At 47.3% G+C, this 61,028-nt stretch overlaps 2 protein-coding genes, 2 long non-coding RNA genes and 1 pseudogene across 12 annotated transcripts; all 5 read right to left on the reverse strand.

The window, feature by feature from the left end:
* Window positions 1-10,368: 10,368 nt before the first annotated feature.
* Window positions 10,369-13,701, reverse strand: LOC148398519 (janus kinase and microtubule-interacting protein 3-like). 5 transcript variants are annotated; one of them, XM_088377153.1, is made up of 13 exons: window positions 13,652-13,701; window positions 13,497-13,567; window positions 13,256-13,360; window positions 12,998-13,111; window positions 12,800-12,916; window positions 12,502-12,564; window positions 12,317-12,415; window positions 12,006-12,239; window positions 11,820-11,885; window positions 11,690-11,758; window positions 11,536-11,613; window positions 11,246-11,479; window positions 10,369-11,166 (listed from the first exon to the last, which is right to left on the reverse strand). In XM_088377153.1, exons 5-13 carry the CDS (start codon window positions 12,866-12,868, stop codon window positions 11,050-11,052), a joined length of 1,029 nt encoding a protein of 342 aa, XP_088233279.1. In that variant the 5' UTR covers window positions 12,869-12,916; window positions 12,998-13,111; window positions 13,256-13,360; window positions 13,497-13,567; window positions 13,652-13,701; the 3' UTR covers window positions 10,369-11,049. The 5 variants fall into 5 exon arrangements, with proteins under 5 accessions (XP_088233279.1, XP_088233275.1, XP_088233276.1 ...); XM_088377149.1 differs by having other exon boundaries at window positions 12,000-12,239; XM_088377150.1 differs by having other exon boundaries at window positions 12,000-12,239; window positions 13,497-13,690.
* A 17,781-nt stretch (window positions 13,702-31,482) lies between these two features.
* On the reverse strand, window positions 31,483-32,599 carry LOC148398520 (uncharacterized). Its single transcript, XR_015858754.1, has 3 exons — window positions 31,910-32,599; window positions 31,686-31,732; window positions 31,483-31,562 (listed from the first exon to the last, which is right to left on the reverse strand). It is a non-coding gene; the product is annotated as an uncharacterized LOC148398520 (long non-coding RNA).
* Window positions 32,600-33,094: 495 nt separating this feature from the next.
* On the reverse strand, window positions 33,095-38,637 carry LOC148398521 (janus kinase and microtubule-interacting protein 3-like; annotated as a pseudogene).
* A 9,025-nt stretch (window positions 38,638-47,662) lies between these two features.
* On the reverse strand, window positions 47,663-50,870 carry LOC148398522 (uncharacterized). Its single transcript, XR_015858714.1, has 3 exons — window positions 49,956-50,870; window positions 49,755-49,832; window positions 47,663-47,904 (listed from the first exon to the last, which is right to left on the reverse strand). It is a non-coding gene; the product is annotated as an uncharacterized LOC148398522 (long non-coding RNA).
* A 504-nt stretch (window positions 50,871-51,374) lies between these two features.
* Window positions 51,375-57,282, reverse strand: LOC148398523 (janus kinase and microtubule-interacting protein 3-like). Of its 5 annotated transcripts, XM_088377060.1 has the most exons (18): window positions 57,047-57,281; window positions 56,684-56,900; window positions 56,232-56,425; window positions 55,994-56,107; window positions 54,650-55,762; window positions 54,495-54,565; window positions 54,254-54,358; window positions 53,996-54,109; window positions 53,798-53,914; window positions 53,508-53,570; window positions 53,323-53,421; window positions 53,006-53,245; window positions 52,826-52,891; window positions 52,696-52,764; window positions 52,542-52,619; window positions 52,252-52,485; window positions 52,047-52,172; window positions 51,375-51,677 (listed from the first exon to the last, which is right to left on the reverse strand). In XM_088377060.1, the coding sequence occupies exons 9-17, from the start codon at window positions 53,864-53,866 to the stop codon at window positions 52,056-52,058; spliced, it is 1,035 nt and encodes a 344-aa protein (XP_088233186.1). In that variant the 5' UTR covers window positions 53,867-53,914; window positions 53,996-54,109; window positions 54,254-54,358; window positions 54,495-54,565; window positions 54,650-55,762; window positions 55,994-56,107; window positions 56,232-56,425; window positions 56,684-56,900; window positions 57,047-57,281; the 3' UTR covers window positions 51,375-51,677; window positions 52,047-52,055. The 5 variants fall into 5 exon arrangements, with proteins under 5 accessions (XP_088233186.1, XP_088233185.1, XP_088233188.1 ...); XM_088377059.1 differs by having other exon boundaries at window positions 51,375-52,172; window positions 57,047-57,277; XM_088377062.1 differs by having other exon boundaries at window positions 51,375-52,172; window positions 53,012-53,245; window positions 57,047-57,274.
* Between the last annotated feature and the right edge of the window lie 3,746 nt (window positions 57,283-61,028).

Here is a 61,028-nt window from a genome sequence, read left to right on the forward strand (position 1 = left end):
GGCATGGTGTTGTTCAGTGCGGCATAATGTTGTCCAGTGCGCCATAATGTTGTTCAGTGCGGCATGGTGTTGTTTAGTGCGGGATGGTGTTGTTCAGTGCAGGATGGTGTTGTTCAGTGCGGCATGGTGTTGTTCAATGCGGCATGGTGTTGTTCAGTGCGGGATGGTGTTGTTCAGTGCGGCATGGTGTTGTTCAGTGCGGCATAATGTTGTTCAGTGCGGCATGGTGTTGTTCAGTGCGGCATGGTGTTGTTCAGTGCGGCATGGTGTTGTTCAGTGCGGCATGGTGTTGTTCAGTGCGGAATGGTGTTGTTCAGTGCGGCATGGTGTTGTTCAGTGCGGGATGGTGTTGTTCAATGCGGGATCGTGTTGTTCAGTGCGGCATGGTGTTGTTCAGTGCAGGATGGTGTTGTTCAGTGCGGCATGGTGTTGTTCAGTGCGGCATGGTGTTGTTCAGTGCAGGATCGTGTTGTTCAGTGCAGCATAATGTTGTTCAGTGCAGCATGGTGTTGTTCAGTGCGGCATGGTGTTGTTCAATGCGGCATGGTGTTGTTCAGTGCGGGATGGTGTTGTTCAGTGCGGCATGGTGTTTTTCAGTGCGGCATAATGTTGTTCAGTGCGGCATGGTGTTGTTCAGTGCGGCATGGTGTTGTTCAGTGCAGGATGGTGTTGTTCAGTGCGGCATGGTGTTGTTCAATGCAGGATCGTGTTGTTCAGTGCAGCATAATGTTCAGTGCAGCATGGTGTTGTTCAGTGCGGCATGGTGTTGTTCAATGCGGCATGGTGTTGTTCAGTGCGGGATGGTGTTGTTCAGTGCGGCATGGTGTTTTTCAGTGCGGCATAATGTTGTTCAGTGCGGCATGGTGTTGTTCAGTGCGGCATGGTGTTGTTCAGTGCGACATAATGTTGTTCAGTGCGGCATAATGTTGTTCAGTGCGGCATGGTGTTGTTCAGTGCGGCATGGTGTTGTTCAGTGCGGCATGGTGTTGTTCAGTGCGGCATGGTGTTGTTCAGTGCAGGATGGTGTTGTTCAGTGCAGGATGGTGTTGTTCAATGCGGCATGGTGTTGTTCAGTGCGGGATGGTGTTGTTCAGTGCAGGATGGTGTTGTGCAGTGCGGCATGGTGTTGTTCAGTGCGGAATGGTGTTGTTCAGTGCGGCATGGTGTTGTTCAGTGCGGCATGGTGTTGTTCAGTGCAGGATGGTGTTGTTCAATGCGGGATGGTGTTCAGTGCGGGATGGTGTTGTTCAGTGCAGGATGGTGTTGTTCAGTGCGGCATGGTGTTGTTCAATGCGGCATGGTGTTGTTCAGTGCAGGATGGTGTTGTTCAGTGCGGCATGGTGTTGTTCAATGCGGCATGGTGTTGTTCGGTGCGGCATGGTGTTGTTCAGTGCGGCATGGTGTTGTTCAGTGCGGCATGGTGTTGTTCAGTGCAGCGTAATGTTGTTCAGTGCGGCATGGTGTTGTTCAGTGCGGAATGGTGTTGTTCAGTGCGGCATGGTGTTGTTCAGTGCAGGATGGTGTTGTTCAGTGCGGCATGGTGTTGCTCAGTGCGGCATGGTGTTGTTCAGTGCGGGATGGTGTTGTTCATTGCGGCATGGTGTTGTTCAGTGCGGCATGGTGTTGTTCAGTGCGGCATGGTGTTGTTCAGTGCGGCATAATGTTGTTCAGTGCGCCATAATGTTGTTCAGTGCGGCATGGTGTTGTTCAGTGCGGGATGGTGTTGTTCAGTGCAGGATGGTGTTGTTCAGTGCGGCATGGTGTTGTTCAGTGCGGCATGGTGTTGTTCAGTGCGGCATAATGTTGTTCAGTGCGGCATAATGTTGTTCAGTGCGGGATGGTGTTGTTCATTGCGGCATGGTGTTGTTCAGTGCGGCATGGTGTTGTTCAGTGCGGCATGGTGTTGTTCAGTGCGGGATGGTGTTGTTCAGTGCAGGATGGTGTTGTTCAGTGCGGCATGGTGTTGTTCAGTGCGGCATGGTGTTGTTCATTTCGGCATAATGTTGTTCAGTGCGGCATAATGTTGTTTAGTGCGGCATGGTGTTGTTCAGTGCGGGATGGTGTTGTTCAGTGCGTTATAATGTTGTTCAGTGCGGCATGGTGTTGTTCAGTGCGGCATGGTGTTGTTCAGTGCGGCATGTTGTTGTTCAGTGCGGCATAATGTTGTTCAGTGCGGCATAATGTTGTTCAGTGCGGCATGGTGTTGTTCAGTGCGGGATGGTGTTGTTCAGTGCGGGATGGTGTTGTTCAGTGCGGCATGGTGTTCAATGCGGAATGGTGTTGTTCAGTGCAGGATGGTGTTGTTCAGTGCGGCATGGTGTTGTTCAGTGCGGCATAATGTTGTTCAGTGCGGCATGGTGTTGTTCAGTGCGGCATGGTGTTGTTCAGTGCGGCATGGTGTTGTTCAGTGCGGCATAATGTTGTTCAGTGCGGCATGGTGTTGTTCAGTGCGGCATGGTGTTGTTCAGTGCGGCATAATGTTCAGTGCGGCATAATGTTGTTCAGTGCGGCATGGTGTTGTTCAGTGCGGGATGGTGTTGTTCAGTGCAGGATGGTGTTGTTCAGTGCGGCATGGTGTTCAGTGCGGGATGGTGTCTTTCAGTGCGGCATGGTGTCGTTCAGTGCGGCATGGTGTCTTTCAGTGCGGCATGGTGTCGTTCAGTGAGGCATGGTGTATTTCAGTGCGGCATGGTGTTGTTTAGTGCGGCATGGTGTTGTTCAGTGCGGGATGGTGTTGTTCAGTGTGGCATGGTGTTCAGTGCGGCATGGTGTTGTTCAGTGCGGTATCGTGTTGTTCAGTGCGGTATCGTGTTTCTCAGTGCGGTATCGTGTTGTTCAGTGCAGTATCGTTGTGTTGTTCGTATTGTGTTTAACACTTAGCCTCTAACACTTAGCCTCTAACACTTAGCCTCTAGCATCTAGAAGGTAAATAAATAGGAAGGAAGGACTCACCGGTGACGTCTTCGCCCACGTCCAAGCGTTGTACTTTGTATTTTCATCCTTCTGACAGTGGAAAACATAGCCAACAAACACCGTGGAACCTAAACGAATGAAAGAAAACTATCATTTGGCCACAACCAACATTCACAGATACAACACAATGTGACGTGCGGGGTTGAGGTTAAAGGTTGAGTGAAGGGCCCTCGTTTTAAACTACTTTTTTGAAAAGGATTGGGAACAAGTAAGACGTATTTAATTTATTTAATGGGAAGTAGTAAGAGCTATTGAATTTAATCTATGTATTATATTCTATTGTATTGTATTCTGTTGTATTCTTTTGGATTGTATTCACACTAACCCCACTAAAACTTCAGCCCACAAAAACTCGCCTCTGGCGCCTAGCCTCTGGCACTTAGCCTCTAACACTTAGCCTTTAACACTTAGCCTTTAACACTTAGCCTTTAACACTTAGCCTAGAAGGTGAATAAATAGGGTTAAAGGTTGAGTGAAGGGACCTCGTTTTAAACTACTTTTTTGTAAAGGAGTGGGAACAAGTAAGACGTATTTAATTTATTTAATGGGAAGTAGTAAGACTTATTAAATTTATTTAATCTACTTTTCTTCCCAGGCAAAATTTGATGTGCTGCAATTCCAAATTTCCAAAGTGAATGAAGGAATGAAGTCCTTTAAATTATGATTTTGTATAAATACTAGGCATTAACACAAAATCGACGGCACAAAATGGGCAGACTTTACTTGTTTGAAAAGGACTGGTTACAAGACAGACTTTTTTAATTTATTTAATGGGAAGAAGACTTATTTAGTTTAATTGATCTATTTTTGTTCCCTGGCAAAATTCGATTTGCTGCAATTCCAAATTTCCAAAGTGAATGAAGGAAAGAAGTCGTTTAAATTATGATTTTGTTTAAATACTAGGCATAGACACAAAATCTACGGCACAAAATGGGCAGACTTTACTTGTTTGAAGAGGACTGGTTACAAGACAGACTTTTCTGATTTATTTAATGGGAAGAGGACTTATTTAGTTTATTTAATCTATTTTTGTTCCCTGGCAAAATTGGATTTGCTGAAATTGTATTTTGCCAAATCTCGATTTGAGACCTGATAGGAAGTATTAAACGCTTAGTTAAATCAATACAAGTTGGTAAGAAGAGCGAGTAATGTTGGTTGAACCGATGAATGAAGGTTGAAAGCAATTTAAATTATGACTTTGTATAAATACTAGATATTAACAGAACATCTACTGCGCAAAATGGGCAGAGTTTACTTGTTTGAGAAGGAGTGGCTTATTCAAAACTAAGATTTATGTAATCTGTTTGTTCCCAGGCAAAATTGGATGTGATGCAATTCCAAATTTCACCACATGATGGTGCCCAATTTTGACTTCATAGGACATATTAAACACTTAGCTTGTTATTATGTTCAAGGTAATCAGATTTGTTTATCATTCTAATGGCCTCTTCAAAACTATTCTGGATTACTACTTTGGATCTATTCTACATTACTTGGCAACAACATACTCTGTAACAGATTAGGCAGTATAATCACATATGTTAACTTGAGAGTGCCCACACTCAATCTACTTATCGTGATGTGTTAAATCAATTACTGTTAGACATTATTTGTCTGATAATCTACCAAATCTTTGAATTGAAGAATTTGTGATTTAATTAATAGCTTGTTCGGGGTAATCAGACTTGTATATAATTCTAATGGCCTTCTTTTGAAAACTATTCTGAATTACAACTTTGGATCTTATATTACTTTGCAACAATCTACTCGGTGACAGATTAGGCAGTATAATCACATATGTTAACTTCAGTGCCCACACTGTATTTATTTATGGTTATTTGTTAAATCAAGTACTGTTAGACATGAAATAGGAAGTGTTTAACATAAATGTTATGGCTACTCACCATTGTAGCTCGCTCCTGGTCAATGATACGAGCCTCTTCTTGCAGTGGAAAACTTGCAGCCAACAAACACCGTGGAACCTAAAGGAATGAAATTAAACATTAACATTTCGCCTCGACCAATTTTCACACGTACAACGCAACGCGGCTACACTTCTGCTATTACAAACGTAAATCTCCTTAAACACAATGAGTGTTACTTACCGTGTACGCTCTAGACGGTCCAGTTGCAAGCAGAAAATAAAGATATTTCTGTTGATAATCGTCGCTGCTCAGTGGCTCACGGCCATCGCGCCAACAGATTTGAATTTTGGCGGAGGTTCGGGCAATTACGTCATATCCACGGCACATGACTGCGACGTAATACCCGCTTATCTGAAACGGCAGTTAAAAGTAGAGTTACATCAAGTTTTCTTGGAACCTAAACGAATGAAAGAAAACTATCATTTGGCCACAACCAACATTCACAGATACAACACAACGTGCGGGGTTGGGGTTAAAGATTGAGTGAAGGGCCCTCGTTTTAAACTACTGTTTTGAAAAGGAGTGGGAACAAGTAAGACGTATTTAATTTATTTAATGGGAAGTAGTAAGACTTATTAAATTTATTTAATCTACTTTTCTTCCCAGGCAAAATTTGATGTGCTGCAATTCCAAATTTCCAAAGTGAATGAAGGAATGAAGTCCTTTAAATTATGATTTTGTATAAATACTAGGCATTAACACAAAATCGACGGCACAAAATGGGCAGACTTTACTTGTTTGAAAAGGACTGGTTACAAGACAGACTTTTTTAATTTATTTAATGGGAAGAAGACTTATTTAGTTTAATTGATCTATTTTTGTTCCCTGCCAAAATTCGATTTGCTGCAATTCCAAATTTCCAAAGTGAATGAAGGAAAGAAGTCGTTTAAATTATGATTTTGTTTAAATACTAGGCATAGACACAAAATCTACGGCACAAAATGGGCAGACTTTACTTGTTTGAAGAGGACTGGTTACAAGACAGACTTTTCTGATTTATTTAATGGGAAGAGGACTTATTTAGTTTATTTAATCTATTTTTGTTCCCTGGCAAAATTGGATTTGCTGAAATTGTATTTTGCCAAATCTCGATTTGAGACCTGATAGGAAGTATTAAACGCTTAGTTAAATCAATACAAGTTGGTAATAAGAGCGAGTAATGTTGGTTGAACCGATGAATGAAGGTTGAAAGCAATTTAAATTATGACTTTGTATAAATACTAGATATTAACAGAACATCTACTGCGCAAAATGGGCAGAGTTTACTTGTTTGAGAAGGAGTGGCTTATTCAAAACTAAGATTTATGTAATCTGTTTGTTCCCAGGCAAAATTGGATGTGATGCAATTCCAAATTTCACCACATGATGGTGCCCAATTTTGACTTCATAGGACATATTAAACACTTAGCTTGTTATTATGTTCAAGGTAATCAGATTTGTTTATCATTCTAATGGCCTCTTCAAAACTATTCTGGATTACTACTTTGGATCTATTCTACATTACTTGGCAACAACATACTCTGTAACAGATTAGGCAGTATAATCACATATGTTAACTTGAGAGTGCCCACACTCAATCTACTTATCGTGATGTGTTAAATCAATTACTGTTAGACATTATTTGTCTGATAATCTACCAAATCTTTGAATTGAAGAATTTGTGATTTAATTAATAGCTTGTTCAGGGTAATCAGACTTGTATATAATTCTAATGGCCTTCTTTTGAAAACTATTCTGAATTACAACTTTGGATCTTATATTACTTTGCAACAATCTACTCCGTGACAGATTAGGCAGTATAATCACATATGTTAACTTCAGTGCCCACACTGTATTTATTTATGGTTATTTGTTAAATCAAGTACTGTTAGACATGAAATAGGAAGTGTTTAACATAAATGTTATGGCTACTCACCATTGTAGCTCGCTCCTGGTCAATGATACGAGCCTCTTCTTGCAGTGGAAAACTTGCAGCCAACAAACACCGTGGAACCTAAAGGAATGAAATTAAACATTAACATTTCGCCTCGACCAATTTTCACACGTACAACGCAACGCGGCTACACTTCTGCTATTACAAACGTAAATCTCCTTAAACACAATGAGTGTTACTTACCGTGTACGCTCTAGACGGTCCAGTTGCAAGCAGAAAATAAAGATATTTCTGTTGATAATCGTCGCTGCTCAGTGGCTCACGGCCATCGCGCCAACAGATTTGAATTTTGGCGGAGGTTCGGGCAATTACGTCATATCCGCGGCATTTGACTGCGACGTAATACCCGCTTATCTGAAACGGCAGTTAAAAGTAGAGTTACATCAAGTTTTCTTGGAACCTAAACGAATGAAAGAAAACTATCATTTGGCCACAACCAACATTCACAGATACAACACAACGTGCGGGGTTGAGGTTAAAGATTGAGTGAAGGGCCCTCGTTTTAAACTACTGTTTTGAAAAGGAGTGGGAACAAGTAAGACGTATTTAATTTATTTAATGGGAAGTAGTAAGACTTATTAAATTTATTTAATCTACTTTTCTTCCCAGGCAAAATTTGATGTGCTGCAATTCCAAATTTCCAAAGTGAATGAAGGAATGAAGTCCTTTAAATTATGATTTTGTATAAATACTAGGCATTAACACAAAATCGACGGCACAAAATGGGCAGACTTTACTTGTTTGAAAAGGACTGGTTACAAGACAGACTTTTTTAATTTATTTAATGGGAAGAAGACTTATTTAGTTTAATTGATCTATTTTTGTTCCCTGCCAAAATTCGATTTGCTGCAATTCCAAATTTCCAAAGTGAATGAAGGAAAGAAGTCGTTTAAATTATGATTTTGTTTAAATACTAGGCATAGTCACAAAATCTACGGCACAAAATGGGCAGACTTTACTTGTTTGAAGAGGACTGGTTACAAGACAGACTTTTCTGATTTATTTAATGGGAAGAGGACTTATTTAGTTTATTTAATCTATTTTTGTTCCCTGGCAAAATTGGATTTGCTGAAATTGTATTTTGCCAAATCTCGATTTGAGACCTGATAGGAAGTATTAAACGCTTAGTTAAATCAATACAAGTTGGTAAGAAGAGCGAGTAATGTTGGTTGAACCGATGAATGAAGGTTGAAAGCAATTTAAATTATGACTTTGTATAAATACTAGATATTAACAGAACATCTACTGCGCAAAATGGGCAGAGTTTACTTGTTTGAGAAGGAGTGGCTTATTCAAAACTAAGATTTATGTAATCTGTTTGTTCCCAGGCAAAATTGGATGTGATGCAATTCCAAATTTCACCACATGATGGTGCCCAATTTTGACTTCATAGGACATATTAAACACTTAGCTTGTTATTATGTTCAAGGTAATCAGATTTGTTTATCATTCTAATGGCCTCTTCAAAACTATTCTGGATTACTACTTTGGATCTATTCTACATTACTTGGCAACAACATACTCTGTAACAGATTAGGCAGTATAATCACATAGGTTAACTTGAGAGTGCCCACACTCAATCTACTTATCGTGATGTGTTAAATCAATTACTGTTAGACATTATTTGTCTGATAATCTACCAAATCTTTGAATTGAAGAATTTGTGATTTAATTAATAGCTTGTTCGGGGTAATCAGACTTGTATATAATTCTAATGGCCTTCTTTTGAAAACTATTCTGAATTACAACTTTGGATCTTATATTACTTTGCAACAATCTACTCGGTGACAGATTAGGCAGTATAATCACATATGTTAACTTCAGTGCCCACACTGTATTTATTTATGGTTATTTGTTAAATCAAGTACTGTTAGACATGAAATAGGAAGTGTTTAACATAAATGTTATGGCTACTCACCATTGTAGCTCGCTCCTGGTCAATGATATGAGCCTCTTCTTGCAGTGGAAAACTTGCAGCCAACAAACACCGTGGAACCTAAAGGAATGAAATTAAACATTAACATTTCGCCCGGACCAACATTCACACGTACAACGCAACGCGGCTACACTTCTGCTATTACAAACGTAAATCTCCTTAAACACAACGAGTGTTACTTACCGTGTACGCTCTAGGCAAAATTGGATGTGATGCAATTCCAAATCTATCTGAAACGGCAGTTAAAAGTAGAGTTACATCAAGTTTTCTTTTTTAATCAACACAATCATTTACAACCGTTGACCAGAAAGAATCGTCGAAATTCGACGTCCCCCACAAACGCCACGCTCACTCGCTTTTCAGGGCAACAAAAGTACTTCTTTTTAAAAACGATGAGTTGTACTTACCGTGTACGCTCTGGACGGTCCAGTTGCAAGCAGAAAATAAAAATATTTCTCTTGTTAGTCGTATGTTACCATCCGCTGTGTCTTTGTCAACATCGCCGCCATTTTCCTACTTCCTGCTGCGAGCCACGCCCACGGATTTAAATTTGGGCGGAAGCTCTTTCCATTGGCGTCGTTTTCGCGTATAGCAAATCCGATTGGTTGGGAAGGGGGCACGGTTATGCAGCCGAGGAGTCCTGTGATCGGTGGGATGTAAAGTAGGCGTCGACGTCACGTCCGCGTCACGTGACCACGACGTGGCAGACGTCAAATAGCAACCGCTGTTTTGTTTAGTAGACTTACAGTTGTTATGCATTGACATAATGGCGCACACACCAAATAGATTTAAATAAATTAAATAATTCTTCTGCCCACTCTCTTTTAAACAAGTTAACTCTCCCCGCGGATTTGAATTCCGGCGAAAGTTACGCCCATCGACGTCACGTATGTCACGTGACCACGACGTGGCAGATGTCATATAGCAACCGCTGTTTTGTTTAGTAGATTTACAGTTGTTATGCATTGGCATAATGGTGTGCACTCAAAATAGATTTAAATAAATTAAATATTTCTTCTGCCTACTCCCTTTTAAACAAGTTAACTCTGCCCACGTCCATTGACGTCTTGTCTGCGTCACGTGACCACGACGTAGCGACGTCATATAGTAACCGCTGTTTTGACCAGTAGACTTAGTTATTATGCGTTGACATAATGGCGCACTGGTTAGCATGGCCACCTCTTAAGCATGATGATGCGGGTTCGACGCCTGATCAATGTTAGCATGGAGTGAGCTGAAGTGCATGGCGCTGAAGATTTGAATCTTTGAAATGCGCTGAGGTCTGACATATCAGGCAGAATGGTTTGCCATCACGTTCAACAAAAAATAGAAACTTTCCCACTCTGATTAAAACGTCCTGTGTTCATCTACGTATTTTCGTTTTGCTGTGCATCTTTTCCCTGCCATTTCGAGAGCCCAATTGACACTCATAGTTTAAAGAAATGTGTTTGCCCATCCTACTTTGTGGAATTTCACCACATGCGCTTTTGACCAAAATACCAAATTGAACTCAAGTGAAGCCAACACGCACAACCCCCCCCCCCACACACACACACACACACACACAAATGTTGATATGAACATAAAAGAGCCGCATGCGGTTCGGGAGTTGCGGCTTGGCCAAACCTGTACTATACAACTTTATTTGTATAAAATTTTCACAACAGCTGTCACACAAACAAAGCGGGAAAAACCGAAGACGTGCGTGTTCCGCCCACGCTGGATTTATTTGCACCTTTGAAAAGACACCGTATTGCCGCAGATGTGGCAAAGAGTACTTTTGGGCATCTGAGACGGAAGGATGTCCAAAGCATCACGTCACCTGCTCTGGTAGGCATGGTGGTGGGACGTTGAGGTCAACCGCTTTGGGGTTGGCTGACTCTTTGATCGCAGGATGCCACACACTTGAAGACAGAAGCAGAAAAGCAGAGCTAAATGCAAAATGTACTCACCGGTGACTCCAATTTTTTTCCCCCCTGAAGAAACAGCTGGACGGGTGGCCCCGGCTGGCCAGTGGGACTCTTGTTATTCTGACCCTTTTTAGTGCGCGTTTGGGGCAACAACCGTTTTTTGTGGCGCTCTCTTCTGGTTCAAAAGTGCCCTGCATGTGAATTTGCTTTTCCTGCCTTCTGATTGGATGAGCGCCGGTGTGACGCGGTGCCTCTGTCACCGTGGCGGGGGGTATACGTTGGCATCGGAGCGTCTGCCAACGTCTGAGACCGGCTGGCAGTGTATCGGAGGTGTCGAGTGCGGTGCCGCTGGAGCTCACTCACCAGCTGGTGTTAGGGCCACAGAATGAAGGCCAAGGAGAAGAATAGAAAGAGAAAGAGAAACTTCTCCTCCAATTGTTTGATTTGTCTCTTCTGAGCTTCGATGAATTCTTTCAGCTCTTTGTTCCTCTAGGACGGACAAATGGAAAGTGGCATTCAAAAGCCAGTAAGCGTGCAAGTAAGTGCCGGGCTGGCTTTGGGCCCTTACCTGTTGCGCGCTGTGCAGCAGATCCATTCTCTCTTGGAGGATGCAAGCGTCGCGCTCCCTCAACTCGCACATCAGGGCTCGCTTCCATTGGTCCACGGCGCTCCTAAGCTCTTCTCTCTGATCCGCCGTCAGCACGTCATTCACGCCAGCGTGGCTGGCTTTTTCGCCGTCCGTGGCGGGGCAGTCCCGCTGCGGTAGCGCCTCGTACAACATGGCCTCCAGCTCCAGGATCCTCTGGGCCGCAATCCTCGTCCATCAGTGGTCCGGCGGGAGATTTGAGGGCGGCTTACCTTATGAGCCTGGTCCATGGAACACTTCCTGAAGTCCAACTCTTCATCCAGGTAGCCCTTCTGCTTGCAGAACATATCCTAGCACAGCTCAAGGTCAGAATTGTTGGGGCACATTGCCGGAGTTCCCCTTGGCTGATGTCGCGTGTCTGTCTACCTTCTCACTTTCAATGTCCAACATCTTCTGTTGAAGTGCTGACTTGGTCACTTTGATGTATTCTAACCACTGAGGAAAGGCTGCTGTCACATAAGCAGAATGCGAGAGCGTGCGTGGACGTGCGCGTTACCTTCTCGGCTAGGGTGAGAAGGGTCCTGGCGTGAATCACGACCACCTGCTCCTCGTTGGTGAGATTCTGCAAGAGCCCAAAGGCACAGCGTCAACAAGCTTCTTTCAGCGCAAAGCCTTCCAAAAGTCACATTTGAGCCGCCGAGTCTCGTGGAGTGCGAACATAAGGAGTTCGACATACACTTACGGCGTTATAGCCCAGGATGTCCAGCTTCTTCATCAGATCACTGATGACGATGTCCGGGGGAAAGGCGCAAGGAGCAATGTAAGGTGTTCTGGGACCTCGGGTTAAGGTTAGGGTTGCGAGGGACGCCTTACGTACGCTCACGCCCTCGGCCTCGCAGTAGATCTGCAAAGGGCTGAGGCCGTCTGGGAAACGGACTTGCAGAAACTTCAAGACGGGGGAGCGCCACTCCCTCTCCTGAAAGGCAGAGGCATGCATCCGTCCGTCCGTCCGTCACATCTCTGGCCTCAACACGCTTGTGCGAGTCTTCCCACCTCCAGCTCCAGGATGCGGAACTCAAGCAGTTCGTTTTGGTCTCGGATATCCTGGATGTGCTCTTTCAGACGCGCTTCTTCCGCCTCCATCCGCCTGACCTGAAAAGACAGTCAGACCTCATCTGCGGGGCTTCCCGACAGGTGTGACGCCAAGCGACTCCGCCCAGCGCCTTTCTTTCCGTCACCTTTTCGGCCAACTGCTGATTGCTCTGACGCAGCAGCTGCTTCTCCTCCACCCACTTGACATTCTAGAAGAGACAAACGCGTGGACAGCTTTGGAATGTTGTGTCATTTTCATCCACAAATTCTTTGGTTGACTGGAAAATGACATTTGCTTTTCTCCGCATTTTCCCAGCCACGTTCGGGGGGGGGGGGGGGGGGGGGGGGCGGGGGGGGGTTTGGTCCAGTAATGCCAGACGGATGAGTGACTGAAGAATGTAGCTATTTTGTCTGAGAAAAAGGTGTGCTCATTGATGAGCTTACCTGTCCTTGTTGCTTCAGCGCTGACTCCAGATCTGCTACTCTGCTTTGATAGTGACCCATTTCTACCATCAGCTTTTCTCTGGTCTGAAAGGAGGAGGAGGGAGGCTCCTCCTCCTCCTTTCAGACCAGAGAACACCCGAGGCTGGGTGAGAACGGGGAGGCTGCGACCCGGCCGGGGGTTGCGGGAAGGGGCGCCACCTTGATCTCCTTCTCGGCGTCGTAGTCCCCTTTCGCTGGTCTGGGCTAGCAGAGCGTAGGCTCGTTGCAGCGCTTGATATTCTTGCGTCAGCTGGCGGTAGCGAAGCTCCGCCTCTTCATGCACACACCAATGCAACACAGCACTAGTACCAGAATCAGTCAGACCGGCGACAAAGCACCCGCGACGCAAAGACGAGTCCGATTCCAGGCTGAAGAGGAATGTTTGGTGTCAATACGCTGGCAGAAATGGCGGGCTACCTCTTCGGGTTCCGTGTCGGGGGTTCTGTCGGTGTGAAAAGACAAGGACGATCCGTCCGAGTCCACCAACACGTCTTCGTCGTAGCCGTAAAATGTTTCGATGACCTGCGGGCGCGGAAGCGAACATCTCTCTGAACAAACTGAAGCGACACCTCACGATGAATCGACGAGAGGAACGATAGCGAGAAAAAGGCCATTTCATCTTGCGCAACACCAAGCAGCCGCAAACAAACAGACTCACCTTGCAGGACCTCACGCTTTGTTCCTCCTCAGAGATTCTCGACGTCGGTATCGTAGCAGCAAATCTCTCTCCTGTCGACACAAATAATCCGCCTTTGAGATTCTTTGGATGCAAAGGGAACGAACGGCTCCGGCGCAGAAACAAACGCGACTCACAATGACATTTCTGACATGAGCTCCTGTCTCCAGAGCCTGAAAAACACGTCACCGGTGATGATTGGAGGGACGCTCGTCTTTTCCAAAAGTGACAACTACAGGGTGTGTCAGGGTTTTCCAGATTATCTTTATCGTATCATTGTGTTCCTTTGACTTTGACTGCGACCTGTAATAAATAATATTATTTATCCCTTATTTATCCCTATCGCTTATCCCTTCCTACACAAAGTCGTAAAACACCCCTTGCTATGTTTTGACTAGAGGTCAAGGGCTTCCTCTATTCAATCCACTCTTACACCCACCCTGTTTCTCTTAATTAAAATGCTCGTGCAGGAGCCGAGAGTCAGACTTCATTCGTACAACGGATGGACTCTCCACCTGCAGGTGTCCAAAAGAACTTACTTGTCTCCCGTGTGGTTCTTGCAAAATAAGTTGGAGCGAGCGCAACTCTAACAGGGTGCATTTTGCCACTAGCTGCCTACGGACAATGACGTCGCGCTCGCGGCTCATGGTTGACGGGCTGAGCAGCCGGGCAAGTCCGTCGTTTTCAGCGCACAGCGAGTGGCAAAGGCGCTGACAAAACGGGAGCTTTGAGCTGCTGAAAACGGCAAAACAAGTCTAAAGCGTGTTCAAACGCGTGCGCACAATGCTCCTGCTTGAAAGGTCGGAATTTAAGGGGCCAATTTTTTGGATGGCGGCCGCCGGCCAAGCTTTGGACGGAAAAGGTTTCCTGGCGACAGCGAGCGAGCGCGGCGCTGCCGTACGTGCACCGAGTCGCCTGCCTGAATACCTTGGACAAGTCGTCGATGATGTGCCGCTGCTCCACAACTTGAAGGAACTCCATTTCACCGTCCTGCTGGCCGCAACCGCGGTCCAGGTCATTGAGCGAACTAGGCCTTCTCTGTGGAACACAAATGCAGTGGACTCTGTTGGCACGCCGCCGTTGTCCGCGTCGACTTACCAAGCTTGCCATCTCCTCGTTCTCCTGGGTGACAAAGCGCACTTTGTTTTCAAGGCGACACAGCACCAGCGAGAGTTCTTCATTCTTCCTGCTCAGGCGTTTGTTTTTGTACAGGAGTGGCAGAAACTGGCTTTCTGTTTCTCTCAGTCGCTTTAGCTGCAAGCATGAAGTGCGGGATGTGAAAGACGCACAACACGCGGGCCAGAACGTATCCATTCCTTTTGCATCGGTTTGAACGGAATCGTGGCTTTGGCTCCCAATAAAAGACATCTACCAGGCAACCGACTCGCCGCGCCGCTCAACTAATAAGCAAGCGCAATGGGTGCCTCGCTGGATGGCGCGCATCAAACGTAGCGCAAACCTTCAAGCGTGTTCCATTCAATTACCAGTTCATTGCGCTCTTCAGAAAGCAGGGCGTTTCGATCCTCCAGTTTCCTGATGACTGCGCTGAGCTCAGCGATTTTCAGATGAAACCGTCGCGTGTCCCGATCCTCCTGAGACTGAAAACGCCCCGCAACACACACACACAAGCACTCGTTCAAAGTTCAAAACTGTTTTTGTGCTACCTTCCTCCAGCAACGAACTAAGTCATGCGTACTGCAAGTGTGTGATGAGGTGGCTTACGCAATGAAGAGGATTGCTAGTAGCGGCGTTGACCCCACTTCCAGGGTAGTTTAGGCCCGCCCTTTGGGAATCCCTCAGGGCAGCGATCTGCTGCTCGGCAGCCTGAGTCTGCAGCTGAAGGCGGTGGACGTGGCCGGCCCCAGGGCTTCATCCAAAACACTAACCGCTCTGTCTTTCAGCTTGATCTCATCCGTCTGGATGTACAAACGGGGAGCGCTCAGGCAGGCGGGCAAACTCATTTGCCAGAATTGTGACAAAAACAAAGAGAGCAACCGGCCAATTTTTTTCTTGAATCGACTAGAACACCTTTGCTGTGACAAAAGCGAAGCGAGCAACCGGACATTTTCTTCTTGTGAAATAGAATAGAATAGAATGCCTTAGGTGTCATTGCACTGCAGGTATACAACGAAATTGGGAACATAGCCACGCACCGCGCATCTGATCAGTCCTACCAGTCGGCGGATCTCCCTCTCGCAGTCTCTCTTGGTTCGGCTCAGCTCCTCCCGATGCTGGTGATGAGCCGATCGGAGCTCGGCCGCTCGGGACTGCCAGGCCTGCTGGGCCGCTGCCAGGGCTTCTTCCGCGCTCCTGGTGGAGGCGACACCGCTCGGTCTCCCGACACCGCCGCGTCTCCTCCACCTCCGCCAGCAAAGCGCCCCCCCTCCTCACCTGAGCAGACATTGCGCCACACCGGGCCGTTGAGACCGCAACGGAGCGCCGCGACGCTTACTGGGGACAAGCTACACAATACGGTAGCGGCCGCATCGAAGCCCGACGTGGCGTGCCGATAGTCAGACACGGATAGAGCGGATCACCTTGTCCATGGAGCCGTCCCTCAGGCTGAGGACCAAGGCATTCAGTCGCTGGATCTCTCCATCTTTGATTTTGATCACTCTCATCAGCTCCATTTCATGCTGCCGCAGTAATGTCTCCCTGGTAATGGCTAACTCTTTCTGCTTCTCCTCATGGAGTTTGCTTTTGAGTTCCGTCATGGCGGCGGTGGCACGGTGGTGCTCCGCCCGCAGGTCCTGACTTCTCTCTCTCTCCAGACAGCTGACCTGACATGACTTAGACTTAGACTTAGACAAACTTTATTGTCATCTTGTCTGCACATGGTGCATACAAAACGAAATTCCGTTGCATACGTCTTACAACAAAGTAGTGATATTGCAGTTGAATAGAAGTAACATACCCTATGAAAATATATATATATACATATATACTATATATATATATATATATATATTAAAAATAAGTATAAAGTGCAGCAGTGATAATTATGCAATAGTGCAAGTAGGCAAAACAGTATTCAAGAGTGTGCAGAGGAATGCTAAACCATGTATTAAACTTCTATTTAAAGGGTTTATACAAGTTCAGTAAAGTTGGTAGTGCGAGATAGTGCAAGATAGAGGTCCGTAGTGTCATAAAGTACAGTTCTGTGAATGTGTGATGCAGAGTTCAGTTTAGAGCTCAACAGTTCTAGTGTTCAACAGTCTGATGACAGCAGGGAAAAAGCTGTTGCAGAACCTGGTGGACCTGCAGCGGATGCTGCAAACCTCTTCCCAGAGGGCAGCAGGGAGAACAGTCCATGGTGGGGGTGTGATGGGTCATTGATGATGTTACGGGCACGGGACATGCAGCGCTGAGATGAAATGTCCTGAATGGAGGGAAGAGGAGCCCCTATGATCCTCTCTGCTGTCCTCACCACTCTCCTCACGTTCTTCCAATCGGAGGCGGTGCAGCCTCCACACCACACAGAGAGACAGCTTGTCAGAATGCTCTCTATGGTGCTCCTGTAGAACGTCCTCATGATGGGTGGGGGCAGGTGGGCTCTCCTCATCCTCCGCAGGAAGTACAAGCGCTTCTGTGCCCTCTTGACCAGTGCCGTAGTGTTCATAGTCCAGGTGAGGTCTTCTGTGATGTGGACCCCCAGGAATTTGGTGGTGCTGACCACCTCCACAGCTGAGCTGTTGATGATCAGTGGAGCGTGGTGAGGCTGTTTTTTCCTGAAGTCGACGATGATCTCCTTCATCTTCTCCTCATTCAGGATCAGGCTGTTTTCTCTGCACCAGCCCACCAGCTGCTCCACCTCCTCTCTGTAGTCCAGGTCGTTGTTGTCTCTGATGAGCCCCACCACCGTTGTGTCGTCTGCTGACTTCACGATGTGATTGGTGGTGAACCTGAGGACGCAGTCGTGTGTCATCAGGGTGCACAGCAGGGGGCTCAGGACGCAGCCCTGAAGGGAGCCTGTGCTGAGGGTGATGACATCAGAGGTGTTCTGTCCGACCCGGACTGACTGAGGTCTGTTGGTGAGGAAGTCTAGCAGCCAGTTGCGAAGGGGGGTGTTGAAGCCCAGGTGTTCCAATTTTCCTACCAGATGCTGTGGGATGATGGTGTTAAACGCTGAGCTGAAGTCCAGGAACAGCCTCCGCACATGGGTGTTCTTCTCCTCCAGGTGAGCCAGGCTCAGGTGAAGAACGGAGGAGATGGCGTCCTGAGTGGAGCGGTTTTGCCGGTCGGCAAACTGGAACGGGTCAAATAATAGGGGGAGTCTGGAAACGATGTGACCTTTAAGCAGCCTTTCGAAGCACTTCATCATAACCGGAGTCAGTGCAACAGGCCGGTAATCATTAAATGAGGTGATTTGAGGTTTCTTCGGCACCGGAATGATGGAGGCAGTCTTAAAGCACGCCGGCACTGTGGCTTGGCCTAGCGAGGTGTTAAAAATGTCTGTGATGACCCCAGCCAGATGACTTGCACATTCCCTGAACACACGCCCAGGAATGTTGTCGGGGCCAGGGGCCTTACAGGGGTTGACTCTCCTCAGGGTCTTCAACACATCGGCGGAGTCAAGGCAGAGTACCTCCTCTTCCTGATGGGGGACAGTTTTAACTGCTGGAGTGCCGTTTAGTGCCTCGAACCTCCCAAAGAAGTTATTTAGACCATTTAGAAAGTCAGCATCAACTACACCCACCGGGGGGGGGGAGGGTGAGTTGTAGTCTGTAATCGCCCGTATGCCTTGCCACATACTCCTGATGTTTTTGACGTCGTGGAAACGATCCTGAAATTTTCGACTGCGGTCTCGCTTCGCTATCCTGATGGCACGGTTCAAGTTGGCTCTCGCTGTCCTCAGTGTCTCCTTGTCGCCAGACTTGAAGGCAGAATTCCGCGCTCGTAGCGTTTGACGTACCTCCTCAGTCATCCAGGGTCGTTGGTTGCCCCGGGTGATGATATTCTTAGTGGTGCTGACGTCCTCGGTGCATTTGTTGATGTAGGCTGACACAGTCATGGCACACGCATGTCTAATCTACATCGGGAAAACTGGGAGGGAGGGAGGCAGGCAGGGAGGCAGGCAGGGAGGCAGGCAGGGAGGCAGGCAGTGTCTGTCTGTTGAGGTTTTCACCTTGTTCTTCTCCTGCTGAAGTTCTAACTGGACGTCCATCAGTTTGGTTCTCAGCTCGTCATTGGCGGCCTGAAGGGCGTCCGTTCGCTCCGCCTTGGCCCGCCCTGCCGGAGCTCGTTTGGACATCTCTTACTCGAGTCTCGCCCGGTCGTCAGTCAGAGATCACAACATTTGTACCTGGAGAGCACAAACGCAGCGCTGTTTTCCACTGGCTTCGAACTCAACTTCAATCGGTACCGTAACTTACAACATCATAAACATAGAACTAGCTTGACTTATTCATTGAATAAATGCATTTGGTTCTTCAAAACTGCATCACGCAACATAGCGTGACCGAGACGGCCGTTATCCACCTGCGTGAAGTTATTTGGTGAAATGAATGAGATGTTTAAGACACCATCGTTCTGTCTCTATGTAGATGAAGGTAAATAATCGATTGCTGAAGGTCCAAAGGTGTTGTGATAAACAAATAAACATATTAGTGATTAGTGACATATTTGTGATAAACATATTAGGCAGGATAATCACATATGTTAACGTGACTGCCCACACTGTATTTATTTATGGTTATTTGTTAAATCGAGTACTGTTAGACATGAAATAGGAAGTGTTTAACATAAATGGAAGACGAAAGGGGTACTCACCATTGTAGCTCCTGCTGGTCAATGATACGAGCCTCTTCTTGCAGTGGAAAACATACAGCCAACAAACACCGTGGAACCTAAAGGAATGAAATTAAACATTAACATTTAGCCTCAACCAACATTCACAGATACAACGCAACGCAAACTACACAAACGTAAATCTTTTTAAACACAATGAGTTGTACTTACCGTGTACGCTCTAGACGGTCCACTTGCAAGCGGAAAATAAAGATATTTCTGTTGATAATCGTCGTGTTTGTATCCGGTGTCTCGCTCAAGGCCATTGCGCCCACAGATTTGAATTTTGGCGAGAGTTCAGCCTATTGACGTCATTTCCGCGGTGTAATACCCGCATATCTGAAACGGCAAAGTTAAGAGTAGAGTTAAATAAAGTTTTTAGTCAACGCAATAATTTACAACCGTTGACCAGTCGAAATAATCGTCGAAATTTGGCGTCTGTGGCTGGAAGCAGACGCCGAGTTCGACATTCCTCCCAAACGCCACACTCCCTCGCTTTTCAGGGCTAAAAAAAAACAGTTGTAATTACCTTGTACGCTCTAGACGGTCAAGTTGCAAGCTGAAAACAAAAATATTTGCCTTGTTAGTCATCGTGTTACTAACAGCTGTGTCTTGTTTGCCAGAACTGCCGCTTTCCTACTTCCTGTTGCAAGCCACGCCCACGGATTATAATTTTGCCGTGAGTTCCGCCTATTGACGTCATGTCCGCGTCACATGACTGCGACGTAATATTATCTAAAACTGTTTGTGCGGTATTGTGTTGTTCTGTGCGGTATTGTGTTATTCTGTGCGGCGTCGTGTTGTTCTGTGCGGCGTCGTGTTGTTCAGTGCGACGTCGTGTTGTTCAGTGCGGCATGGTGTTGTTCAGTGCGGCATGGTGTTGTTCAGTGCGGCATGGTGTTGTTCAGTGCGGCATAATGTTGTTCAGTGCGGCATAATGTTGTTCAGTGCGGCATGGTGTTGTTCAGTGCGGCATGGTGTTGTTCAGTGCGGCATGGTGTTGTTCAGTGCGGCATAGTGTTGTTCAGTGCGCCATAATGTTGTTCAGTGCGGCATGGTGTTGTTCAGTGCGGGATGGTGTTGTTCAGTGCGGGATGGTGTTGTTCAGTGCGGCACGGTGTTGTTCAATGCGGCATGGTGTTGTTCAGTGCGGGATGGTGTTGTTCAGTGCGGCATGGTGTTGTTCAGTGCGGCATAATGTTGTTCAGTGCGGCATGGTGTTGTTCAGTGCGGCATGGTGTTGTTCAGTGCGGCATGGTGTTGTTCAGTGCGGCATGGTGTTGTTCAGTGCGGAATGGTGTTGTTCAGTGCGGCATGGTGTTGTTCAGTCCGGGATGGTGTTGTTCAATGCGGGATCGTGTTGTTCAGTGCGGGGTGGTGTTGTTCAGTGCGGGATGGTGTTGTTCAGTGCGGCATGGTGTTGTTCAATGCGGCATGGTGTTGTTCAGTGCGGGATGGTGTTGTTCATTGCGGCATGGTGTTGTTCAGTGCGGCATGGTGTTGTTCAGTGCGGCATGGTGTTGTTCAGTGCGGCATGGTGTTGTTCAGTGCGGCATAATGTTGTTCAGTGCGGCATGGTGTTGTTCAGTGTGGAAAGGTGTTGTTCAGTGCAGGATGGTGTTGTTCAGTGCGGCATGGTGTTGTTCAATGCAGGATCGTGTTGTTCAGTGCAGCATAATGTTGTTCAGTGCAGCATGGTGTTGTTCAGTGCGGCATGGTGTTGTTCAATGCGGCATGGTGTTGTTCACTGCGGGATGGTGTTGTTCAATGCGGGATCGTGTTGTTCAGTGCGGCATAATGTTGTTCAGTGCAGCATGGTGTTGTTCAGTGCGGCATGGTGTTGTTCAGTGCGACATAATGTTGTTTAGTGCGGCATAATGTTGTTCAGTGCGGCATAATGTTGTTCAGTGCGGCATGGTGTTGTTCAGTGCGGCATGGTGTTGTTCAGTGCGGCATGGTGTTGTTCAGTGCAGGATGGTGTTGTTCAGTGCGGCATGGTGTTGTTCAATGCGGCATGGTGTTGTTCAGTGCGGGATGGTGTTGTTCAGTGCAGGATGGTGTTGTTCAGTGCGGCATGGTGTTGTTCAGTGCGGAATGGTGTTGTTCAGTGCGGCATGGTGTTGTTCAGTGCGGCATGGTGTTGTTCAGTGCAGGATGGTGTTGTTCAATGCGGGATCGTGTTGTTCAGTGCGGCATGGTGTTGTTCAGTGCGGCATGGTGTTGTTCAGTGCGCCATAATGTTGTTCAGTGCGGCATGGTGTTGTTCAGTGCGGCATGGTGTTGTTCAGTGCGGCATGGTGTTGTTCAGTGCGGCATGGTGTTGTTCAGTGCGGCATATTGTTGTCCAGTGCGCCATAATGTTGTTCAGTGCGGCATGGTGTTGTTTAGTGCGGGATGGTGTTGTTCAGTGCAGGATGGTGTTGTTCAGTGCGGCATGGTGTTGTTCAATGCGGCATGGTGTTGTTCAGTGCGGGATGGTGTTGTTCAGTGCGGCATGGTGTTGTTCAGTGCGGCATAATGTTGTTCAGTGCGGCATGGTGTTGTTCAGTGCGGCATGGTGTTGTTCAGTGCAGCATGGTGTTGTTCAGTGCGGCATGGTGTTGTTCAGTGCGGAATGGTGTTGTTCAGTGCGGCATGGTGTTGTTCAGTGCGGGATGGTGTTGTTCAATGCGGGATCGTGTTGTTCAGTGCGGGGTGGTGTTGTTCAGTGCAGGATGGTGTTGTTCAGTGCAGGATGGTGTTGTTCAGTGCGGCATGGTGTTGTTCAATGCAGGATCGTGTTGTTCAGTGCAGCATAATGTTGTTCAGTGCAGCATGGTGTTGTTCAGTGCGGCATGGTGTTGTTCAATGCGGCATGGTGTTGTTCAGTGCGGGATGGTGTTGTTCAGTGCGGCATGGTGTTTTTCAGTGCGGCATAATGTTGTTCAGTGCGGCATGGTGTTGTTCAGTGCGGCATGGTGTTGTTCAGTGCAGGATGGTGTTGTTCAGTGCGGCATGGTGTTGTTCAATGCAGGATCGTGTTGTTCAGTGCAGCATAATGTTGTTCAGTGCAGCATGGTGTTGTTCAGTGCGGCATGGTGTTGTTCAATGCGGCATGGTGTTGTTCACTGCGGGATGGTGTTGTTCAATGCGGGATCGTGTTGTTCAGTGCGGCATAATGTTGTTCAGTGCAGCATGGTGTTGTTCAGTGCGGCATGGTGTTGTTCAGTGCGACATAATGTTGTTTAGTGCGGCATAATGTTGTTCAGTGCGGCATAATGTTGTTCAGTGCGGCATGGTGTTGTTCAGTGCGGCATGGTGTTGTTCAGTGCGGCATGGTGTTGTTCAGTGCAGGATGGTGTTGTTCAGTGCGGCATGGTGTTGTTTAATGCGGCATGGTGTTGTTCAGTGCGGGATGGTGTTGTTCAGTGCAGGATGGTGTCGTTCAGTGCGGCATGGTGTTGTTCAGTGCGGAATGGTGTTGTTCAGTGCGGCATGGTGTTGTTCAGTGCGGCATGGTGTTGTTCAGTGCAGGATGGTGTTGTTCAATGCGGGATCGTGTTGTTCAGTGCGGCATGGTGTTGTTCAGTGCGGCATGGTGTTGTTCAGTGCGGCATAATGTTGTTCAGTGCGGCATGGTGTTGTTCAGTGCGGCATGGTGTTGTTCAGTGCGGCATGGTGTTGTTCAGTGCGGCATGGTGTTGTTCAGTGCGGCATAATGTTGTCCAGTGCGCCATAATGTTGTTCAGTGCGGCATGGTGTTGTTTAGTGCGGGATGGTGTTGTTCAGTGCAGGATGGTGTTGTTCAGTGCGGCATGGTGTTGTTCAATGCGGCATGGTGTTGTTCAGTGCGGGATGGTGTTGTTCAGTGCGGCATGGTGTTGTTCAGTGCGGCATAATGTTGTTCAGTGCGGCATGGTGTTGTTCAGTGCGGCATGGTGTTGTTCAGTGCGGCATGGTGTTGTTCAGTGCGGCATGGTGTTGTTCAGTGCGGAATGGTGTTGTTCAGTGCGGCATGGTGTTGTTCAGTGCGGGATGGTGTTCAATGCGGGATCGTGTTGTTCAGTGCGGGGTGGTGTTGTTCAGTGCAGGATGGTGTTGTTCAGTGCAGGATGGTGTTGTTCAGTGCGGCATGGTGTTGTTCAATGCAGGATCGTGTTGTTCAGTGCAGCATAATGTTGTTCAGTGCAGCATGGTGTTGTTCAGTGCGGCATGGTGTTGTTCAATGCGGCATGGTGTTGTTCAGTGCGGGATGGTGTTGTTCAGTGCGGCATGGTGTTTTTCAGTGCGGCATAATGTTGTTCAGTGCGGCATGGTGTTGTTCAGTGCGGCATGGTGTTGTTCAGTGCGACATAATGTTGTTCAGTGCGGCATAATGTTGTTCAGTGCGGCATGGTGTTGTTCAGTGCGGCATGGTGTTGTTCAGTGCGGCATGGTGTTGTTCAGTGCGGCATGGTGTTGTTCAGTGCAGGATGGTGTTGTTCAGTGCAGGATGGTGTTGTTCAATGCGGCATGGTGTTGTTCAGTGCGGGATGGTGTTGTTCAGTGCAGGATGGTGTTGTGCAGTGCGGCATGGTGTTGTTCAGTGCGGAATGGTGTTGTTCAGTGCGGCATGGTGTTGTTCAGTGCGGCATGGTGTTGTTCAGTGCAGGATGGTGTTGTTCAATGCGGGATGGTGTTGTTCAGTGCGGGATGGTGTTGTTCAGTGCAGGATGGTGTTGTTCAGTGCGGCATGGTGTTGTTCAATGCGGCATGGTGTTGTTCAGTGCAGGATGGTGTTGTTCAGTGCGGCATGGTGTTGTTCAATGCGGCATGGTGTTGTTCGGTGCGGCATGGTGTTGTTCAGTGCGGCATGGTGTTGTTCAGTGCGGCATGGTGTTGTTCAGTGCAGCGTAATGTTGTTCAGTGCGGCATGGTGTTGTTCAGTGCGGAATGGTGTTGTTCAGTGCGGCATGGTGTTGTTCAGTGCAGGATGGTGTTGTTCAGTGCGGCATGGTGTTGCTCAGTGCGGCATGGTGTTGTTCAGTGCGGGATGGTGTTGTTCATTGCGGCATGGTGTTGTTCAGTGCGGCATGGTGTTGTTCAGTGCGGCATGGTGTTGTTCAGTGCGGCATAATGTTGTTCAGTGCGCCATAATGTTGTTCAGTGCGGCATGGTGTTGTTCAGTGCGGGATGGTGTTGTTCAGTGCGGGATGGTGTTGTTCAGTGCGGCATGGTGTTGTTCAGTGCGGCATGGTGTTGTTCAGTGCGGCATAATGTTGTTCAGTGCGGCATAATGTTGTTCAGTGCGGGATGGTGTTGTTCATTGCGGCATGGTGTTGTTCAGTGCGGCATGGTGTTGTTCAGTGCGGCATGGTGTTGTTCAGTGCGGGATGGTGTTGTTCAGTGCAGGATGGTGTTGTTCAGTGCGGCATGGTGTTGTTCAGTGCGGCATGGTGTTGTTCATTTCGGCATAATGTTGTTCAGTGCGGCATAATGTTGTTTAGTGCGGCATGGTGTTGTTCAGTGCGGGATGGTGTTGTTCAGTGCGTTATAATGTTGTTCAGTGCGGCATGGTGTTGTTCAGTGCGGCATGGTGTTGTTCAGTGCGGCATGTTGTTGTTCAGTGCGGCATAATGTTGTTCAGTGCGGCATAATGTTGTTCAGTGCGGCATGGTGTTGTTCAGTGCGGGATGGTGTTGTTCAGTGCGGGATGGTGTTGTTCAGTGCGGCATGGTGTTCAATGCGGAATGGTGTTGTTCAGTGCAGGATGGTGTTGTTCAGTGCGGCATGGTGTTGTTCAGTGCGGCATAATGTTGTTCAGTGCGGCATGGTGTTGTTCAGTGCGGCATGGTGTTGTTCAGTGCGGCATGGTGTTGTTCAGTGCGGCATAATGTTGTTCAGTGCGGCATGGTGTTGTTCAGTGCGGCATGGTGTTGTTCAGTGCGGCATAATGTTCAGTGCGGCATAATGTTGTTCAGTGCGGCATGGTGTTGTTCAGTGCGGGATGGTGTTGTTCAGTGCAGGATGGTGTTGTTCAGTGCGGCATGGTGTTCAGTGCGGGATGGTGTCTTTCAGTGCGGCATGGTGTCGTTCAGTGCGGCATGGTGTCTTTCAGTGCGGCATGGTGTCGTTCAGTGAGGCATGGTGTATTTCAGTGCGGCATGGTGTTGTTTAGTGCGGCATGGTGTTGTTCAGTGCGGGATGGTGTTGTTCAGTGTGGCATGGTGTTCAGTGCGGCATGGTGTTGTTCAGTGCGGTATCGTGTTGTTCAGTGCGGTATCGTGTTTCTCAGTGCGGTATCGTGTTGTTCAGTGCAGTATCGTTGTGTTGTTCGTATTGTGTTTAACACTTAGCCTCTAACACTTAGCCTCTAACACTTAGCCTCTAGCATCTAGAAGGTAAATAAATAGGAAGGAAGGACTCACCGGTGACGTCTTCGCCCACGTCCAAGCGTTGTACTTTGTATTTTCATCCTTCTGACAGTGGAAAACATAGCCAACAAACACCGTGGAACCTAAACGAATGAAAGAAAACTATCATTTGGCCACAACCAACATTCACAGATACAACACAATGTGACGTGCGGGGTTGAGGTTAAAGGTTGAGTGAAGGGCCCTCGTTTTAAACTACTTTTTTGAAAAGGATTGGGAACAAGTAAGACGTATTTAATTTATTTAATGGGAAGTAGTAAGAGCTATTGAATTTAATCTATGTATTATATTCTATTGTATTGTATTCTGTTGTATTCTTTTGGATTGTATTCACACTAACCCCACTAAAACTTCAGCCCACAAAAACTCGCCTCTGGCGCCTAGCCTCTGGCACTTAGCCTCTAACACTTAGCCTTTAACACTTAGCCTTTAACACTTAGCCTTTAACACTTAGCCTAGAAGGTGAATAAATAGGGTTAAAGGTTGAGTGAAGGGACCTCGTTTTAAACTACTTTTTTGTAAAGGAGTGGGAACAAGTAAGACGTATTTAATTTATTTAATGGGAAGTAGTAAGACTTATTAAATTTATTTAATCTACTTTTCTTCCCAGGCAAAATTTGATGTGCTGCAATTCCAAATTTCCAAAGTGAATGAAGGAATGAAGTCCTTTAAATTATGATTTTGTATAAATACTAGGCATTAACACAAAATCGACGGCACAAAATGGGCAGACTTTACTTGTTTGAAAAGGACTGGTTACAAGACAGACTTTTTTAATTTATTTAATGGGAAGAAGACTTATTTAGTTTAATTGATCTATTTTTGTTCCCTGGCAAAATTCGATTTGCTGCAATTCCAAATTTCCAAAGTGAATGAAGGAAAGAAGTCGTTTAAATTATGATTTTGTTTAAATACTAGGCATAGACACAAAATCTACGGCACAAAATGGGCAGACTTTACTTGTTTGAAGAGGACTGGTTACAAGACAGACTTTTCTGATTTATTTAATGGGAAGAGGACTTATTTAGTTTATTTAATCTATTTTTGTTCCCTGGCAAAATTGGATTTGCTGAAATTGTATTTTGCCAAATCTCGATTTGAGACCTGATAGGAAGTATTAAACGCTTAGTTAAATCAATACAAGTTGGTAAGAAGAGCGAGTAATGTTGGTTGAACCGATGAATGAAGGTTGAAAGCAATTTAAATTATGACTTTGTATAAATACTAGATATTAACAGAACATCTACTGCGCAAAATGGGCAGAGTTTACTTGTTTGAGAAGGAGTGGCTTATTCAAAACTAAGATTTATGTAATCTGTTTGTTCCCAGGCAAAATTGGATGTGATGCAATTCCAAATTTCACCACATGATGGTGCCCAATTTTGACTTCATAGGACATATTAAACACTTAGCTTGTTATTATGTTCAAGGTAATCAGATTTGTTTATCATTCTAATGGCCTCTTCAAAACTATTCTGGATTACTACTTTGGATCTATTCTACATTACTTGGCAACAACATACTCTGTAACAGATTAGGCAGTATAATCACATATGTTAACTTGAGAGTGCCCACACTCAATCTACTTATCGTGATGTGTTAAATCAATTACTGTTAGACATTATTTGTCTGATAATCTACCAAATCTTTGAATTGAAGAATTTGTGATTTAATTAATAGCTTGTTCGGGGTAATCAGACTTGTATATAATTCTAATGGCCTTCTTTTGAAAACTATTCTGAATTACAACTTTGGATCTTATATTACTTTGCAACAATCTACTCGGTGACAGATTAGGCAGTATAATCACATATGTTAACTTCAGTGCCCACACTGTATTTATTTATGGTTATTTGTTAAATCAAGTACTGTTAGACATGAAATAGGAAGTGTTTAACATAAATGTTATGGCTACTCACCATTGTAGCTCGCTCCTGGTCAATGATACGAGCCTCTTCTTGCAGTGGAAAACTTGCAGCCAACAAACACCGTGGAACCTAAAGGAATGAAATTAAACATTAACATTTCGCCTCGACCAATTTTCACACGTACAACGCAACGCGGCTACACTTCTGCTATTACAAACGTAAATCTCCTTAAACACAATGAGTGTTACTTACCGTGTACGCTCTAGACGGTCCAGTTGCAAGCAGAAAATAAAGATATTTCTGTTGATAATCGTCGCTGCTCAGTGGCTCACGGCCATCGCGCCAACAGATTTGAATTTTGGCGGAGGTTCGGGCAATTACGTCATATCCACGGCACATGACTGCGACGTAATACCCGCTTATCTGAAACGGCAGTTAAAAGTAGAGTTACATCAAGTTTTCTTGGAACCTAAACGAATGAAAGAAAACTATCATTTGGCCACAACCAACATTCACAGATACAACACAACGTGCGGGGTTGGGGTTAAAGATTGAGTGAAGGGCCCTCGTTTTAAACTACTGTTTTGAAAAGGAGTGGGAACAAGTAAGACGTATTTAATTTATTTAATGGGAAGTAGTAAGACTTATTAAATTTATTTAATCTACTTTTCTTCCCAGGCAAAATTTGATGTGCTGCAATTCCAAATTTCCAAAGTGAATGAAGGAATGAAGTCCTTTAAATTATGATTTTGTATAAATACTAGGCATTAACACAAAATCGACGGCACAAAATGGGCAGACTTTACTTGTTTGAAAAGGACTGGTTACAAGACAGACTTTTTTAATTTATTTAATGGGAAGAAGACTTATTTAGTTTAATTGATCTATTTTTGTTCCCTGCCAAAATTCGATTTGCTGCAATTCCAAATTTCCAAAGTGAATGAAGGAAAGAAGTCGTTTAAATTATGATTTTGTTTAAATACTAGGCATAGACACAAAATCTACGGCACAAAATGGGCAGACTTTACTTGTTTGAAGAGGACTGGTTACAAGACAGACTTTTCTGATTTATTTAATGGGAAGAGGACTTATTTAGTTTATTTAATCTATTTTTGTTCCCTGGCAAAATTGGATTTGCTGAAATTGTATTTTGCCAAATCTCGATTTGAGACCTGATAGGAAGTATTAAACGCTTAGTTAAATCAATACAAGTTGGTAATAAGAGCGAGTAATGTTGGTTGAACCGATGAATGAAGGTTGAAAGCAATTTAAATTATGACTTTGTATAAATACTAGATATTAACAGAACATCTACTGCGCAAAATGGGCAGAGTTTACTTGTTTGAGAAGGAGTGGCTTATTCAAAACTAAGATTTATGTAATCTGTTTGTTCCCAGGCAAAATTGGATGTGATGCAATTCCAAATTTCACCACATGATGGTGCCCAATTTTGACTTCATAGGACATATTAAACACTTAGCTTGTTATTATGTTCAAGGTAATCAGATTTGTTTATCATTCTAATGGCCTCTTCAAAACTATTCTGGATTACTACTTTGGATCTATTCTACATTACTTGGCAACAACATACTCTGTAACAGATTAGGCAGTATAATCACATATGTTAACTTGAGAGTGCCCACACTCAATCTACTTATCGTGATGTGTTAAATCAATTACTGTTAGACATTATTTGTCTGATAATCTACCAAATCTTTGAATTGAAGAATTTGTGATTTAATTAATAGCTTGCTCAGGGTAATCAGACTTGTATATAATTCTAATGGCCTTCTTTTGAAAACTATTCTGAATTACAACTTTGGATCTTATATTACTTTGCAACAATCTACTCCGTGACAGATTAGGCAGTATAATCACATATGTTAACTTCAGTGCCCACACTGTATTTATTTATGGTTATTTGTTAAATCAAGTACTGTTAGACATGAAATAGGAAGTGTTTAACATAAATGTTATGGCTACTCACCATTGTAGCTCGCTCCTGGTCAATGATACGAGCCTCTTCTTGCAGTGGAAAACTTGCAGCCAACAAACACCGTGGAACCTAAAGGAATGAAATTAAACATTAACATTTCGCCTCGACCAATTTTCACACGTACAACGCAACGCGGCTACACTTCTGCTATTACAAACGTAAATCTCCTTAAACACAATGAGTGTTACTTACCGTGTACGCTCTAGACGGTCCAGTTGCAAGCAGAAAATAAAGATATTTCTGTTGATAATCGTCGCTGCTCAGTGGCTCACGGCCATCGCGCCAACAGATTTGAATTTTGGCGGAGGTTCGGGCAATTACGTCATATCCGCGGCATTTGACTGCGACGTAATACCCGCTTATCTGAAACGGCAGTTAAAAGTAGAGTTACATCAAGTTTTCTTGGAACCTAAACGAATGAAAGAAAACTATCATTTGGCCACAACCAACATTCACAGATACAACACAACGTGCGGGGTTGAGGTTAAAGATTGAGTGAAGGGCCCTCGTTTTAAACTACTGTTTTGAAAAGGAGTGGGAACAAGTAAGACGTATTTAATTTATTTAATGGGAAGTAGTAAGACTTATTAAATTTATTTAATCTACTTTTCTTCCCAGGCAAAATTTGATGTGCTGCAATTCCAAATTTCCAAAGTGAATGAAGGAATGAAGTCCTTTAAATTATGATTTTGTATAAATACTAGGCATTAACACAAAATCGACGGCACAAAATGGGCAGACTTTACTTGTTTGAAAAGGACTGGTTACAAGACAGACTTTTTTAATTTATTTAATGGGAAGAAGACTTATTTAGTTTAATTGATCTATTTTTGTTCCCTGCCAAAATTCGATTTGCTGCAATTCCAAATTTCCAAAGTGAATGAAGGAAAGAAGTCGTTTAAATTATGATTTTGTTTAAATACTAGGCATAGTCACAAAATCTACGGCACAAAATGGGCAGACTTTACTTGTTTGAAGAGGACTGGTTACAAGACAGACTTTTCTGATTTATTTAATGGGAAGAGGACTTATTTAGTTTATTTAATCTATTTTTGTTCCCTGGCAAAATTGGATTTGCTGAAATTGTATTTTGCCAAATCTCGATTTGAGACCTGATAGGAAGTATTAAACGCTTAGTTAAATCAATACAAGTTGGTAAGAAGAGCGAGTAATGTTGGTTGAACCGATGAATGAAGGTTGAAAGCAATTTAAATTATGACTTTGTATAAATACTAGATATTAACAGAACATCTACTGCGCAAAATGGGCAGAGTTTACTTGTTTGAGAAGGAGTGGCTTATTCAAAACTAAGATTTATGTAATCTGTTTGTTCCCAGGCAAAATTGGATGTGATGCAATTCCAAATTTCACCACATGATGGTGCCCAATTTTGACTTCATAGGACATATTAAACACTTAGCTTGTTATTATGTTCAAGGTAATCAGATTTGTTTATCATTCTAATGGCCTCTTCAAAACTATTCTGGATTACTACTTTGGATCTATTCTACATTACTTGGCAACAACATACTCTGTAACAGATTAGGCAGTATAATCACATAGGTTAACTTGAGAGTGCCCACACTCAATCTACTTATCGTGATGTGTTAAATCAATTACTGTTAGACATTATTTGTCTGATAATCTACCAAATCTTTGAATTGAAGAATTTGTGATTTAATTAATAGCTTGTTCGGGGTAATCAGACTTGTATATAATTCTAATGGCCTTCTTTTGAAAACTATTCTGAATTACAACTTTGGATCTTATATTACTTTGCAACAATCTACTCGGTGACAGATTAGGCAGTATAATCACATATGTTAACTTCAGTGCCCACACTGTATTTATTTATGGTTATTTGTTAAATCAAGTACTGTTAGACATGAAATAGGAAGTGTTTAACATAAATGTTATGGCTACTCACCATTGTAGCTCGCTCCTGGTCAATGATACGAGCCTCTTCTTGCAGTGGAAAACTTGCAGCCAACAAACACCGTGGAACCTAAAGGAATGAAATTAAACATTAACATTTCGCCCGGACCAACATTCACACGTACAACGCAACGCGGCTACACTTCTGCTATTACAAACGTAAATCTCCTTAAACACAACGAGTGTTACTTACCGTGTACGCTCTAGGCAAAATTGGATGTGATGCAATTCCAAATCTATCTGAAACGGCAGTTAAAAGTAGAGTTACATCAAGTTTTCTTTTTTAATCAACACAATCATTTACAACCGTTGACCAGAAAGAATCGTCGAAATTCGACGTCCCCCACAAACGCCACGCTCACTCGCTTTTCAGGGCAACAAAAGTACTTCTTTTTAAAAACGATGAGTTGTACTTACCGTGTACGCTCTGGACGGTCCAGTTGCAAGCAGAAAATAAAAATATTTCTCTTGTTAGTCGTATGTTACCATCCGCTGTGTCTTTGTCAACATCGCCGCCATTTTCCTACTTCCTGCTGCGAGCCACGCCCACGGATTTAAATTTGGGCGGAAGCTCTTTCCATTGGCGTCGTTTTCGCGTATAGCAAATCCGATTGGTTGGGAAGGGGGCACGATTATGCAGCCGAGGAGTCCTGTGATCGGTGGGATGTAAAGTAGGCGTCGACGTCACGTCCGCGTCACGTGACCACGACGTGGCAGACGTCAAATAGCAACCGCTGTTTTGTTTAGTAGACTTACAGTTGTTATGCATTGACATAATGGCGCACACACCAAATAGATTTAAATAAATTAAATAATTCTTCTGCCCACTCTCTTTTAAACAAGTTAACTCTCCCCGCGGATTTGAATTCCGGCGAAAGTTACGCCCATCGACGTCACGTATGTCACGTGACCACGACGTGGCAGATGTCATATAGCAACCGCTGTTTTGTTTAGTAGATTTACAGTTGTTATGCATTGGCATAATGGTGTGCACTCAAAATAGATTTAAATAAATTAAATATTTCTTCTGCCTACTCCCTTTTAAACAAGTTAACTCTGCCCACGTCCATTGACGTCTTGTCTGCGTCACGTGACCACGACGTAGCGACGTCATATAGTAACCGCTGTTTTGACCAGTAGACTTAGTTATTATGCGTTGACATAATGGCGCACTGGTTAGCATGGCCACCTCTTAAGCATGATGATGCGGGTTCGACGCCTGATCAATGTTAGCATGGAGTGAGCTGAAGTGCATGGCGCTGAAGATTTGAATCTTTGAAATGCGCTGAGGTCTGACATATCAGGCAGAATGGTTTGCCATCACGTTCAACAAAAAATAGAAACTTTCCCACTCTGATTAAAACGTCCTGTGTTCATCTACGTATTTTCGTTTTGCTGTGCATCTTTTCCCTGCCATTTCGAGAGCCCAATTGACACTCATAGTTTAAAGAAATGTGTTTGCCCATCCTACTTTGTGGAATTTCACCACATGCGCTTTTGACCAAAATACCAAATTGAACTCAAGTGAAGCCAACACGCACAACCCCCCCCCCCCCCCCCCCCCCCCCCACACACACACACACAAATATTGATATGAACATAAAAGAGCCGCATGCGGTTCGGGAGTTGCGGCTTGGCCAAACCTGTACTATACAACTTTATTTGTATAAAATTTTCACAACAGCTGTCACACAAACAAAGCGGGAAAAACCGAAGACGTGCGTGTTCCGCCCACGCTGGATTTATTTGCACCTTTGAAAAGACACCGTATTGCCGCAGATGTGGCAAAGAGTACTTTTGGGCATCTGAGACGGAAGGATGTCCAAAGCATCACGTCACCTGCTCTGGTAGGCATGGTGGTGGGACGTTGAGGTCAACCGCTTTGGGGTTGGCTGACTCTTTGATCGCAGGATGCCACACACTTGAAGACAGAAGCAGAAAAGCAGAGCTAAATGCAAAATGTACTCACCGGTGACTCCAATTTTTTTCCCCCCTGAAGAAACAGCTGGACGGGTGGCCCCGGCTGGCCAGTGGGACTCTTGTTATTCTGACCCTTTTTAGTGCGCGTTTGGGGCAACAACCGTTTTTTGTGGCGCTCTCTTCTGGTTCAAAAGTGCCCTGCATGTGAATTTGCTTTTCCTGCCTTCTGATTGGATGAGCGCCGGTGTGACGCGGTGCCTCTGTCACCGTGGCGGGGGGTATACGTTGGCATCGGAGCGTCTGCCAACGTCTGAGACCGGCTGGCAGTGTATCGGAGGTGTCGAGTGCGGTGCCGCTGGAGCTCACTCACCAGCTGGTGTTAGGGCCACAGAATGAAGGCCAAGGAGAAGAATAGAAAGAGAAAGAGAAACTTCTCCTCCAATTGTTTGATTTGTCTCTTCTGAGCTTCGATGAATTCTTTCAGCTCTTTGTTCCTCTAGGACGGACAAATGGAAAGTGGCATTCAAAAGCCAGTAAGCGTGCAAGTAAGTGCCGGGCTGGCTTTGGGCCCTTACCTGTTGCGCGCTGTGCAGCAGATCCATTCTCTCTTGGAGGATGCAAGCGTCGCGCTCCCTCAACTCGCACATCAGGGCTCGCTTCCATTGGTCCACGGCGCTCCTAAGCTCTTCTCTCTGATCCGCCGTCAGCACGTCATTCACGCCAGCGTGGCTGGCTTTTTCGCCGTCCGTGGCGGGGCAGTCCCGCTGCGGTAGCGCCTCGTACAACATGGCCTCCAGCTCCAGGATCCTCTGGGCCGCAATCCTCGTCCATCAGTGGTCCGGCGGGAGATTTGAGGGCGGCTTACCTTATGAGCCTGGTCCATGGAACACTTCCTGAAGTCCAACTCTTCATCCAGGTAGCCCTTCTGCTTGCAGAACATATCCTAGCACAGCTCAAGGTCAGAATTGTTGGGGCACATTGCCGGAGTTCCCCTTGGCTGATGTCGCGTGTCTGTCTACCTTCTCACTTTCAATGTCCAACATCTTCTGTTGAAGTGCTGACTTGGTCTCTTTGATGTATTCTAACCACTGAGGAAAGGCTGCTGTCACATAAGCAGAATGCGAGAGCGTGCGTGGACGTGCGCGTTACCTTCTCGGCTAGGGTGAGAAGGGTCCTGGCGTGAATCACGACCACCTGCTCCTCGTTGGTGAGATTCTGCAAGAGCCCAAAGGCACAGCGTCAACAAGCTTCTTTCAGCGCAAAGCCTTCCAAAAGTCACATTTGAGCCGCCGAGTCTCGTGGAGTGCGAACATAAGGAGTTCGACATACACTTACGGCGTTATAGCCCAGGATGTCCAGCTTCTTCATCAGATCACTGATGACGATGTCCGGGGGAAAGGCGCAAGGAGCAATGTAAGGTGTTCTGGGACCTCGGGTTAAGGTTAGGGTTGCGAGGGACGCCTTACGTACGCTCACGCCCTCGGCCTCGCAGTAGATCTGCAAAGGGCTGAGGCCGTCTGGGAAACGGACTTGCAGAAACTTCAAGACGGGGGAGCGCCACTCCCTCTCCTGAAAGGCAGAGGCATGCATCCGTCCGTCCGTCCGTCCGTCCGTCCGTCACATCTCTGGCCTCAACACGCTTGTGCGAGTCTTCCCACCTCCAGCTCCAGGATGCGGAACTCAAGCAGTTCGTTTTGGTCTCGGATATCCTGGATGTGCTCTTTCAGACGCGCTTCTTCCGCCTCCATCCGCCTGACCTGAAAAGACAGTCAGACCTCATCTGCGGGGCTTCCCGACAGGTGTGACGCCAAGCGACTCCGCCCAGCGCCTTTCTTTCCGTCACCTTTTCGGCCAACTGCTGATTGCTCTGACGCAGCAGCTGCTTCTCCTCCACCCACTTGACATTCTAGAAGAGACAAACGCGTGGACAGCTTTGGAATGTTGTGTCATTTTCATCCACAAATTCTTTGGTTGACTGGAAAATGACATTTGCTTTTCTCCGCATTTTCCCAGCCACGTTCGGGGGGGGGGGGGGGGGGGGGGTTGGTCCAGTAATGCCAGACGGATGAGTGACTGAAGAATGTAGCTATTTTGTCTGAGAAAAAGGTGTGCTCATTGATGAGCTTACCTGTCCTTGTTGCTTCAGCGCTGACTCCAGATCTGCTACTCTGCTTTGATAGTGACCCATTTCTACCATCAGCTTTTCTCTGGTCTGAAAGGAGGAGGAGGGAGGCTCCTCCTCCTCCTTTCAGACCAGAGAACACCCGAGGCTGGGTGAGAACGGGGAGGCTGCGACCCGGCCGGGGGTTGCGGGAAGGGGCGCCACCTTGATCTCCTTCTCGGCGTCGTAGTCCCCTTTCGCTGGTCTGGGCTAGCAGAGCGTAGGCTCGTTGCAGCGCTTGATATTCTTGCGTCAGCTGGCGGTAGCGAAGCTCCGCCTCTTCATGCACACACCAATGCAACACAGCACTAGTACCAGAATCAGTCAGACCGGCGACAAAGCACCCGCGACGCAAAGACGAGTCCGATTCCAGGCTGAAGAGGAATGTTTGGTGCCAATACGCTGGCAGAAATGGCGGGCTACCTCTTCGGGTTCCGTGTCGGGGGTTCTGTCGGTGTGAAAAGACAAGGACGATCCGTCCGAGTCCACCAACACGTCTTCGTCGTAGCCGTAAAATGTTTCGATGACCTGCGGGCGCGGAAGCGAACATCTCTCTGAACAAACTGAAGCGACACCTCACGATGAATCGACGAGAGGAACGATAGCGAGAAAAAGGCCATTTCATCTTGCGCAACACCAAGCAGCCGCAAACAAACAGACTCACCTTGCAGGACCTCACGCTTTGTTCCTCCTCAGAGATTCTCGACGTCGGTATCGTAGCAGCAAATCTCTCTCCTGTCGACACAAATAATCCGCCTTTGAGATTCTTTGGATGCAAAGGGAACGAACGGCTCCGGCGCAGAAACAAACGCGACTCACAATGACATTTCTGACATGAGCTCCTGTCTCCAGAGCCTGAAAAACACGTCACCGGCGATGATTGGAGGGACGCTCGTCTTTTCCAAAAGTGACAACTACAGGGTGTGTCAGGGTTTTCCAGATTATCTTTATCGTATCATTGTGTTGCTTTGACTTTGACTGCGACCTGTAATAAATAATATTATTTATCCCTTATTTATCCCTATCGCTTATCCCTTCCTACACAAAGTCGTAAAACACCCCTTGCTATGTTTTGACTAGAGGTCAAGGGCTTCCTCTATTCAATCCACTCTTACACCCACCCTGTTTCTCTTAATTAAAATGCTCGTGCAGGAGCCGAGAGTCAGACTTCATTCGTACAACGGATGGACTCTCCACCTGCAGGTGTCCAAAAGAACTTACTTGTCTCCCGTGTGGTTCTTGCAAAATAAGTTGGAGCGAGCGCAACTCTAACAGGGTGCATTTTGCCACTAGCTGCCTACGGACAATGACGTCGCGCTCGCGGCTCATGGTTGACGGGCTGAGCAGCCGGGCAAGTCCGTCGTTTTCAGCGCACAGCGAGTGGCAAAGGCGCTGACAAAACGGGAGCTTTGAGCTGCTGAAAACGGCAAAACAAGTCTAAAGCGTGTTCAAACGCGTGCGCACAATGCTCCTGCTTGAAAGGTCGGAATTTAAGGGGCCAATTTTTTGGATGGCGGCCGCCGGCCAAGCTTTGGACGGAAAAGGTTTCCTGGCGACAGCGAGCGAGCGCGGCGCTGCCGTACGTGCACCGAGTCGCCTGCCTGAATACCTTGGACAAGTCGTCGATGATGTGCCGCTGCTCCACAACTTGAAGGAACTCCATTTCACCGTCCTGCTGGCCGCAACCGCGGTCCAGGTCATTGAGCGAACTAGGCCTTCTCTGTGGAACACAAATGCAGTGGACTCTGTTGGCACGCCGCCGTTGTCCGCGTCGACTTACCAAGCTTGCCATCTCCTCGTTCTCCTGGGTGACAAAGCGCACTTTGTTTTCAAGGCGACACAGCACCAGCGAGAGTTCTTCATTCTTCCTGCTCAGGCGTTTGTTTTTGTACAGGAGTGGCAGAAACTGGCTTTCTGTTTCTCTCAGTCGCTTTAGCTGCAAGCATGAAGTGCGGGATGTGAAAGACGCACAACACGCGGGCCAGAACGTATCCATTCCTTTTGCATCGGTTTGAACGGAATCGTGGCTTTGGCTCCCAATAAAAGACATCTACCAGGCAACCGACTCGCCGCGCCGCTCAACTAATAAGCAAGCGCAATGGGTGCCTCGCTGGATGGCGCGCATCAAACGTAGCGCAAACCTTCAAGCGTGCCGTCAATAAATTACCAGTTCATTGCGCTCTTCAGAAAGCAGGGCGTTTCGATCCTCCAGTTTCCTGATGACTGCGCTGAGCTCAGCGATTTTCAGATGAAACCGTCGCGTGTCCCGATCCTCCTGAGACTGAAAACGCCCCGCAACACACACACACAAGCACTCGTTCAAAGTTCAAAACTGTTTTTGTGCTACCTTCCTCCAGCAACGAACTAAGTCATGCGTACTGCAAGTGTGTGATGAGGTGGCTTACGCAATGAAGAGGATTGCTAGTAGCGGCGTTGACCCCACTTCCAGGGTAGTTTAGGCCCGCCCTTTGGGAATCCCTCAGGGCAGCGATCTGCTGCTCGGCAGCCTGAGTCTGCAGCTGAAGGCGGTGGACGTGGCCGGCCCCAGGGCTTCATCCAAAACACTAACCGCTCTGTCTTTCAGCTTGATCTCATCCGTCTGGATGTACAAACGGGGAGCGCTCAGGCAGGCGGGCAAACTCATTTGCCAGAATTGTGACAAAAACAAAGAGAGCAACCGGCCAATTTTTTTCTTGAATCGACTAGAACACCTTTGCTGTGACAAAAGCGAAGCGAGCAACCGGACATTTTCTTCTTGTGAAATAGAATAGAATAGAATGCCTTAGGTGTCATTGCACTGCAGGTATACAACGAAATTGGGAACATAGCCACGCACCGCGCATCTGATCAGTCCTACCAGTCGGCGGATCTCCCTCTCGCAGTCTCTCTTGGTTCGGCTCAGCTCCTCCCGATGCTGGTGATGAGCCGATCGGAGCTCGGCCGCTCGGGACTGCCAGGCCTGCTGGGCCGCTGCCAGGGCTTCTTCCGCGCTCCTGGTGGAGGCGACACCGCTCGGTCTCCCGACACCGCCGCGTCTCCTCCACCTCCGCCAGCAAAGCGCCCCCCCTCCTCACCTGAGCAGACATTGCGCCACACCGGGCCGTTGAGACCGCAACGGAGCGCCGCGACGCTTACTGGGGACAAGCTACACAATACGGTAGCGGCCGCATCGAAGCCCGACGTGGCGTGCCGATAGTCAGACACGGATAGAGCGGATCACCTTGTCCATGGAGCCGTCCCTCAGGCTGAGGACCAAGGCATTCAGTCGCTGGATCTCTCCATCTTTGATTTTGATCACTCTCATCAGCTCCATTTCATGCTGCCGCAGTAATGTCTCCCTGGTAATGGCTAACTCTTTCTGCTTCTCCTCATGGAGTTTGCTTTTGAGTTCCGTCATGGCGGCGGTGGCACGGTGGTGCTCCGCCCGCAGGTCCTGACTTCTCTCTCTCTCCAGACAGCTGACCTGACATGACTTAGACTTAGACTTAGACAAACTTTATTGTCATCTTGTCTGCACATGGTGCATACAAAACGAAATTCCGTTGCATACGTCTTACAACAAAGTAGTGATATTGCAGTTGAATAGAAGTAACATACCCTATGAAAATATATATATATACATATATACTATATATATATATATATATATATATATATTAAAAATAAGTATAAAGTGCAGCAGTGATAATTATGCAATAGTGCAAGTAGGCAAAACAGTATTCAAGAGTGTGCAGAGGAATGCTAAACCATGTATTAAACTTCTATTTAAAGGGTTTATACAAGTTCAGTAAAGTTGGTAGTGCGAGATAGTGCAAGATAGAGGTCCGTAGTGTCATAAAGTACAGTTCTGTGAATGTGTGATGCAGAGTTCAGTTTAGAGCTCAACAGTTCTAGTGTTCAACAGTCTGATGACAGCAGGGAAAAAGCTGTTGCAGAACCTGGTGGACCTGCAGCGGATGCTGCAAACCTCTTCCCAGAGGGCAGCAGGGAGAACAGTCCATGGTGGGGGTGTGATGGGTCATTGATGATGTTACGGGCACGGGACATGCAGCGCTGAGATGAAATGTCCTGAATGGAGGGAAGAGGAGCCCCTATGATCCTCTCTGCTGTCCTCACCACTCTCCTCACGTTCTTCCAATCGGAGGCGGTGCAGCCTCCACACCACACAGAGAGACAGCTTGTCAGAATGCTCTCTATGGTGCTCCTGTAGAACGTCCTCATGATGGGTGGGGGCAGGTGGGCTCTCCTCATCCTCCGCAGGAAGTACAAGCGCTTCTGTGCCCTCTTGACCAGTGCCGTAGTGTTCATAGTCCAGGTGAGGTCTTCTGTGATGTGGACCCCCAGGAATTTGGTGGTGCTGACCACCTCCACAGCTGAGCTGTTGATGATCAGTGGAGCGTGGTGAGGCTGTTTTTTCCTGAAGTCGACGATGATCTCCTTCATCTTCTCCTCATTCAGGATCAGGCTGTTTTCTCTGCACCAGCCCACCAGCTGCTCCACCTCCTCTCTGTAGTCCAGGTCGTTGTTGTCTCTGATGAGCCCCACCACCGTTGTGTCGTCTGCTGACTTCACGATGTGATTGGTGGTGAACCTGAGGACGCAGTCGTGTGTCATCAGGGTGCACAGCAGGGGGCTCAGGACGCAGCCCTGAAGGGAGCCTGTGCTGAGGGTGATGACATCAGAGGTGTTCTGTCCGACCCGGACTGACTGAGGTCTGTTGGTGAGGAAGTCTAGCAGCCAGTTGCGAAGGGGGGTGTTGAAGCCCAGGTGTTCCAATTTTCCTACCAGATGCTGTGGGATGATGGTGTTAAACGCTGAGCTGAAGTCCAGGAACAGCCTCCGCACATGGGTGTTCTTCTCCTCCAGGTGAGCCAGGCTCAGGTGAAGAACGGAGGAGATGGCGTCCTGAGTGGAGCGGTTTTGCCGGTCGGCAAACTGGAACGGGTCAAATAATAGGGGGAGTCTGGAAACGATGTGACCTTTAAGCAGCCTTTCGAAGCACTTCATCATAACCGGAGTCAGTGCAACAGGCCGGTAATCATTAAATGAGGTGATTTGAGGTTTCTTCGGCACCGGAATGATGGAGGCAGTCTTAAAGCACGCCGGCACTGTGGCTTGGCCCAGCGAGGTGTTAAAAATGTCTGTGATGACCCCAGCCAGATGACTTGCACATTCCCTGAACACACGCCCAGGAATGTTGTCGGGGCCAGGGGCCTTACAGGGGTTGACTCTCCTCAGGGTCTTCAACACATCGGCGGAGTCAAGGCAGAGTACCTCCTCTTCCTGATGGGGGACAGTTTTAACTGCTGGAGTGCCGTTTAGTGCCTCGAACCTCCCAAAGAAGTTATTTAGACCATTTAGAAAGTCAGCATCAACTACACCCACCGGGGGGGGGGAGGGTGAGTTGTAGTCTGTAATCGCCCGTATGCCTTGCCACATACTCCTGATGTTTTTGACGTCGTGGAAACGATCCTGAAATTTTCGACTGCGGTCTCGCTTCGCTATCCTGATGGCACGGTTCAAGTTGGCTCTCGCTGTCCTCAGTGTCTCCTTGTCGCCAGACTTGAAGGCAGAGTTCCACGCTCGTAGCGTTTGACGTACCTCCTCAGTCATCCAGGGTCGTTGGTTGCCCCGGGTGATGATATTCTTAGTGGTGCTGACGTCCTCGGTGCATTTGTTGATGTAGGCTGACACAGTCATGGCACACGCATGTCTAATCTACATCGGGAAAACTGGGAGGGAGGGAGGCAGGCAGGGAGGCAGGCAGGGAGGCAGGCAGGGAGGCAGGCAGTGTCTGTCTGTTGAGGTTTTCACCTTGTTCTTCTCCTGCTGAAGTTCTAACTGGACGTCCATCAGTTTGGTTCTCAGCTCGTCATTGGCGGCCTGAAGGGCGTCCGTTCGCTCCGCCTTGGCCCGCCCTGCCGGAGCTCGTTTGGACATCTCTTCCTCGAGTCTCGCCCGGTCGTCAGTCAGAGATCACAACATTTGTACCTGGAGAGCACAAACGCAGCGCTGTTTTCCACTGGCTTCGAACTCAACTTCAATCGGTACCGTAACTTACAACATCATAAACATAGAACTAGCTTGACTTATTCATTGAATAAATGCATTTGGTTCTTCAAAACTGCATCACGCAACATAGCGTGACCGAGACGGCCGTTATCCACCTGCGTGAAGTTATTTGGTGAAATGAATGAGATGTTTAAGACACCATCGTTCTGTCTCTATGTAGATGAAGGTAAATAATCGATTGCTGAAGGTCCAAAGGTGTTGTGATAAACAAATAAACATATTAGTGATTAGTGACATATTTGTGATAAACATATTAGGCAGGATAATCACATATGTTAACGTGACTGCCCACACTGTATTTATTTATGGTTATTTGTTAAATCGAGTACTGTTAGACATGAAATAGGAAGTGTTTAACATAAATGGAAGACGAAAGGGGTACTCACCATTGTAGCTCCTGCTGGTCAATGATACGAGCCTCTTCTTGCAGTGGAAAACATACAGCCAACAAACACCGTGGAACCTAAAGGAATGAAATTAAACATTAACATTTAGCCTCAACCAACATTCACAGATACAACGCAACGCAAACTACACAAACGTAAATCTTTTTAAACACAATGAGTTGTACTTACCGTGTACGCTCTAGACGGTCCACTTGCAAGCGGAAAATAAAGATATTTCTGTTGATAATCGTCGTGTTTGTATCCGGTGTCTCGCTCAAGGCCATTGCGCCCACAGATTTGAATTTTGGCGAGAGTTCAGCCTATTGACGTCATTTCCGCGGTGTAATACCCGCATATCTGAAACGGCAAAGTTAAGAGTAGAGTTAAATAAAGTTTTTAGTCAACGCAATAATTTACAACCGTTGACCAGTCGAAATAATCGTCGAAATTTGGCGTCTGTGGCTGGAAGCAGACGCCGAGTTCGACATTCCTCCCAAACGCCACACTCCCTCGCTTTTCAGGGCTAAAAAAAAACAGTTGTAATTACCTTGTACGCTCTAGACGGTCAAGTTGCAAGTTGAAAACAAAAATATTTGCCTTGTTAGTCATCGTGTTACTAACAGCTGTGTCTTGTTTGCCAGAACTGCCGCTTTCCTACTTCCTGTTGCAAGCCACGCCCACGGATTATAATTTTGCCGTGAGTTCCGCCTATTGACGTCATGTCCGCGTCACATGACTGCGACGTAATATTATCTAAAACTGTTTGTGCGGTATTGTGTTGTTCTGTGCGGTATTGTGTTATTCTGTGCGGCGTCGTGTTGTTCTGTGCGGCGTCGTGTTGTTCAGTGCGACGTCGTGTTGTTCAGTGCGGCATGGTGTTGTTCAGTGCGGCATGGTGTTGTTCAGTGCGGCATGGTGTTGTTCAGTGCGGCATAATGTTGTTCAGTGCGGCATAATGTTGTTCAGTGCGGCATGGTGTTGTTCAGTGCGGCATGGTGTTGTTCAGTGCGGCATGGTGTTGTTCAGTGCGGCATAATGTTGTTCAGTGCGCCATAATGTTGTTCAGTGCGGCATGGTGTTGTTCAGTGCGGGATGGTGTTGTTCAGTGCAGGATGGTGTTGTTCAGTGCGGCATGGTGTTGTTCAATGCGGCATGGTGTTGTTCAGTGCGGGATGGTGTTGTTCAGTGCGGCATGGTGTTGTTCAGTGCGGCATAATGTTGTTCAGTGCGGCATGGTGTTGTTCAGTGCGGCATGGTGTTGTTCAGTGCGGCATGGTGTTGTTCAGTGCGGCATGGTGTTGTTCAGTGCGGAATGGTGTTGTTCAGTGCGGCATGGTGTTGTTCAGTCCGGGATGGTGTTGTTCAATGCGGGATCGTGTTGTTCAGTGCGGGGTGGTGTTGTTCAGTGCGGGATGGTGTTGTTCAGTGCGGCATGGTGTTGTTCAATGCGGCATGGTGTTGTTCAGTGCGGGATGGTGTTGTTCATTGCGGCATGGTGTTGTTCAGTGCGGCATGGTGTTGTTCAGTGCGGCATGGTGTTGTTCAGTGCGGCATGGTGTTGTTCAGTGCGGCATAATGTTGTTCAGTGCGGCATGGTGTTGTTCAGTGTGGAAAGGTGTTGTTCAGTGCAGGATGGTGTTGTTCAGTGCGGCATGGTGTTGTTCAATGCAGGATCGTGTTGTTCAGTGCAGCATAATGTTGTTCAGTGCAGCATGGTGTTGTTCAGTGCGGCATGGTGTTGTTCAATGCGGCATGGTGTTGTTCACTGCGGGATGGTGTTGTTCAATGCGGGATCGTGTTGTTCAGTGCGGCATAATGTTGTTCAGTGCAGCATGGTGTTGTTCAGTGCGGCATGGTGTTGTTCAGTGCGACATAATGTTGTTTAGTGCGGCATAATGTTGTTCAGTGCGGCATAATGTTGTTCAGTGCGGCATGGTGTTGTTCAGTGCGGCATGGTGTTGTTCAGTGCGGCATGGTGTTGTTCAGTGCAGGATGGTGTTGTTCAGTGCGGCATGGTGTTGTTCAATGCGGCATGGTGTTGTTCAGTGCGGGATGGTGTTGTTCAGTGCAGGATGGTGTTGTTCAGTGCGGCATGGTGTTGTTCAGTGCGGAATGGTGTTGTTCAGTGCGGCATGGTGTTGTTCAGTGCGGCATGGTGTTGTTCAGTGCAGGATGGTGTTGTTCAATGCGGGATCGTGTTGTTCAGTGCGGCATGGTGTTGTTCAGTGCGGCATGGTGTTGTTCAGTGCGGCATAATGTTGTTCAGTGCGGCATGGTGTTGTTCAGTGCGGCATGGTGTTGTTCAGTGCGGCATGGTGTTGTTCAGTGCGGCATGGTGTTGTTCAGTGCGGCATAATGTTGTCCAGTGCGCCATAATGTTGTTCAGTGCGGCATGGTGTTGTTTAGTGCGGGATGGTGTTGTTCAGTGCAGGATGGTGTTGTTCAGTGCGGCATGGTGTTGTTCAATGCGGCATGGTGTTGTTCAGTGCGGGATGGTGTTGTTCAGTGCGGCATGGTGTTGTTCAGTGCGGCATAATGTTGTTCAGTGCGGCATGGTGTTGTTCAGTGCGGCATGGTGTTGTTCAGTGCGGCATGGTGTTGTTCAGTGCGGCATGGTGTTGTTCAGTGCGGAATGGTGTTGTTCAGTGCGGCATGGTGTTGTTCAGTGCGGGATGGTGTTGTTCAATGCGGGATCGTGTTGTTCAGTGCGGGGTGGTGTTGTTCAGTGCAGGATGGTGTTGTTCAGTGCAGGATGGTGTTGTTCAGTGCGGCATGGTGTTGTTCAATGCAGGATCGTGTTGTTCAGTGCAGCATAATGTTGTTCAGTGCAGCATAATGTTGTTCAGTGCAGCATGGTGTTGTTCAGTGCGGCATGGTGTTGTTCAATGCGGCATGGTGTTGTTCAGTGCGGGATGGTGTTGTTCAGTGCGGCATGGTGTTTTTCAGTGCGGCATAATGTTGTTCAGTGCGGCATGGTGTTGTTCAGTGCGGCATGGTGTTGTTCAGTGCAGGATGGTGTTGTTCAGTGCGGCATGGTGTTGTTCAATGCAGGATCGTGTTGTTCAGTGCAGCATAATGTTGTTCAGTGCAGCATGGTGTTGTTCAGTGCGGCATGGTGTTGTTCAATGCGGCATGGTGTTGTTCACTGCGGGATGGTGTTGTTCAATGCGGGATCGTGTTGTTCAGTGCGGCATAATGTTGTTCAGTGCAGCATGGTGTTGTTCAGTGCGGCATGGTGTTGTTCAGTGCGACATAATGTTGTTTAGTGCGGCATAATGTTGTTCAGTGCGGCATAATGTTGTTCAGTGCGGCATGGTGTTGTTCAGTGCGGCATGGTGTTGTTCAGTGCGGCATGGTGTTGTTCAGTGCAGGATGGTGTTGTTCAGTGCGGCATGGTGTTGTTTAATGCGGCATGGTGTTGTTCAGTGCGGGATGGTGTTGTTCAGTGCAGGATGGTGTCGTTCAGTGCGGCATGGTGTTGTTCAGTGCGGAATGGTGTTGTTCAGTGCGGCATGGTGTTGTTCAGTGCGGCATGGTGTTGTTCAGTGCAGGATGGTGTTGTTCAATGCGGGATCGTGTTGTTCAGTGCGGCATGGTGTTGTTCAGTGCGGCATGGTGTTGTTCAGTGCGGCATAATGTTGTTCAGTGCGGCATGGTGTTGTTCAGTGCGGCATGGTGTTGTTCAGTGCGGCATGGTGTTGTTCAGTGCGGCATGGTGTTGTTCAGTGCGGCATAATGTTGTCCAGTGCGCCATAATGTTGTTCAGTGCGGCATGGTGTTGTTTAGTGCGGGATGGTGTTGTTCAGTGCAGGATGGTGTTGTTCAGTGCGGCATGGTGTTGTTCAATGCGGCATGGTGTTGTTCAGTGCGGGATGGTGTTGTTCAGTGCGGCATGGTGTTGTTCAGTGCGGCATAATGTTGTTCAGTGCGGCATGGTGTTGTTCAGTGCGGCATGGTGTTGTTCAGTGCGGCATGGTGTTGTTCAGTGCGGCATGGTGTTGTTCAGTGCGGAATGGTGTTGTTCAGTGCGGCATGGTGTTGTTCAGTGCGGGATGGTGTTCAATGCGGGATCGTGTTGTTCAGTGCGGGGTGGTGTTGTTCAGTGCAGGATGGTGTTGTTCAGTGCAGGATGGTGTTGTTCAGTGCGGCATGGTGTTGTTCAATGCAGGATCGTGTTGTTCAGTGCAGCATAATGTTGTTCAGTGCAGCATGGTGTTGTTCAGTGCGGCATGGTGTTGTTCAGTGCGGCATGGTGTTGTTCAGTGCGGCGTAATGTTGTTCAGTGCGGCATGGTGTTGTTCAGTGCGGAATGGTGTTGTTCAGTGCGGCATGGTGTTGTTCAGTGCAGGATGGTGTTGTTCAGTGCGGCATGGTGTTGCTCAGTGCGGCATGGTGTTGTTCAGTGCGGGATGGTGTTGTTCATTGCGGCATGGTGTTGTTCAGTGCGGCATGGTGTTGTTCAGTGCGGCATGGTGTTGTTCAGTGCGGCATAATGTTGTTCAGTGCGCCATAATGTTGTTCAGTGCGGCATGGTGTTGTTCAGTGCGGGATGGTGTTGTTCAGTGCAGGATGGTGTTGTTCAGTGCGGCATGGTGTTGTTCAGTGCGGCATAATGTTGTTCAGTGCGGCATAATGTTGTTCAGTGCGGCATAATGTTGTTCAGTGCGGGATGGTGTTGTTCATTGCGGCATGGTGTTGTTCAGTGCGGCATGGTGTTGTTCAGTGCGGCATGGTGTTGTTCAGTGCGGGATGGTGTTGTTCAGTGCAGGATGGTGTTGTTCAGTGCGGCATGGTGTTGTTCAGTGCGGCATGGTGTTGTTCATTTCGGCATAATGTTGTTCAGTGCGGCATAATGTTGTTTAGTGCGGCATGGTGTTGTTCAGTGCGGGATGGTGTTGTTCAGTGCGTTATAATGTTGTTCAGTGCGGCATGGTGTTGTTCAGTGCGGCATGGTGTTGTTCAGTGCGGCATGGTGTTGTTCAGTGCGGCATAATGTTGTTCAGTGCGGCATAATGTTGTTCAGTGCGGCATGGTGTTGTTCAGTGCGGGATGGTGTTGTTCAGTGCGGGATGGTGTTGTTCAGTGCGGCATGGTGTTCAATGCGGAATGGTGTTGTTCAGTGCAGGATGGTGTTGTTCAGTGCGGCATGGTGTTGTTCAGTGCGGCATAATGTTGTTCAGTGCGGCATGGTGTTGTTCAGTGCGGCATGGTGTTGTTCAGTGCGGCATGGTGTTGTTCAGTGCGGCATAATGTTGTTCAGTGCGGCATGGTGTTGTTCAGTGCGGCATGGTGTTGTTCAGTGCGGCATAATGTTCAGTGCGGCATAATGTTGTTCAGTGCGGCATGGTGTTGTTCAGTGCGGGATGGTGTTGTTCAGTGCAGGATGGTGTTGTTCAGTGCGGCATGGTGTTCAGTGCGGGATGGTATCTTTCAGTGCGGCATGGTGTCGTTCAGTGCGGCATGGTGTCTTTCAGTGCGGCATGGTGTCGTTCAGTGAGGCATGGTGTATTTCAGTGCGGCATGGTGTTGTTTAGTGCGGCATGGTGTTGTTCAGTGCGGGATGGTGTTGTTCAGTGTGGCATGGTGTTCAGTGCGGCATGGTGTTGTTCAGTGCGGTATCGTGTTGTTCAGTGCGGTATCGTGTTTCTCAGTGCGGTATCGTGTTGTTCAGTGCAGTATCGTTGTGTTGTTCGTATTGTGTTTAACACTTAGCCTCTAACACTTAGCCTCTAACACTTAGCCTCTAGCATCTAGAAGGTAAATAAATAGGAAGGAAGGACTCACCGGTGACGTCTTCGCCCACGTCCAAGCGTTGTACTTTGTATTTTCATCCTTCTGACAGTGGAAAACATAGCCAACAAACACCGTGGAACCTAAACGAATGAAAGAAAACTATCATTTGGCCACAACCAACATTCACAGATACAACACAATGTGACGTGCGGGGTTGAGGTTAAAGGTTGAGTGAAGGGCCCTCGTTTTAAACTACTTTTTTGAAAAGGATTGGGAACAAGTAAGACGTATTTAATTTATTTAATGGGAAGTAGTAAGAGCTATTGAATTTAATCTATGTATTATATTCTATTGTATTGTATTCTGTTGTATTCTTTTGGATTGTATTCACACTAACCCCACTAAAACTTCAGCCCACAAAAACTCGCCTCTGGCGCCTAGCCTCTGGCACTTAGCCTCTAACACTTAGCCTTTAACACTTAGCCTTTAACACTTAGCCTTTAACACTTAGCCTTTAACACTTAGCCTAGAAGGTGAATAAATAGGGTTAAAGGTTGAGTGAAGGGACCTCGTTTTAAACTACTTTTTTGTAAAGGAGTGGGAACAAGTAAGACGTATTTAATTTATTTAATGGGAAGTAGTAAGACTTATTAAATTTATTTAATCTACTTTTCTTCCCAGGCAAAATTTGATGTGCTGCAATTCCAAATTTCCAAAGTGAATGAAGGAATGAAGTCCTTTAAATTATGATTTTGTATAAATACTAGGCATTAACACAAAATCGACGGCACAAAATGGGCAGACTTTACTTGTTTGAAAAGGACTGGTTACAAGACAGACTTTTTTAATTTATTTTATGGGAAGAAGACTTATTTAGTTTAATTGATCTATTTTTGTTCCCTGGCAAAATTCGATTTGCTGCAATTCCAAATTTCCAAAGTGAATGAAGGAAAGAAGTCGTTTAAATTATGATTTTGTTTAAATACTAGGCATAGACACAAAATCTACGGCACAAAATGGGCAGACTTTACTTGTTTGAAGAGGACTGGTTACAAGACAGACTTTTCTGATTTATTTAATGGGAAGAGGACTTATTTAGTTTATTTAATCTATTTTTGTTCCCTGGCAAAATTGGATTTGCTGAAATTGTATTTTGCCAAATCTCGATTTGAGACCTGATAGGAAGTATTAAACGCTTAGTTAAATCAATACAAGTTGGTAAGAAGAGCGAGTAATGTTGGTTGAACCGATGAATGAAGGTTGAAAGCAATTTAAATTATGACTTTGTATAAATACTAGATATTAACAGAACATCTACTGCGCAAAATGGGCAGAGTTTACTTGTTTGAGAAGGAGTGGCTTATTCAAAACTAAGATTTATGTAATCTGTTTGTTCCCAGGCAAAATTGGATGTGATGCAATTCCAAATTTCACCACATGATGGTGCCCAATTTTGACTTCATAGGACATATTAAACACTTAGCTTGTTATTATGTTCAAGGTAATCAGATTTGTTTATCATTCTAATGGCCTCTTCAAAACTATTCTGGATTACTACTTTGGATCTATTCTACATTACTTGGCAACAACATACTCTGTAACAGATTAGGCAGTATAATCACATATGTTAACTTGAGAGTGCCCACACTCAATCTACTTATCGTGATGTGTTAAATCAATTACTGTTAGACATTATTTGTCTGATAATCTACCAAATCTTTGAATTGAAGAATTTGTGATTTAATTAATAGCTTGTTCGGGGTAATCAGACTTGTATATAATTCTAATGGCCTTCTTTTGAAAACTATTCTGAATTACAACTTTGGATCTTATATTACTTTGCAACAATCTACTCGGTGACAGATTAGGCAGTATAATCACATATGTTAACTTCAGTGCCCACACTGTATTTATTTATGGTTATTTGTTAAATCAAGTACTGTTAGACATGAAATAGGAAGTGTTTAACATAAATGTTATGGCTACTCACCATTGTAGCTCGCTCCTGGTCAATGATATGAGCCTCTTCTTGCAGTGGAAAACTTGCAGCCAACAAACACCGTGGAACCTAAAGGAATGAAATTAAACATTAACATTTCGCCCGGACCAACATTCACACGTACAACGCAACGCGGCTACACTTCTGCTATTACAAACGTAAATCTCCTTAAACACAACGAGTGTTACTTACCGTGTACGCTCTAGGCAAAATTGGATGTGATGCAATTCCAAATCTATCTGAAACGGCAGTTAAAAGTAGAGTTACATCAAGTTTTCTTTTTTAATCAACACAATCATTTACAACCGTTGACCAGAAAGAATCGTCGAAATTCGACGTCCCCCCACAAACGCCACGCTCACTCGCTTTTCAGGGCAACAAAAGTACTTCTTTTTAAAAACGATGAGTTGTACTTACCGTGTACGCTCTGGACGGTCCAGTTGCAAGCAGAAAATAAAAATATTTCTCTTGTTAGTCGTATGTTACCATCCGCTGTGTCTTTGTCAACATCGCCGCCATTTTCCTACTTCCTGCTGCGAGCCACGCCCACGGATTTAAATTTGGGCGGAAGCTCTTTCCATTGGCGTCGTTTTCGCGTATAGCAAATCCGATTGGTTGGGAAGGGGGCACGGTTATGCAGCCGAGGAGTCCTGTGATCGGTGGGATGTAAAGTAGGCGTCGACGTCACGTCCGCGTCACGTGACCACGACGTGGCAGACGTCAAATAGCAACCGCTGTTTTGTTTAGTAGACTTACAGTTGTTATGCATTGACATAATGGCGCACACACCAAATAGATTTAAATAAATTAAATAATTCTTCTGCCCACTCTCTTTTAAACAAGTTAACTCTCCCCGCGGATTTGAATTCCGGCGAAAGTTACGCCCATCGACGTCACGTATGTCACGTGACCACGACGTGGCAGATGTCATATAGCAACCGCTGTTTTGTTTAGTAGATTTACAGTTGTTATGCATTGGCATAATGGTGTGCACTCAAAATAGATTTAAATAAATTAAATATTTCTTCTGCCTACTCCCTTTTAAACAAGTTAACTCTGCCCACGTCCATTGACGTCTTGTCTGCGTCACGTGACCACGACGTAGCGACGTCATATAGTAACCGCTGTTTTGACCAGTAGACTTAGTTATTATGCGTTGACATAATGGCGCACTGGTTAGCATGGCCACCTCTTAAGCATGATGATGCGGGTTCGACGCCTGATCAATGTTAGCATGGAGTGAGCTGAAGTGCATGGCGCTGAAGATTTGAATCTTTGAAATGCGCTGAGGTCTGACATATCAGGCAGAATGGTTTGCCATCACGTTCAACAAAAAATAGAAACTTTCCCACTCTGATTAAAACGTCCTGTGTTCATCTACGTATTTTCGTTTTGCTGTGCATCTTTTCCCTGCCATTTCGAGAGCCCAATTGACACTCATAGTTTAAAGAAATGTGTTTGCCCATCCTACTTTGTGGAATTTCACCACATGCGCTTTTGACCAAAATACCAAATTGAACTCAAGTGAAGCCAACACGCACAACCCCCCCCCCCCCACACACACACACACACACACAAATGTTGATATGAACATAAAAGAGCCGCATGCGGTTCGGGAGTTGCGGCTTGGCCAAACCTGTACTATACAACTTTATTTGTATAAAATTTTCACAACAGCTGTCACACAAACAAAGCGGGAAAAACCGAAGACGTGCGTGTTCCGCCCACGCTGGATTTATTTGCACCTTTGAAAAGACACCGTATTGCCGCAGATGTGGCAAAGAGTACTTTTGGGCATCTGAGACGGAAGGATGTCCAAAGCATCACGTCACCTGCTCTGGTAGGCATGGTGGTGGGACGTTGAGGTCAACCGCTTTGGGGTTGGCTGACTCTTTGATCGCAGGATGCCACACACTTGAAGACAGAAGCAGAAAAGCAGAGCTAAATGCAAAATGTACTCACCGGTGACTCCAATTTTTTTCCCCCCTGAAGAAACAGCTGGACGGGTGGCCCCGGCTGGCCAGTGGGACTCTTGTTATTCTGACCCTTTTTAGTGCGCGTTTGGGGCAACAACCGTTTTTTGTGGCGCTCTCTTCTGGTTCAAAAGTGCCCTGCATGTGAATTTGCTTTTCCTGCCTTCTGATTGGATGAGCGCCGGTGTGACGCGGTGCCTCTGTCACCGTGGCGGGGGGTATACGTTGGCATCGGAGCGTCTGCCAACGTCTGAGACCGGCTGGCAGTGTATCGGAGGTGTCGAGTGCGGTGCCGCTGGAGCTCACTCACCAGCTGGTGTTAGGGCCACAGAATGAAGGCCAAGGAGAAGAATAGAAAGAGAAACAGAAACTTCTCCTCCAATTGTTTGATTTGTCTCTTCTGAGCTTCGATGAATTCTTTCAGCTCTTTGTTCCTCTAGGACGGACAAATGGAAAGTGGCATTCAAAAGCCAGTAAGCGTGCAAGTAAGTGCCGGGCTGGCTTTGGGCCCTTACCTGTTGCGCGCTGTGCAGCAGATCCATTCTCTCTTGGAGGATGCAAGCGTCGCGCTCCCTCAACTCGCACATCAGGGCTCGCTTCCATTGGTCCACGGCGCTCCTAAGCTCTTCTCTCTGATCCGCCGTCAGCACGTCATTCACGCCAGCGTGGCTGGCTTTTTCGCCGTCCGTGGCGGGGCAGTCCCGCTGCGGTAGCGCCTCGTACAACATGGCCTCCAGCTCCAGGATCCTCTGGGCCGCAATCCTCGTCCATCAGTGGTCCGGCGGGAGATTTGAGGGCGGCTTACCTTATGAGCCTGGTCCATGGAACACTTCCTGAAGTCCAACTCTTCATCCAGGTAGCCCTTCTGCTTGCAGAACATATCCTAGCACAGCTCAAGGTCAGAATTGTTGGGGCACATTGCCGGAGTTCCCCTTGGCTGATGTCGCGTGTCTGTCTACCTTCTCACTTTCAATGTCCAACATCTTCTGTTGAAGTGCTGACTTGGTCACTTTGATGTATTCTAACCACTGAGGAAAGGCTGCTGTCACATAAGCAGAATGCGAGAGCGTGCGTGGACGTGCGCGTTACCTTCTCGGCTAGGGTGAGAAGGGTCCTGGCGTGAATCACGACCACCTGCTCCTCGTTGGTGAGATTCTGCAAGAGCCCAAAGGCACAGCGTCAACAAGCTTCTTTCAGCGCAAAGCCTTCCAAAAGTCACATTTGAGCCGCCGAGTCTCGTGGAGTGCGAACATAAGGAGTTCGACATACACTTACGGCGTTATAGCCCAGGATGTCCAGCTTCTTCATCAGATCACTGATGACGATGTCCGGGGGAAAGGCGCAAGGAGCAATGTAAGGTGTTCTGGGACCTCGGGTTAAGGTTAGGGTTGCGAGGGACGCCTTACGTACGCTCACGCCCTCGGCCTCGCAGTAGATCTGCAAAGGGCTGAGGCCGTCTGGGAAACGGACTTGCAGAAACTTCAAGACGGGGGAGCGCCACTCCCTCTCCTGAAAGGCAGAGGCATGCATCCGTCCGTCCGTCCGTCACATCTCTGGCCTCAACACGCTTGTGCGAGTCTTCCCACCTCCAGCTCCAGGATGCGGAACTCAAGCAGTTCGTTTTGGTCTCGGATATCCTGGATGTGCTCTTTCAGACGCGCTTCTTCCGCCTCCATCCGCCTGACCTGAAAAGACAGTCAGACCTCATCTGCGGGGCTTCCCGACAGGTGTGACGCCAAGCGACTCCGCCCAGCGCCTTTCTTTCCGTCACCTTTTCGGCCAACTGCTGATTGCTCTGACGCAGCAGCTGCTTCTCCTCCACCCACTTGACATTCTAGAAGAGACAAACGCGTGGACAGCTTTGGAATGTTGTGTCATTTTCATCCACAAATTCTTTGGTTGACTGGAAAATGACATTTGCTTTTCTCCGCATTTTCCCAGCCACGTTCGGGGGGGGGGGGGGGGGGCGGGGGGGGTTGGTCCAGTAATGCCAGACGGATGAGTGACTGAAGAATGTAGCTATTTTGTCTGAGAAAAAGGTGTGCTCATTGATGAGCTTACCTGTCCTTGTTGCTTCAGCGCTGACTCCAGATCTGCTACTCTGCTTTGATAGTGACCCATTTCTACCATCAGCTTTTCTCTGGTCTGAAAGGAGGAGGAGGGAGGCTCCTCCTCCTCCTTTCAGACCAGAGAACACCCGAGGCTGGGTGAGAACGGGGAGGCTGCGACCCGGCCGGGGGTTGCGGGAAGGGGCGCCACCTTGATCTCCTTCTCGGCGTCGTAGTCCCCTTTCGCTGGTCTGGGCTAGCAGAGCGTAGGCTCGTTGCAGCGCTTGATATTCTTGCGTCAGCTGGCGGTAGCGAAGCTCCGCCTCTTCATGCACACACCAATGCAACACAGCACTAGTACCAGAATCAGTCAGACCGGCGACAAAGCACCCGCGACGCAAAGACGAGTCCGATTCCAGGCTGAAGAGGAATGTTTGGTGCCAATACGCTGGCAGAAATGGCGGGCTACCTCTTCGGGTTCCGTGTCGGGGGTTCTGTCGGTGTGAAAAGACAAGGACGATCCGTCCGAGTCCACCAACACGTCTTCGTCGTAGCCGTAAAATGTTTCGATGACCTGCGGGCGCGGAAGCGAACATCTCTCTGAACAAACTGAAGCGACACCTCACGATGAATCGACGAGAGGAACGATAGCGAGAAAAAGGCCATTTCATCTTGCGCAACACCAAGCAGCCGCAAACAAACAGACTCACCTTGCAGGACCTCACGCTTTGTTCCTCCTCAGAGATTCTCGACGTCGGTATCGTAGCAGCAAATCTCTCTCCTGTCGACACAAATAATCCGCCTTTGAGATTCTTTGGATGCAAAGGGAACGAACGGCTCCGGCGCAGAAACAAACGCGACTCACAATGACATTTCTGACATGAGCTCCTGTCTCCAGAGCCTGAAAAACACGTCACCGGCGATGATTGGAGGGACGCTCGTCTTTTCCAAAAGTGACAACTACAGGGTGTGTCAGGGTTTTCCAGATTATCTTTATCGTATCATTGTGTTGCTTTGACTTTGACTGCGACCTGTAATAAATAATATTATTTATCCCTTATTTATCCCTATCGCTTATCCCTTCCTACACAAAGTCGTAAAACACCCCTTGCTATGTTTTGACTAGAGGTCAAGGGCTTCCTCTATTCAATCCACTCTTACACCCACCCTGTTTCTCTTAATTAAAATGCTCGTGCAGGAGCCGAGAGTCAGACTTCATTCGTACAACGGATGGACTCTCCACCTGCAGGTGTCCAAAAGAACTTACTTGTCTCCCGTGTGGTTCTTGCAAAATAAGTTGGAGCGAGCGCAACTCTAACAGGGTGCATTTTGCCACTAGCTGCCTACGGACAATGACGTCGCGCTCGCGGCTCATGGTTGACGGGCTGAGCAGCCGGGCAAGTCCGTCGTTTTCAGCGCACAGCGAGTGGCAAAGGCGCTGACAAAACGGGAGCTTTGAGCTGCTGAAAACAGCAAAACAAGTCTAAAGCGTGTTCAAACGCGTGCGCACAATGCTCCTGCTTGAAAGGTCGGAATTTAAGGGGCCAATTTTTTGGATGGCGGCCGCCGGCCAAGCTTTGGACGGAAAAGGTTTCCTGGCGACAGCGAGCGCGGCGCTGCCGTACGTGCACCGAGTCGCCTGCCTGAATACCTTGGACAAGTCGTCGATGATGTGCCGCTGCTCCACAACTTGAAGGAACTCCATTTCACCGTCCTGCTGGCCGCAACCGCGGTCCAGGTCATTGAGCGAACTAGGCCTTCTCTGTGGAACACAAATGCAGTGGACTCTGTTGGCACGCCGCCGTTGTCCGCGTCGACTTACCAAGCTTGCCATCTCCTCGTTCTCCTGGGTGACAAAGCGCACTTTGTTTTCAAGGCGACACAGCACCAGCGAGAGTTCTTCATTCTTCCTGCTCAGGCGTTTGTTTTTGTACAGGAGTGGCAGAAACTGGCTTTCTGTTTCTCTCAGTCGCTTTAGCTGCAAGCATGAAGTGCGGGATGTGAAAGACGCACAACACGCGGGCCAGAACGTATCCATTCCTTTTGCATCGGTTTGAACGGAATCGTGGCTTTGGCTCCCAATAAAAGACATCTACCAGGCAACCGACTCGCCGCGCCGCTCAACTAATAAGCAAGCGCAATGGGTGCCTCGCTGGATGGCGCGCATCAAACGTAGCGCAAACCTTCAAGCGTGCCGTCAATAAATTACCAGTTCATTGCGCTCTTCAGAAAGCAGGGCGTTTCGATCCTCCAGTTTCCTGATGACTGCGCTGAGCTCAGCGATTTTCAGATGAAACCGTCGCGTGTCCCGATCCTCCTGAGACTGAAAACGCCCCGCAACACACACACACAAGCACTCGTTCAAAGTTCAAAACTGTTTTTGTGCTACCTTCCTCCAGCAACGAACTAAGTCATGCGTACTGCAAGTGTGTGATGAGGTGGCTTACGCAATGAAGAGGATTGCTAGTAGCGGCGTTGACCCCACTTCCAGGGTAGTTTAGGCCCGCCCTTTGGGAATCCCTCAGGGCAGCGATCTGCTGCTCGGCAGCCTGAGTCTGCAGCTGAAGGCGGTGGACGTGGCCGGCCCCAGGGCTTCATCCAAAACACTAACCGCTCTGTCTTTCAGCTTGATCTCATCCGTCTGGATGTACAAACGGGGAGCGCTCAGGCAGGCGGGCAAACTCATTTGCCAGAATTGTGACAAAAACAAAGAGAGCAACCGGCCAATTTTTTTCTTGAATCGACTAGAACACCTTTGCTGTGACAAAAGCGAAGCGAGCAACCGGACATTTTCTTCTTGTGAAATAGAATAGAATAGAATGCCTTAGGTGTCATTGCACTGCAGGTATACAACGAAATTGGGAACATAGCCACGCACCGCGCATCTGATCAGTCCTACCAGTCGGCGGATCTCCCTCTCGCAGTCTCTCTTGGTTCGGCTCAGCTCCTCCCGATGCTGGTGATGAGCCGATCGGAGCTCGGCCGCTCGGGACTGCCAGGCCTGCTGGGCCGCTGCCAGGGCTTCTTCCGCGCTCCTGGTGGAGGCGACACCGCTCGGTCTCCCGACACCGCCGCGTCTCCTCCACCTCCGCCAGCAAAGCGCCCCCCCTCCTCACCTGAGCAGACATTGCGCCACACCGGGCCGTTGAGACCGCAACGGAGCGCCGCGACGCTTACTGGGGACAAGCTACACAATACGGTAGCGGCCGCATCGAAGCCCGACGTGGCGTGCCGATAGTCAGACACGGATAGAGCGGATCACCTTGTCCATGGAGCCGTCCCTCAGGCTGAGGACCAAGGCATTCAGTCGCTGGATCTCTCCATCTTTGATTTTGATCACTCTCATCAGCTCCATTTCATGCTGCCGCAGTAATGTCTCCCTGGTAATGGCTAACTCTTTCTGCTTCTCCTCATGGAGTTTGCTTTTGAGTTCCGTCATGGCGGCGGTGGCACGGTGGTGCTCCGCCCGCAGGTCCTGACTTCTCTCTCTCTCCAGACAGCTGACCTGACATGACTTAGACTTAGACTTAGACAAACTTTATTGTCATCTTGTCTGCACATGGTGCATACAAAACGAAATTCCGTTGCATACGTCTTACAACAAAGTAGTGATATTGCAGTTGAATAGAAGTAACATACCCTATGAAAATATATATATATACATATATACTATATATATATATATATATATATATATATATTAAAAATAAGTATAAAGTGCAGCAGTGATAATTATGCAATAGTGCAAGTAGGCAAAACAGTATTCAAGAGTGTGCAGAGGAATGCTAAACCATGTATTAAACTTCTATTTAAAGGGTTTATACAAGTTCAGTAAAGTTGGTAGTGCGAGATAGTGCAAGATAGAGGTCCGTAGTGTCATAAAGTACAGTTCTGTGAATGTGTGATGCAGAGTTCAGTTTAGAGCTCAACAGTTCTAGTGTTCAACAGTCTGATGACAGCAGGGAAAAAGCTGTTGCAGAACCTGGTGGACCTGCAGCGGATGCTGCAAACCTCTTCCCAGAGGGCAGCAGGGAGAACAGTCCATGGTGGGGGTGTGATGGGTCATTGATGATGTTACGGGCACGGGACATGCAGCGCTGAGATGAAATGTCCTGAATGGAGGGAAGAGGAGCCCCTATGATCCTCTCTGCTGTCCTCACCACTCTCCTCACGTTCTTCCAATCGGAGGCGGTGCAGCCTCCACACCACACAGAGAGACAGCTTGTCAGAATGCTCTCTATGGTGCTCCTGTAGAACGTCCTCATGATGGGTGGGGGCAGGTGGGCTCTCCTCATCCTCCGCAGGAAGTACAAGCGCTTCTGTGCCCTCTTGACCAGTGCCGTAGTGTTCATAGTCCAGGTGAGGTCTTCTGTGATGTGGACCCCCAGGAATTTGGTGGTGCTGACCACCTCCACAGCTGAGCTGTTGATGATCAGTGGAGCGTGGTGAGGCTGTTTTTTCCTGAAGTCGACGATGATCTCCTTCATCTTCTCCTCATTCAGGATCAGGCTGTTTTCTCTGCACCAGCCCACCAGCTGCTCCACCTCCTCTCTGTAGTCCAGGTCGTTGTTGTCTCTGATGAGCCCCACCACCGTTGTGTCGTCTGCTGACTTCACGATGTGATTGGTGGTGAACCTGAGGACGCAGTCGTGTGTCATCAGGGTGCACAGCAGGGGGCTCAGGACGCAGCCCTGAAGGGAGCCTGTGCTGAGGGTGATGACATCAGAGGTGTTCTGTCCGACCCGGACTGACTGAGGTCTGTTGGTGAGGAAGTCTAGCAGCCAGTTGCGAAGGGGGGTGTTGAAGCCCAGGTGTTCCAATTTTCCTACCAGATGCTGTGGGATGATGGTGTTAAACGCTGAGCTGAAGTCCAGGAACAGCCTCCGCACATGGGTGTTCTTCTCCTCCAGGTGAGCCAGGCTCAGGTGAAGAACGGAGGAGATGGCGTCCTGAGTGGAGCGGTTTTGCCGGTCGGCAAACTGGAACGGGTCAAATAATAGGGGGAGTCTGGAAACGATGTGACCTTTAAGCAGCCTTTCGAAGCACTTCATCATAACCGGAGTCAGTGCAACAGGCCGGTAATCATTAAATGAGGTGATTTGAGGTTTCTTCGGCACCGGAATGATGGAGGCAGTCTTAAAGCACGCCGGCACTGTGGCTTGGCCCAGCGAGGTGTTAAAAATGTCTGTGATGACCCCAGCCAGATGACTTGCACATTCCCTGAACACACGCCCAGGAATGTTGTCGGGGCCAGGGGCCTTACAGGGGTTGACTCTCCTCAGGGTCTTCAACACATCGGCGGAGTCAAGGCAGAGTACCTCCTCTTCCTGATGGGGGACAGTTTTAACTGCTGGAGTGCCGTTTAGTGCCTCGAACCTCCCAAAGAAGTTATTTAGACCATTTAGAAAGTCAGCATCAACTACACCCACCGGGGGGGGGGAGGGTGAGTTGTAGTCTGTAATCGCCCGTATGCCTTGCCACATACTCCTGATGTTTTTGACGTCGTGGAAACGATCCTGAAATTTTCGACTGCGGTCTCGCTTCGCTATCCTGATGGCACGGTTCAAGTTGGCTCTCGCTGTCCTCAGTGTCTCCTTGTCGCCAGACTTGAAGGCAGAGTTCCACGCTCGTAGCGTTTGACGTACCTCCTCAGTCATCCAGGGTCGTTGGTTGCCCCGGGTGATGATATTCTTAGTGGTGCTGACGTCCTCGGTGCATTTGTTGATGTAGGCTGACACAGTCATGGCACACGCATGTCTAATCTACATCGGGAAAACTGGGAGGGAGGGAGGCAGGCAGGGAGGCAGGCAGGGAGGCAGGCAGGGAGGCAGGCAGTGTCTGTCTGTTGAGGTTTTCACCTTGTTCTTCTCCTGCTGAAGTTCTAACTGGACGTCCATCAGTTTGGTTCTCAGCTCGTCATTGGCGGCCTGAAGGGCGTCCGTTCGCTCCGCCTTGGCCCGCCCTGCCGGAGCTCGTTTGGACATCTCTTACTCGAGTCTCGCCCGGTCGTCAGTCAGAGATCACAACATTTGTACCTGGAGAGCACAAACGCAGCGCTGTTTTCCACTGGCTTCGAACTCAACTTCAATCGGTACCGTAACTTACAACATCATAAACATAGAACTAGCTTGACTTATTCATTGAATAAATGCATTTGGTTCTTCAAAACTGCATCACGCAACATAGCGTGACCGAGACGGCCGTTATCCACCTGCGTGAAGTTATTTGGTGAAATGAATGAGATGTTTAAGACACCATTGTTCTGTCTCTATGTAGATGAAGGTAAATAATCGATTGCTGAAGGTCCAAAGGTGTTGTGATAAACAAATAAACATATTAGTGATTAGTGACATATTTGTGATAAACATATTAGGCAGGATAATCACATATGTTAACGTGACTGCCCACACTGTATTTATTTATGGTTATTTGTTAAATCGAGTACTGTTAGACATGAAATAGGAAGTGTTTAACATAAATGGAAGACGAAAGGGGTACTCACCATTGTAGCTCCTGCTGGTCAATGATACGAGCCTCTTCTTGCAGTGGAAAACATACAGCCAACAAACACCGTGGAACCTAAAGGAATGAAATTAAACATTAACATTTAGCCTCAACCAACATTCACAGATACAACGCAACGCAAACTACACAAACGTAAATCTTTTTAAACACAATGAGTTGTACTTACCGTGTACGCTCTAGACGGTCCACTTGCAAGCGGAAAATAAAGATATTTCTGTTGATAATCGTCGTGTTTGTATCCGGTGTCTCGCTCAAGGCCATTGCGCCCACAGATTTGAATTTTGGCGAGAGTTCAGCCTATTGACGTCATTTCCGCGGTGTAATACCCGCATATCTGAAACGGCAAAGTTAAGAGTAGAGTTAAATAAAGTTTTTAGTCAACGCAATAATTTACAACCGTTGACCAGTCGAAATAATCGTCGAAATTTGGCGTCTGTGGCTGGAAGCAGACGCCGAGTTCGACATTCCTCCCAAACGCCACACTCCCTCGCTTTTCAGGGCTAAAAAAAAACAGTTGTAATTACCTTGTACGCTCTAGACGGTCAAGTTGCAAGCTGAAAACAAAAATATTTGCCTTGTTAGTCATCGTGTTACTAACCGCTGTGTCTTGTTTGCCAGAACTGCCGCTTTCCTACTTCCTGTTGCAAGCCACGCCCACGGATTATAATTTTGCCGTGAGTTCCGCCTATTGACGTCATGTCCGCGTCACATGACTGCGA

This window comes from Syngnathus floridae, chromosome 5 (assembly GCF_059516105.1).
Source record: "Syngnathus floridae isolate MCC-2025c chromosome 5, RoL_Sflo_1.0, whole genome shotgun sequence".
In the NCBI taxonomy this organism is placed as follows: Eukaryota; Metazoa; Chordata; class Actinopteri; order Syngnathiformes; family Syngnathidae; genus Syngnathus; species Syngnathus floridae.

Excerpts from the sequence above, each read along its gene's own strand:
- LOC148398519 (XM_088377149.1), bottom strand. The coding sequence starts at position 12,868 with ATGGTAGAAATGGGTCACTATCAAAGCAGAGTAGCAGATCTGGAGTCA. Across the intron at positions 11,886-11,999 it reads TGGGCTATAACGCCGTAAGT|AATCTCACCAACGAGGAGCA; the intron begins GTATGTCGAACT and ends GGGCTCTTGCAG. Across the intron at positions 11,480-11,535 it reads CCATGGACCAGGCTCATAAG|AGGATCCTGGAGCTGGAGGC; the intron begins GTAAGCCGCCCT and ends ATTGCGGCCCAG.
- LOC148398523 (XM_088377060.1), bottom strand. The coding sequence starts at position 53,866 with ATGGTAGAAATGGGTCACTATCAAAGCAGAGTAGCAGATCTGGAGTCA. Across the intron at positions 53,246-53,322 it reads TCCGCATCCTGGAGCTGGAG|GAGAGGGAGTGGCGCTCCCC; the intron begins GTGGGAAGACTC and ends TCTGCCTTTCAG. Across the intron at positions 52,765-52,825 it reads TTCTCACCCTAGCCGAGAAG|TGGTTAGAATACATCAAAGT; the intron begins GTAACGCGCACG and ends GCCTTTCCTCAG.